Source organism: Helianthus annuus, chromosome 16 (genome assembly GCF_002127325.2).
Source record: "Helianthus annuus cultivar XRQ/B chromosome 16, HanXRQr2.0-SUNRISE, whole genome shotgun sequence".
In the NCBI taxonomy this organism is placed as follows: Eukaryota; Viridiplantae; Streptophyta; class Magnoliopsida; order Asterales; family Asteraceae; genus Helianthus; species Helianthus annuus.
Genome location: NC_035448.2, coordinates 187,852,914 through 187,925,002, shown reverse-complemented (window position 1 = coordinate 187,925,002; position 72,089 = coordinate 187,852,914). Strand labels below are relative to the sequence as shown.

The window sequence follows — 72,089 nt, the reverse complement described above, 5'->3', positions numbered from 1 at the left end:
CGGGTGGTAGCAGCGGAGGATGGTGGTGGTGGTCGGCGGAGGGTGGCGGTAGTGGTCGGGGTGGCGGTGGTTTACGATGGCGGGTGGTAGCGATGGTAGTCGATGGCGGTCGCGGCGGGCGGTGAAGGAAGGTGGTGGTGGTCGGCGGAGGTTGGCGGCGAGTGGTGACAACGGCAGGTGGTGGTGGTCGGTGGAGGTTGGGAGGTTGGCGGCGGGTGGTGACAACGGCAGGTGGTGGTGGTGGCAAATGGTGGAGGTGATGGACGGTGTTTGTGACGTAGGCTGAGAAAGGGAATGGAATGAGAAAAAAACAGGGGGAGTGGATGGAATGAATTTGAGGTAATGGAATGACTTATATAATGAGTTATTCCATTACGTTAACCAACCAAACACACTTTTTTTCATTCCCTCATAATAGTTCATTCCATTCCACCTCCCATTCCTACGTACCAAACACTACCTTAGTAATTTAGTATTACCTTTGCTCACCGATGGTCTAGAAGCTCAAGATCGGCGTAGGTTTACTTTATTATTATATTATTATTTACATGTTTTTAATTGCATTTATTTAGTTATTTAATATAAACAATACTATATAAGGTATTATTATATATATTTTCACTTTTAATAATAGTATTTAATATGAAATCATATATGGAAAAGTTTTCTTAGGCCATGGGGTATGGGGCTTGGGTTGAGAGAAAACGCCCAAGCCACCATCCCGGGTGGACTTGGGTTGGAGTGTGGCCCTTGGGGTTTGGCTTTCAAGCCAGGCGTGGGGCGTTATGGCCATGCTAGCTGGCTGCCTCCCATTCGCTCACCCGCCACGTCATAGCGGATTCAAAATTTGAATTTAAAATTCAAACGGTTTGGGGACACCAAACCGCCACCCGGTCACCCAACCACCCCCTATATATTGTAACCCCAACCCACTGGTCCCCCCATCCCACGAACCCAACCCCACCGGCTACCCACTTATCTCGAAACCGCTAACCCACTGGTCCCCCCCATCCCACGAACCCAACCCCACCGGCTAACCCACTGTCCCCCCCCCTCCCGCCCCCCGCTATGGCATCCTGGACCCATGAAGAAGAAATGACACTCGTCACTAGCGTCGTCGACGCTATGAAGGGACGGCCACCGGGCCAAACAAAATATTGGGTGGAAGCATTCGCGGCCTACCGACATAATGTCGGTAACGACCGCCACAACCTCAACGCGTGCCAACATAAATGGCGCGAGCTACGGCCCAAGCTCGACCGTTTCAAGGCTTACTACGAAGCGGTTCCAAGCGGCGAGTTGAGCCACGAGGACCGGGTGGCGGCGGGAACATAGAGTTTCGAGGCAAGGAGCGAAAGGCGTTCGACAAGATCGACCTTTTTGAAATTTATTTAACGCTCTAGGTTTATTTTGTAATTTTTAGAAATTATGTAATTTTTAGGATTATGTAATTTTAAATTTTAATGAAGTTGTAGGTTTTTTTTTATAAATGTTGTGTGATTTTTTATAAATTTTTTGTAATTTTTTTTTAATATTCTGCCACCGGTGCACCCAACCCACGCCCCGCCATACCCCGCGGAGACGTAACCAGGTGGTGGGAGGCTCCAATTCCACGTGTCAACCAATGCCTAACCCAAGCCTCAACCCAAGCCCCACCATATCCCACGGTCTTATGAGTGTAATCAAGCGAAGTATACAAACCTCAATCTTGAGTTCGTTTATTAAATAATTCTCATCTTAGGCTTCACCCCATTTAATATCGGCTTAATTCAAGCTTACAACAAGCCAATATTGAGTAGCTTACAAAATGATACGTCTCATTTGTTACTTTAGCTAATACTTATAGATTTTCTTAATCTTTTTGCTAGTATGAGTTATTTGGACGACTATCTACTGATTTGGGCTCTTTTAACTTTTAAGTAATATATGGGCTAACGTTAACTGATTCGATTTAGTTGTTTTCCACTAGTTCCACACTAGTTCCACCCACTTGTTACCCAGGCCAATCCACACCAATTTAAGCCCAATTTCCTCCCACCATATTAGATATTTTGGAAGTTGCAACTTCCATCCTTGAATTCATAATTTCATAGATCACAAACATATATCAAAATCAATATTGTTGTTAAAAATATTCACGACAAATGATGGACCATGCTAAAGGGATTAAAAGTATTCTCTTATCAGTTCAAGTAGTTCTTATGGTCATTGCTAAGTCATTTCTTGTCATCCAATCTAGGATCGAGTTACAAACATCACAAAAACCAGTTAGAAAGGCCTCAATGATGAATCCTTCAAGACCTCACTCGATAAAAGACAACCAAGAGCCCTAATATATAAACATGTAAATATGTATGTATCAGGTACTATGTGTGTGTGTGTGTGAGAGAGAGAGAGAGAGACTAGTAACGAGTGTAGTGAGAGATGGTAAGAGAAATTCTAAGAGATATAGGGAAGATTGAATTTTTGATATATTCTTTTATAGGAGAGATGGATCAATCCTAATGGGCTAAAGGGCTTTTGTACCAAGATGTTGATAATGTGTCCCTCCTGAATTGGTTAGGGTTCAAATTCCTTGGTGAATAAATAGAGGTGCACAAAATAACCGGTTAATTAACCGTAACCGGTTATTAACCGAAACCGTAACCGGTTAATAACCGAATTAGGAATAATCAGTTAGTGGTTATTTTTAACCGTAGGTTAGTAACTGGTTATAAGTGTTTAGTATAATAACCAGTTATTAACCGGTTTTTTTAAACCGGTTTTTTAACCGATAGACTGGTTAACCGAAAAATTCAAAAAAAAGGCAAAAAAACCGGTTAATAACCGAAAATAACCGGTTAATTAACCGAACCGGTTAAAGTAATTAACCGGACCAGTTAAAAAAATAACCGGTTAAAGTAATAACCGGTTAAAGCATTAACCGGTTAAAGTCAAAAAGTCAAATTAACCGGTATAATAACTGGTTAACCGAACCGGTTATTAAAATTAACCGGTTTATGCATCTCTATGAATAAATACGTGTGATTTAGAAGTAGGATTTAGAATGTGTCTTCGTTGCCGGTTTTTTTTTTTTTTTTTTAAGAAAAGGTGTTAGATTTATCTCATAATTGTACACCACTAAAAAAACTAGTCACCTATATGTAATTTGATTTTTTAAACTATCATAAATTACAGTTTTTATCAGTCATTAACAATGATTTTTGGATTATGTATTTTTTGATGAAGCTAAAATTCTTGAATTTTGTATAAACTCAAGATGAAGATGGATATTTTAGGTCTTAGGTAGGATTGATCCATCTCTTTTATAAAAGAAAATGTAAGTAAGCCTTTATATCAAAGATTTCTTCTTCCCTATCATTTTGAAAAGATTCACTTGTTTTATTGGTTCACTTCATTTTTCATCGATGGTTTTGAAGAAGTTAGGATGGCCCCATTAAGTGTCTTCACATGTATTACACATGTGAGCATTATGGACCCATAATTTGCATGTCTATGTGGTTTTATGCATTATTATGGTGTACATTTTCATATGAATGTTTGTTTCAAGAAATTAAAAAAAAAAAACCCAAAACACCTTCACTAACCACTAACCGCTAATGAGATAAATTGAAAACAACTCATAACCTTAAAAAATGAAAAAAAATGGAAACGCGTAAATCAAAACTCAAATCGGACACAAACTCAAAACACTACTTGAAATCTAACATAAACCGCCATAACCATACCCAGCAATGTTCCATCAATTGATAGGATCCGAGGAGGGTGAAACAAATTACCTCTATCCCAGAAGAATATAAAGACTCCTCCCAATAAGACCACTGACTTAACAAGCATTAACCTTTTTTTCTTACTATACAAATACAAATAAAGAAAAAATAAACCACATAAAGTGCATACTAAAAGTAGAAGAGGAAAGAAAAAGGGAGAACATAAAAATTGCATTAACTACTTAAAAAGGACATAAAAAATGACTAAACAACAAACCCAAAAGAATAATGAAATGTAAAAATAAATATGAAAACTGAAAAGGTTAAATTAAAATCAAAGCTAGGGCTGAGCATTATACGGTTCAGAACCGCTAGAACCGGGGAATCGAACCGGAACCGCTAGATCTAAACCGTAATTTTGTATATAGGGCCCGGTTCTGGTTCTTAAATTTGGGTAAAAACGGTTCCCGGTTCGGTTCCGGTTAAAACCACGGTTCCGGTTAAAGAACCGCTAGAACCAATTGGAATTATAAATATTTAAAACCCTATCTTATTAATAGGTTTTTCAACATCATACGACCATCCTAATTCTTATCCCCTCCTCTTATATTCATTCCACGATCTCATCTTTCATCTTCTAATTATTCTCCATCTCTCGACCCTAACCCTAATTGTTATCATACAAGTTCATCTCCATCAACACCCTCCAAATACAGGTACGCTATTCTACATGACATTTTTTTATGATTGCATATATTTTCTTTCTAGATGTTTGCTTTCTGATACATATAGTTTTCTGTATGTAAAAATAGAAATTAAACAAAAATAATCAAATCAATGTTGATCAAATTATAAATGTGTATATAAATAGTGTATCGCTTGGTAAATACAGTAGATGCATTACTGATCAATCTATTCACGTGAACCAAATATAGTAGATGCATTATTCGTTTATTTTTTTAATTATTAACACTTGGTTTCATTTAGATGTTTATGAGAAGATTGAGAGGATGAAGATCGAATGAAGTTTGAAGATGTTTGTTTTAATTGTTAACACGATGGTTGTAATAGTTTTATTTAGAGTTTGTTTTATGGCTTGAAATTTTTATTGTTGCTTTGCTACTTTTATTTTGGTTGGTTTGAACTTTGAATGTTGCAACTCTTAGTTAATGTTTTAAATGGTTTGATTCGTTTTTATTGAATTGTTAATTTTATGATTTAATTGTCAACCGGTTCCGGCGAGAACCGTTTACATGAGAACCGTTTAACCGGTTCGGAACCGAACCGGAACCGTTACAATACATAATCCGCCATGAGTGTCTCATGCCCCTCCTCATGTTGACGTTCAATATATCTCCTTCGGTTAGACGTGCCCATGTCTTGAAGTTCGGCTTCTTCGATGAGATTTTGAAAAAAAAGAATGCTACTATCGGATGAATCGTCGTTACTCATGGGTGGGAACCATAACGGGAGTCATCCGCCATTTTGTTTTGTAGATGTTTGGGAAGGATTGGTGGTATTTTTTGGTTTGGTTGGATATAAATTTGAAGATAGTTTGGTATGTTATTTATAGTTTAATTTTTAAAAGAATTTTTTTTTAATTTAAACGGTAATATTACCGTTGAATCTCGCCCCCCAATGTCAATATTCCCCTTCCCCGTGTCGGCTTCCCCTCCCCGCACCACACCCTCCACCGACTCGGCAAAGGGTTGGCGGTGGTGTTTGCCGCTCGACAAAACCGTTTGCTGACCACTTTGTCGCTACCACTCCTAACACCCTTAGGGTCTGTTTGGTATGGCGTAATGGAATATATGAGGGAATTGAATGAACGAGGTAATAGAATGGACAAAGGAATGAAATGGATCATTACATTCCATAGTCTTGTTTGGTTACCATGCAGGAAAGGAATAAATCATTACCTTGTGTTGTTTGGTAGGTAAGAAAAGAGGAATGAATTAAATCGGCGATAGGTGGTGGCGGTGATCGGTGGCGGCTAATGGCGGTGGTCGGTGGGTGACGGTTGTTAGCGGTGGTGGCGGCGATGGTCGGGGTTGGTGGTGGTCTGCGGTGGCAGGTGGCGGCGATAATGGTCGATGGTGGTGGCGACGATGGTGGGTGGTGGTGGTCGACGGTAGCGGGTGGTGGTCGGCGGAGGGTGGCGGTGGTGGTCGGGTGGCGGTGGTTGGTGGTGGCCAGTGGCGGCGATGGTGATGGCGATGACGACTGTGGGTGGTGGTGGTCGACGGTAGCGGGAGGTGGCCGCGGAGGATGGCGGTAGTGGTCGGGGTGGTGGTGGTCGGTGGTGGCGGTGGCGACGATAGTTGTCGATGATGGTGGTGACGGGTGGTGTTGGCGACGACGACGATGGTTGGTGGTGGTCGACGGTAGCGGGTGGTAGCAGCGGAGGATGGTGGTGGTGGTCGGCGGAGGGTGGCGGTAGTGGTCGGGGTGGCGGTGGTTTACGATGGCGGGTGGTAGCGATGGTAGTCGATGGCGGTCGCGGCGGGCGGTGAAGGAAGGTGGTGGTGGTCGGCGGAGGTTGGCGGCGAGTGGTGACAACGGCAGGTGGTGGTGGTCGGTGGAGGTTGGGAGGTTGGCGGCGGGTGGTGACAACGGCAGGTGGTGGTGGTGGCAAATGGTGGAGGTGATGGACGGTGTTTGTGACGTAGGCTGAGAAAGGGAATGGAATGAGAAAAAAACAGGGGGAGTGGATGGAATGAATTTGAGGTAATGGAATGACTTATATAATGAGTTATTCCATTACGTTAACCAACCAAACACACTTTTTTTCATTCCCTCATAATAGTTCATTCCATTCCACCTCCCATTCCTACGTACCAAACACTACCTTAGTAATTTAGTATTACCTTTGCTCACCGATGGTCTAGAAGCTCAAGATCGGCGTAGGTTTACTTTATTATTATATTATTATTTACATGTTTTTAATTGCATTTATTTAGTTATTTAATATAAACAATACTATATAAGGTATTATTATATATATTTTCACTTTTAATAATAGTATTTAATATGAAATCATATATGGAAAAGTTTTCTTAGGCCATGGGGTATGGGGCTTGGGTTGAGAGAAAACGCCCAAGCCACCATCCCGGGTGGACTTGGGTTGGAGTGTGGCCCTTGGGGTTTGGCTTTCAAGCCAGGCGTGGGGCGTTATGGCCATGCTAGCTGGCTGCCTCCCATTCGCTCACCCGCCACGTCATAGCGGATTCAAAATTTGAATTTAAAATTCAAACGGTTTGGGGACACCAAACCGCCACCCGGTCACCCAACCACCCCCTATATATTGTAACCCCAACCCACTGGTCCCCCCATCCCACGAACCCAACCCCACCGGCTACCCACTTATCTCGAAACCGCTAACCCACTGGTCCCCCCCATCCCACGAACCCAACCCCACCGGCTAACCCACTGTCCCCCCCCCTCCCGCCCCCCGCTATGGCATCCTGGACCCATGAAGAAGAAATGACACTCGTCACTAGCGTCGTCGACGCTATGAAGGGACGGCCACCGGGCCAAACAAAATATTGGGTGGAAGCATTCGCGGCCTACCGACATAATGTCGGTAACGACCGCCACAACCTCAACGCGTGCCAACATAAATGGCGCGAGCTACGGCCCAAGCTCGACCGTTTCAAGGCTTACTACGAAGCGGTTCCAAGCGGCGAGTTGAGCCACGAGGACCGGGTGGCGGCGGGAACATAGAGTTTCGAGGCAAGGAGCGAAAGGCGTTCGACAAGATCGACCTTTTTGAAATTTATTTAACGCTCTAGGTTTATTTTGTAATTTTTAGAAATTATGTAATTTTTAGGATTATGTAATTTTAAATTTTAATGAAGTTGTAGGTTTTTTTTTATAAATGTTGTGTGATTTTTTATAAATTTTTTGTAATTTTTTTTTAATATTCTGCCACCGGTGCACCCAACCCACGCCCCGCCATACCCCGCGGAGACGTAACCAGGTGGTGGGAGGCTCCAATTCCACGTGTCAACCAATGCCTAACCCAAGCCTCAACCCAAGCCCCACCATATCCCACGGTCTTATGAGTGTAATCAAGCGAAGTATACAAACCTCAATCTTGAGTTCGTTTATTAAATAATTCTCATCTTAGGCTTCACCCCATTTAATATCGGCTTAATTCAAGCTTACAACAAGCCAATATTGAGTAGCTTACAAAATGATACGTCTCATTTGTTACTTTAGCTAATACTTATAGATTTTCTTAATCTTTTTGCTAGTATGAGTTATTTGGACGACTATCTACTGATTTGGGCTCTTTTAACTTTTAAGTAATATATGGGCTAACGTTAACTGATTCGATTTAGTTGTTTTCCACTAGTTCCACACTAGTTCCACCCACTTGTTACCCAGGCCAATCCACACCAATTTAAGCCCAATTTCCTCCCACCATATTAGATATTTTGGAAGTTGCAACTTCCATCCTTGAATTCATAATTTCATAGATCACAAACATATATCAAAATCAATATTGTTGTTAAAAATATTCACGACAAATGATGGACCATGCTAAAGGGATTAAAAGTATTCTCTTATCAGTTCAAGTAGTTCTTATGGTCATTGCTAAGTCATTTCTTGTCATCCAATCTAGGATCGAGTTACAAACATCACAAAAACCAGTTAGAAAGGCCTCAATGATGAATCCTTCAAGACCTCACTCGATAAAAGACAACCAAGAGCCCTAATATATAAACATGTAAATATGTATGTATCAGGTACTATGTGTGTGTGTGTGTGTGAGAGAGAGAGAGAGACTAGTAACGAGTGTAGTGAGAGATGGTAAGAGAAATTCTAAGAGATATAGGGAAGATTGAATTTTTGATATATTCTTTTATAGGAGAGATGGATCAATCCTAATGGGCTAAAGGGCTTTTGTACCAAGATGTTGATAATGTGTCCCTCCTGAATTGGTTAGGGTTCAAATTCCTTGGTGAATAAATAGAGGTGCACAAAATAACCGGTTAATTAACCGTAACCGGTTATTAACCGAAACCGTAACCGGTTAATAACCGAATTAGGAATAATCAGTTAGTGGTTATTTTTAACCGTAGGTTAGTAACTGGTTATAAGTGTTTAGTATAATAACCAGTTATTAACCGGTTTTTTTAAACCGGTTTTTTAACCGATAGACTGGTTAACCGAAAAATTCAAAAAAAAGGCAAAAAAACCGGTTAATAACCGAAAATAACCGGTTAATTAACCGAACCGGTTAAAGTAATTAACCGGACCAGTTAAAAAAATAACCGGTTAAAGTAATAACCGGTTAAAGCATTAACCGGTTAAAGTCAAAAAGTCAAATTAACCGGTATAATAACTGGTTAACCGAACCGGTTATTAAAATTAACCGGTTTATGCATCTCTATGAATAAATACGTGTGATTTAGAAGTAGGATTTAGAATGTGTCTTCGTTGCCGGTTTTTTTTTTTTTTTTTAAGAAAAGGTGTTAGATTTATCTCATAATTGTACACCACTAAAAAAACTAGTCACCTATATGTAATTTGATTTTTTAAACTATCATAAATTACAGTTTTTATCAGTCATTAACAATGATTTTTGGATTATGTATTTTTTGATGAAGCTAAAATTCTTGAATTTTGTATAAACTCAAGATGAAGATGGATATTTTAGGTCTTAGGTAGGATTGATCCATCTCTTTTATAAAAGAAAATGTAAGTAAGCCTTTATATCAAAGATTTCTTCTTCCCTATCATTTTGAAAAGATTCACTTGTTTTATTGGTTCACTTCATTTTTCATCGATGGTTTTGAAGAAGTTAGGATGGCCCCATTAAGTGTCTTCACATGTATTACACATGTGAGCATTATGGACCCATAATTTGCATGTCTATGTGGTTTTATGCATTATTATGGTGTACATTTTCATATGAATGTTTGTTTCAAGAAATTAAAAAAAAAAAACCCAAAACACCTTCACTAACCACTAACCGCTAATGAGATAAATTGAAAACAACTCATAACCTTAAAAAATGAAAAAAAATGGAAACGCGTAAATCAAAACTCAAATCGGACACAAACTCAAAACACTACTTGAAATCTAACATAAACCGCCATAACCATACCCAGCAATGTTCCATCAATTGATAGGATCCGAGGAGGGTGAAACAAATTACCTCTATCCCAGAAGAATATAAAGACTCCTCCCAATAAGACCACTGACTTAACAAGCATTAACCTTTTTTTCTTACTATACAAATACAAATAAAGAAAAAATAAACCACATAAAGTGCATACTAAAAGTAGAAGAGGAAAGAAAAAGGGAGAACATAAAAATTGCATTAACTACTTAAAAAGGACATAAAAAATGACTAAACAACAAACCCAAAAGAATAATGAAATGTAAAAATAAATATGAAAACTGAAAAGGTTAAATTAAAATCAAAGCTAGGGCTGAGCATTATACGGTTCAGAACCGCTAGAACCGGGGAATCGAACCGGAACCGCTAGATCTAAACCGTAATTTTGTATATAGGGCCCGGTTCTGGTTCTTAAATTTGGGTAAAAACGGTTCCCGGTTCGGTTCCGGTTAAAACCACGGTTCCGGTTAAAGAACCGCTAGAACCAATTGGAATTATAAATATTTAAAACCCTATCTTATTAATAGGTTTTTCAACATCATACGACCATCCTAATTCTTATCCCCTCCTCTTATATTCATTCCACGATCTCATCTTTCATCTTCTAATTATTCTCCATCTCTCGACCCTAACCCTAATTGTTATCATACAAGTTCATCTCCATCAACACCCTCCAAATACAGGTACGCTATTCTACATGACATTTTTTTATGATTGCATATATTTTCTTTCTAGATGTTTGCTTTCTGATACATATAGTTTTCTGTATGTAAAAATAGAAATTAAACAAAAATAATCAAATCAATGTTGATCAAATTATAAATGTGTATATAAATAGTGTATCGCTTGGTAAATACAGTAGATGCATTACTGATCAATCTATTCACGTGAACCAAATATAGTAGATGCATTATTCGTTTATTTTTTTAATTATTAACACTTGGTTTCATTTAGATGTTTATGAGAAGATTGAGAGGATGAAGATCGAATGAAGTTTGAAGATGTTTGTTTTAATTGTTAACACGATGGTTGTAATAGTTTTATTTAGAGTTTGTTTTATGGCTTGAAATTTTTATTGTTGCTTTGCTACTTTTATTTTGGTTGGTTTGAACTTTGAATGTTGCAACTCTTAGTTAATGTTTTAAATGGTTTGATTCGTTTTTATTGAATTGTTAATTTTATGATTTAATTGTCAACCGGTTCCGGCGAGAACCGTTTACATGAGAACCGTTTAACCGGTTCGGAACCGAACCGGAACCGTTACAATACGGTTCGGTTCCGGTTCTTAAATTTAGCATCTAACGGTTCCGGTTCGGTTCCAGTTCGGTTCGGTTCGGTCCGGTTCTGAACCGTTGCACAGCCCTAATCAAAGCTAAGAACCACATCACGTGTGTCTTAATAATGGTAAGTATGATTAGTTGAAATCAGGAGAATTGTAGAAACAAGAATACCTAGCTATCATGTGTGGGTTATTAGCGCATTGGCCACCGTTACGTCCTTGACTACAATCTTCAAGCGAGATAAAAATTGTGGCAGATGAAGTTAAGAAACTGCATCTATATTTTCCACTAAAAATGTTTAATACTCATATTTTTATGAGACGTGAGTTTTATTTTCGGTTTAGGGCTTATGATGATGGTCTAAAGATCAAGTAAAATTAGCCTAGGATATCTTTTGATTGTGTGTTAGATATTTTAGTGTAATTGAGATTGACTTGGTGACCAAAGTGACTTGTAATACACGCCAATTAAGTTAGGAGGTATGGGGGTGCACGCTTATTTGAGTTTGTTATAGTTCTAAGTGTTCGGGCAGACCCCCTAATCAATGGATGTTCCAAGGGGCGGCAACCCCACGTGGGGCAATTTTGATTCAAAATAGAGTTTGCGTCCCTAATTTGAAATCAAGTTTTTGGTCATTCATTCTGGGTTCACGAATTCACTATCAAATCACATACAAAGTTCTTGTCTAAAAAATCTGAGTTGTAATCGATTGAATTTTTTGGGTGAACCATCGAAATAATTTGATCTGAAATTGACAACATGCCTCTCAAATCATTCGTTGATATCTCAATTTCCCCAACAAAGATCGAATTATTTTAGGTTAAATATGACAAACATGAAGTCGGTGAAGGATATGACGAGCAAAGTTGATAAACCAAAGAAATTCGAAGGCCAAAATTTTCATAGATGGCAGAAGAAGATTCAGTTTCTTTTTACTACTCTGAAAGTTGTGTACGTGTTGACTGAGACGAAAACGAGATTGTTAGAGACTTCATAACACTATTTTTGCGACAATATTTAACCAAACCGAATTTCATTTCACTGATAAACTATTCAAGTACAATATTGGAAATAACATACAACATTTTTCATGAAGCAAATACAACAAGTACTAGAAACAAATATAACAACATTACTAAGTTTCTAAAATGAGTTTCTAGTCCATCCTACTAGATTTTATCACCAACATCGTCATCATGTTCATGCAACACATTTCAAAGTATAGTTCAATACAAAAAGTATTGGCGAGTATACAAGTTTAAGTTACTAGCATAGTATAAAAAGTTTAAACAAATTCACATGACAAAATTTGTTATCTAAAATTACGTATAACTGGCATGCAACTATAAGTGTCAACCCAAAGTTTACCACTAACGTAATCTTATCTTCCATATTCTATTATGGAAGATATGTACCATAAAGTAAAAAAAGACTTGTGCTTTATGGTTGGGGAACCATCATATTGTCCGATATAAATGGTAAAATTTTTCGTGAAATTGTATGCCAGTAGGCGGTTAAAACGGTTGGTAGTTATTTAATTTTTATTAGTAGCAACTTCTGTCATTAATATATTCTACTAGGCTATCACCCGGGAACATCCCGGGTTAGGAAAATTTAATTTATATTAATCAAATTATTTATATTGTTTTCACTGAATTTAATAAAACTCGTATTGTTTTCACTGAATTCGATAAAACCCGTATGTGCGATTGTCTGCCTTTAACACTTGAAGTATGAGTGTCTCTAGAGAAATCATATAATTCAAAAAGATATGGTCACTCGTTTCCATGGACAGGTCACACCCCACACTGAATATTTTGAATACAGATACCTTAGTCAATCAAAGCCTCCTTTGAAGCTAAGTTACCATTTTCCGCTCTCCAGCTAAGTATTTCGCCTTCAAAGGAGCCCCCAAACAAACTGCTTAATACCATCAGGCTAGGCTGGTTACCTTACGCCACGATCTCCGACCGTATGTTTTTCGGTGAAAAACCCACCCCAAATTATTACTTCAGGTCTGTTTATCCTTAGCCTCAGCAATCACCATGCCAGCAACACATTCATGAGCGTCTTGGTCTAAAAGTCCATTCATCAACATATACATGGTCTCTAACCCACTATCACTTCTAAGTAAAGTTCCACCAATTCTTTTGAAGCAAGAATCAACCAAGGCCTGTTTATTATTAGCTAACGAAAAAAACAATTAGAAATTAGAATATTGGAGCATGTTGGATCATTATCCAAGTAAAAGAAGATAATCTAAAACAATTTCATTAAAATTAGTAATATTAGCGTACCCATGATGATTGTTGAAAGTAAAAAGTGTACCGGAATATATTGAAAACATACTGGCTAGTAAACAATCATGAGATACGAAGAAAACGCAGTCGGCGAGTAGAGTATGAGAAAGTGTATGGGAAAAAAAGTTGTAGAAACACTATCACATTCAATCTACACATCGGTAAAAGCCAAAGTTATGCCAAAATTTCATCACCCATCCTACAAACCAATAATATAACAATCCCTTGCCTACTAACTCCCCATCCGCATTCATCTTTTCCTTATGCATCAAAAAAAAATACTTGAAGAGAACAAACAAATCTGACGAACGAATGGACCATCATAGGGACTATGCTTGAGATCAAGGGTTATATATTTAGCAAAAGACAGCCTAAATAACACCATTGTCACACAAAGCATTATATAATGGAACAATATTTTTTGAGATAGGATTCATGTGAGATGAGATAAGGCTGGAACATGTGGGCATGACAGTATGATGTGTTGACTTATTTTGCAATCATGTGTAGTAATGTGTAAAAAATAAAATGTGGTCAAATCAAAGAAGTATAATTTCATAAGATGTCTTAGAACATATTTTTCTTACTTAATTAACCCTACACCTCCTAGGGGTGGCTTAGCTGACAAACCAATATAAAAAATAACTACACAAACAAAAGAACATTAACCTTTTTTTTCAGCTGCATTGCTAAATGTTAAATGATCTTCTAGCAAGTCGTCATTCAAATCATCATCCTCTACAAGAAAACAACAAATCCAAATTCAAGGTTACATTTCAAAACAACTTCTATGTAGAAAACAGAGAGTAACTTGGGAAAAAGATACTAAATTTTGTACAAAATATCGAATACCTTCTCAACGAAAAGAAATTGATTGCATAACCAACTCTCACCAACACCTTTTGTTTGTGAAAAGCAACTAAATGGAAAATAGAACTTATAAAATGTTCATGTGGGTAAAATTTGTTCACAATTTTGTGAAGATTTTTTTCTCACCATTCTCACAAAAATGGAGTGTTCTTGATGAAAAAAGTCTTACCACCAAATGTGAAGTCCATTGAGCCGATCATCAACCAGCAACCCAGTGAGATAGTGATTCAAAGGGGTTTTCGCGGGTCAAGCTATGCCCCAAAGCTAACTAATAGTGGATCAACCTATTGTGGCATGACTAACAGAAATCTAAGTAAAACTACATCAAAAAATTAATCAGATTAGTTTAGTCTCCACTACATACTGGACATATGATTGTCCTAGATATAGAATCATAAAAAAATCTTTTAATCCAGCTTTTTTAAAAAGCAGTTCAGTTTGAAAGTAAAAATAAAATACTTAATAAAGATGGTTTAAAGAAAATAGTTCTTATTTACCTTTCGTCCAAAAGGACCAAATCGACCAACACGATGAATGTAAAGCTATCCGTTACTTGGAGGTCATGATTAATCAGCAGGAAAAACCTGAAACAGAAGATTAAAAAACATATTATATGGTATGCACATGAATTTAATCCTCTCCAACTACAAAAAGATGTAAGTTAAACAAACTTCTACTGAGTTTTTACTTAGCTAGCATAAGTGTTCAACAATATGAAATAACATAATTAAGATAAGTAAGAGTATCTACGCAGCTTAGTTGTTATGATAATAAAGGCACATTTTGGCAAGAACTTGTTTTGACCCATTTACCTAATAAATGTAAACTGATCCATTTCACCACCTCTAAGTTTACCATTTAAAACATAATAAAGATCAAAGATGGCATAAGAAAGAAAATGAAAAAACGTATCACCGAGTTCTTTCGCAATACCTTTGATCGACAGTTCCCGACAGCTATATGAATAGCGGTGCTACCCTTGTTGTCTGGGCGTTTAGAATGAAGTGATCCACAACAAATAAATCATCCACGACAATAGTAGGTTGTCCTTCTAAAGCAATATGAACATACTTACTATGCAACTCCAAGTCAAGGTAGCCAAACTGAGCTACAAAATAAAATGTATTTATATTAACTAAAAAAAGATTGAAACTTTATATCAAGTATATATACTGATTTTGAACATACATATCAAGCAGAACCTTAGAATGATTTATATAAAAACAAAATTTACACAAATTGTATAGATAAAGCCACACCAACTTGGGTTACAATATCATATTCCCATGTAAACCCCATCCCCCCCCCCAATTCTATTTACGAAAATTCATTTTACGAAGTAAAATTGCAAACCTTAGAAGTAAAATTAGTGCACCAGTTAAAATAGTCTAAATCAATTCAAAAAAAAAAAAAGAACGAACCTGATTTGAAGAACGGAGTAGGGTCTGTGCTGTGCAAACAACAAACCAGTGTTCATCTTCTTTAATTGATCCCCAAGGCCAATGCTTGACTCCTAAACCCTGAACCAAAACACAAGAGCAAGAAATCTAACAAAACAAAAGACAAATAAAACCCATGGCAATAAGAACCCTAGAAAAATAAAAACATGAAGTAAAATCCAAGAAATCAGAGACTCAACGATTATCAACCAAGAAATAAAAAACCCAATATAACCTGAGTAAACTTACAACTTTTGAAAAATTAGACACAAACCAGGCTCTACCCCATTGTCTTTAATGTTTTTCCGACCACAAATCCTAAACATATAAAAATCATTGTTTATCTTAAAGATTCATTGCTTAACATTAAATCGATTGAAAAAAATCAAAGATTTACCAGATTAAAACACAATCGGTGAGATATAGTTAAGATTCAACAAAAAAGGTCAGCCCTGAGAACATTTTTTTATGATAAATCGATACAAATGGTGATACCTTTGATCAGAGTGATATAGAAGTAGATGTTTTCTTGACCCACAATTATGGAGCGGTTGAACTTCATCTGAAGAAGGATATTGATAGCGGCTGGAGAGTTTTACACCAATCTTCATCATTCTATAAAGAGGAATTATTGATAACACATCAACAAATAACAGTCAATACATAAGAAAATCGATTACGGCGCACAGGATCGATTGACAGGGGAAGCAGAGGAATCGCCGATTAGGGTTGGTCAGAAGATGAATCGCCGATTAGGGTTTCGCAGATGAGGTGATTAGGGTTTTGTTTGAGAAAATGAACGAAGATTGAGTGATTGAGAGAGAGAACTGAAACGTACATTATACGCCTCTTCAAAAATACCCTGGTCAAAAATACGGGTATGGATACCCAGTGCGGGATCCAAATGCCAAAATAAGTGTTTCCCTCATTTTCCCGCCAAAACATCAAAATGGTTGCACCAGGAAGGGACACGTGTCCCACATCTAATTCATTTATTATATATATAGATAAGCAAGAACTCCTAAAGCGGTAACATTAACATAGTTATTGATGATGATTAGTCTGTCAACAATAACTACTTAACTACTGTAATAACTTATTATATCGCCGAGTTGTTAATTGCTCATAGCCAAAGTTAATGTTGATCATGGTTGCAACTACAAATGCTAACGATAGGATAACTGATTATGATCATCATTGAAAATGATGATGGCTGGTGTATTAGTAGTAACTATGTCACACCCCCAAAATCCACCCGCGGAATACCACCGCTCGGGAGCGTGACTGACCAGGATCAAGCCATCAATCATATCAAACCATAGCAATTAATAATAGAAGAAATTAATATAAGTCACCATGACATGATTGATGTTTCAAAAACCAAACACTGTTTTAAGTAGCGGAAGCATAGTAAAGTAAATCCAAATAGTTTTACGAGTTATGAGTTCAACATCATTACGATCCATCTGCCCACAACGACCTGCTCTTCCCTGTGCAAGCTCCAAGTATACCTAAGGTCCTGCAAGGCATGCGGCAAATAATCAACAAACTAGTTGAGCGAGTTCACAGAAAGTAAGTTCATTGTGTAATGCATAAGTATAGCTAGTGGGGGCTTCCCATACTAGTGTGTAATAAAGGTGGGGGCTTCCCATGTTCATCCTGGTTAATGAGGGCTTCTCATTAACGGTACTTACTAGACTAACTTCCGACCATGTGTTCTTCTTTACCGAGAACAGGAAAACGTACAGGGTCACGTAGGCTTTACGTGACGTGCCCTTCCCCGAGGACAGTGGTACGCGTGGGGGCTACGTAGGCTTTACGCAGCGTGGCCTTCCGATCTGGAAGCCAGTGGAGGGTATTGGGTTACGTAGGCTTTACGTAACGTGTCCTTCCCGACCCGGGAGACATATGGCAAAAGATCTGGGTTACGTAGGCTTTACGTAACGTGTCCTGACTAACCTGAGGACGATGGTCTATAGTCTGGTATATGCGTAAGTACGAGTAATCATTCCATTTCATCATATCCAACCCAATTCCCAACCCGGGAATCCCATGCCTTGGCTGTGTGAACTCACCTTGGTTTGCTCGGCAGATACACAGAAAGTACAAGTAGCAAGTAAATGATCACTCACGTCCTATCATGGTTATTATACGAGTCAGGTTCGTATATAGCACGTATATAGTAATCACGTATAGTCATGGCAAACATGTACGCACGTAAACAGATAAGACATAGCATGTGAGGATCCAATTGTTCTAAGTCCATTCATACCCGGCCCAATGACATAAGCAGCCCAATAACAAAACAATCCAGATTCTCAATCGGCCCAAATAGCAACACATACAAGTCCGTTAATAAACAGTCCACAATTCAAATCGTTGGGCTCAATAGATTGGGCCCGTGACAGTGAAGGCCCAACTGTGTGCGTGTAAACGATGGTGATCTCGACTCGCAACGGGGATCTCGAGTCGCAACCGGAGATTACGAGTCGCAACAGCTGGTTGCGAGTCGCAATGGAGGTCTCGGTTCATCATGGTCTGGTTACGACTGATCATGTGCTGGTTACGAGTCGCAACGGGACTCGCAACCGTAGTCTCGACTTGTGCTGGCTTGGTTACGAGTGGGATTCTGACTCGCAACTATGGTCCCGACTCGCAACCAGGTGTCGAAATCGCGTATGTAACTGGTTTCCATATTTCCTGCATTGACTTATCCGTGATTCTAGCAAACATCTAAGGCAGTTTCGAAATCAGATCAATCACAGTTAATTCCGATTTCATTCAACTTCAAATCATGAGTATCAAGCATGTTCATATTAACATCAAGAACAGGAAATCAGATTATTATAAAAACATACCGAATCATAAATCAGCTATCATGCATCCTACCCGGTTTGCATACATTCAGACTATTAACCCATCCGAATTATTCCTCATCACACAAACATACATATAACCGATTTCATGTCAAGTAACCGTATATCTTAATCATTCATGAGAACCGATTAACAATCCAATTATCATCAACATTCAACCAATATTACTAGCATACACCCTAGTTACATCGCCTAACGAATGATAGCAATCACATGATATCACAAATAATCCAAAAACATAACATCATCACTAACCGGATGAAGGTAGAGGATCGATTCGTTTCACAAGCTTCAAAGTGTGTGTGTGTGCCGTCGGGTTCCAAGCAAGCCGAGAGAGAGAGAGGAAAACTTCTAGGGTTTGTGTGTGTTTTTGTGTTTGTGACAACTAACCAAAACCTATCCCCAACTATGGGATTTACACGGTTAAAGGGGAGTGGGCCGAACCCACATGGGCTGCCCTAATAACCCGTGTGCAAAGTATAAGGCCCGAATGGGCTTGTGCGAGTGTGGGTGTGTTGTGCGGTCCGATTCATACATGTACAAATAGTAAACATCAAGCACATAACACAACATTTGTTCAATTAATATGATCACGTAATCACACTAGTTCGATGGTTACACGTAATGTACGAGACGGTAAAGTACGAGTTGTCACATTATCCCCAACTAATTGGAAATTTCGTCCCGAAATTTGGTATGCACTCACTGAGGAAGCTAGGTAAACTGTACTGTTCACTGGTTTTCCTGGGGTGTCACATCCTCCCCCCGTTGATCTGGAATTTCGTCCCGAAATTCCGAAGTAGTAGCTTCAGCCTCAGTAGTGGTTGCCTTGTTCCCGAATAACTGGGGGTACTTTTCTGTCATCCTGTCTTCGCGTTCCCAGGTGTACTCTGGGCCACGTGTGGAGTTCCAACGAACTCGGACAAGAGGGATTCTCTTGTGTTTGAGGACCTTCACATCCCGGTCCGTGATTTCAACTGGTTCCTCGACGAACTGTAACCGCTCGTCGATAGTGAGTTCCTTGAAAGGAATGATGAGGTTTTCATCTGATAGGCACTTCTTTAAGTTCGATACGTGAAAGACATTGTGAACTGCCCCGAGTTCAGCTGGTAGGTTCAACTTGTAGGCTACCTTGCCAATCTTTTCTATAATTTCGAATGGTCCGACGTACCGCGGATTCAGTTTACCCCGTTTGCCAAAACGAACCACACCCTTCCAGGGTGAGACTTTCAATAAAACCCGGTCCCCGACCTCAAATTCCAATGGCTTTCTACGCTTATCCGCGTAGGCTTTCTGACGGTCGCGTGCTGCCGCCATGCGTTGTCGTATCTGTGCAATCTTTTCTGTGGCGTCCACTACAATCTCTGGACCCGTGATCTGACTATCCCCCACCTCTGCCCAACAGAGAGGTGACCGGCATTTACGCCCGTACAATGCCTCGAATGGAGCGGCTTGAATGCTGGTATGGTAACTGTTATTGTAAGAAAACTCCACCAAAGGGAGGTGCTTTTCCCAGCCGTTGCCGAAATCGATAACGCATGCCCGAAGCATGTCTTCGAGAGTTTGGATCGTACGCTCAGACTGCCCATCCGTCTGAGGGTGGTATGCTGTGCTCATGTCTAACCTTGAGCCGAAAGATTTATGCATTGCTTGCCAAAGTTCTGACGTGAATCGTGCATCGCGATCCGAAATGATAGACGTGGGCACCCCGTGCCTCGAGACAACTTCTTTAAGATAAACGTCTGCGAGAGTGGAGAACTTGTCCGTTTCCTTAATCGGCAGGAAGTGTGCAGACTTGGTGAGTCGATCAACTATGACCCATATCGTATCGTTCCCACGCTGGGATCTAGGTAGGCCTGTAACGAAATCCATGGAAATTTCTTCCCATTTCCACTGAGGTATCTTAGGCTGCTGAAGTAGGCCAGCTGGTTTCTGATATTCGACCTTGACTCTCGCACAGGTCAAGCACTTTCCAACGTACGTAGCAATGTGGGCCTTCATACTAGGCCACCAATAAGTAGTGCTGATGTCGTGGTACATTTTATCCGACCCTGGATGTACCGAGTAGCGAGACTTGTGAGCTTCATCCATAACAAGTTCGCGTAAACCGCCATAAAGTGGGACCCAAATCCGGCCCGTTACGTAATAGGCGCCGTCTTCCTTCTGTTCCATTTGTTGTCGTGAGCCGCGTAAGGCTTCAGCCTTGACGTTTTCGGGCTTCAGTGCTTCTGTCTGAACAGCTCGTATCTGAGCAGGAAGGCTAGACTGAATCGTAAGCTGTAGCGCTCGCACGCGCCGTGGCAAAGTGTCTTTTCGACTAAGGGCATCAGCCACAACATTGGCTTTGCCTGGATGGTACTTGATAGCGCATTCGTAATCGTTCAGTAACTCGACCCATCGTCGTTGACGCATATTCAAATCCTTCTGCTTAAGGATATGCTCGAGACTCCTGTGATCGGTGTAAATCGTGCACCTGGTACCGTACAGGTAGTGTCGCCATATCTTAAGCGCGAAAACCACAGCTCCCAGCTCTAAATCGTGCGTCGTGTAGTTCCGTTCATGAACCTTGAGTTGACGAGAGGCGTAGGCAATCACTTTATCCCGCTGCATCAATACGCATCCCAGACCCTGTATTGACGCGTCACAATATACTACGAAGTCATCTGTGCCCTCTGGTAATGAAAGAATAGGTGCACTGCAAAGCCTATCCTTTAGATACTGAAAAGCAGTTTCCTGCGTGTTGCCCCAACGGTAGGTGACACCCTTCTGTGTCAGTAGTGTGAGCGGCTGAGCAATCTTCGAAAAGTCTCTAATAAACCGTCTGTAGTAACCTGCCAGACCCAAGAATTGGCGTATTTCTGTTGGCGTACGCGGTGCAGGCCAGTTTCTGATCGAGTCTACCTTGGATGGATCGACATGGATCCCATCCTTGTTTACCACGTGGCCTAAGAAGTGGACTTCACGAAGCCAGAAGTCGCATTTAGAAAACTTAGCGTACAGGTGTTCCTTCCGAAGGAGTTCCAAAATCAGGCGTAGATGCTGCTCGTGCTCCTCCTGACTCTTGGAGTAAATCAGGATGTCGTCGATGAACACAATGACGAACTTGTCGAGATAGGGTTTGCACACCCTGTTCATAAGATCCATAAATACAGCAGGCGCGTTAGTTAACCCAAATGGCATGACGAGAAACTCGTAGTGACCGTAACGAGTTCTGAAGGCTGTCTTGGAGACGTCCTCATCCCGGACTCTCAGCTGATGGTACCCCGACCTTAAGTCTATCTTCGAATAGTAGCACGACCCTTGCAACTGGTCGAATAAGTCGTCTATGCGTGGAAGAGGATAACGGTTCTTCACCGTCACCTTGTTGAGTTCACGGTAGTCGATGCACATCCTGAACGTACCGTCTTTCTTCTTCACGAAAAGCACTGGAGCTCCCCAAGGCGAAGAGCTTGGTCGTATGAAACCCTTTTCCAAGAGTTCTTGCAGTTGCTTTGACAATTCCTCCAATTCCGATGGAGCTAGACGATATGGTGCGCGAGCTATGGGTGCTGCTCCCGGAGCGAGCTCGATCTGAAATTCGACCTGACGATGAGGCGGTAAGCCTGGTAAGTCTTCAGGAAACACCTGAGGGTAATCACGTACAATTGGAATATCCTCCAATTTCTTTTCCTTTACTGATGCGTCTGTAGCGAGTGCCAGAATGGCAGTGTGACCCTTACGTAAGCATTTCTGAGCCTTCAAGAAAGAGATGATGCCAACCACAGCACCACTCTTGTCACCTTGCACTTCTAGAGGTTCCTGACCAGAACGAGGAATGCGAATAACCTTTTCGCTGCATAAGATTTCTGCCTGGTGTTGGGATAACCAATCCATCCCAATCACGACGTCGAAACTACCCAAAACTATGGGAATGAGGTCGATAGTGAAAGCTTGACCAGCTAGGATAAGATTACAACCTTGAACTACGTGCGTGGCTTCTAGACTTTTACCGTTAGCTAACTCTACTACATGTTTGGCGGGTAAAAGTGTTGGTGCACGTTTTAGCAGTTGACACATTTTCACAGACATATAGCTTGTATCCGCACCCGAATCAAATAAAACAGTAACGTAAATATTGTCAAGGAGAAACTTACCCATGACAACGTTGGGATCGTTCACTGCGTCACCTCGACCTAGCACAAAAGCACGACCACGAGCTTCATTGCCGTTGTTGTTGTTGTTTCCACCGTTGTTGTTCCCGTTGCCCTGGTTGTTATTGTTGTTGCGGTTCTGGTTTAACTGAGGACAATCGCGTTTGAAATGACCTTCAGCCCCACACTGGAAACACCCCCGGTTTCCACGCTGTGGCTGCTGTTGCTGCTGCTGGTTCTGTGGAGCTGGTTGCTGAGGCTGCTGATTCTGATTCGCAGGCCGTGGACTCCTACAGTCTTTGGCCTCGTGACCCATCTTGAGACACCTTTGACAGCGACCCTTGTTACATGGGCCGTGGTGATGCCTGTTGCAGTTGTGGCACCTGGGTTGACTACCCTGATATCTCCTCTGTCTGTGACCACCAGAGGATTGCTGACTGGGACTCTGATAATGGTCGATTTTCTGTTGCTGAGCTTGTGGCTGAACAGATGCTGAACCTTTACTAGAATCTCCATCCCATTTTCTTTTACTGTCACCAGATGTAGCAGGAGTAACTGAGGTGGTGACGTTAGCAGTAGCATTAACACGCTTGGGCAGTTTATTCTGATCCACTGCCTGATCGGTGATACGGTGAGCTAGGCGTTGGATTTCCTGGATGTTTTCGAGGTTAGCCGACGTCACGTGGCTCTGAATTTCTGGCGCCAATCCCTTGAGATACAACTCAATGCGCTTGTATGGAGGGTCCACCATAGTTGGACACAGAACGGCCAGCTCATTGGACCGTTTGGTATACGCTTCGATTTCCGATCCAACCATTTTCAAGTTATAAAGCTCATCTTCCAGCTTGTGTATGTCTTCCCGCGTGCAATACTCACGCTTGATGAGTTCCTTAAAGTCGTTCCATGGGGTGGCGTTAGCAGCTGCCAACCCTAAGATCTGCACTTGTGCGTTCCACCAAGTGAGCGCAATCCCTTCAAGTGTGCCAGTGGCGAACTTCACCCTGCGAGCCTCAGGGCATTCGCACATTTCGAAAACCGACTCGAGCTTTTCAAACCAGTGGAGGAGTCCAACTGCTCCCTCTGTGCCACTAAACGAGCTAGGACGACATTCCATGAAGTTCTTGAAGGTGCACCCAGGCTGCTGCTGAGCGGGTTGACCTGCTTGGGCGGCTGCAACTGCCGCAGCAATGAGAGCCTCTAGCTGGGCTTGAGTCATGTTAATTCGTGCGGCCATTGATCTTCATAGTAACAAGTAGCATACGTAAGAATGGTTCGCGAGTAGGGCGATGACAGAAAAGTGTAGGCATATAGGTGTTCTCATGTAATCAAGCATGTGTATCTAAGCGTAATGCGAGCAAAGTTCTAAACAGTTCTAGCAAACAGGCAATAAACATAAACCTTATTACCTAGGATGTCGAGTCTTGCACGTGGAGCGAAGCGTCGTTGTGGATCGTTGAGAGCACTGTTCTGGTTATAGTCCGGTTTTAATAAAAACGTTTTCCCATATTAAAACCTAGTTCTCTATAACCAATGGCTCTGATACCAATCTGTCACACCCCCAAAATCCACCCGCGGAATACCACCGCTCGGGAGCGTGACTGACCAGGATCAAGCCATCAATCATATCAAACCATAGCAATTAATAATAGAAGAAATTAATATAAGTCACCATGACATGATTGATGTTTCAAAAACCAAACACTGTTTTAAGTAGCGGAAGCATAGTAAAGTAAATCCAAATAGTTTTACGAGTTATGAGTTCAACATCATTACGATCCATCTGCCCACAACGACCTGCTCTTCCCTGTGCAAGCTCCAAGTATACCTAAGGTCCTGCAAGGCATGCGGCAAATAATCAACAAACTAGTTGAGCGAGTTCACAGAAAGTAAGTTCATTGTGTAATGCATAAGTATAGCTAGTGGGGGCTTCCCATACTAGTGTGTAATAAAGGTGGGGGCTTCCCATGTTCATCCTGGTTAATGAGGGCTTCTCATTAACGGTACTTACTAGACTAACTTCCGACCATGTGTTCTTCTTTACCGAGAACAGGAAAACGTACAGGGTCACGTAGGCTTTACGTGACGTGCCCTTCCCCGAGGACAGTGGTACGCGTGGGGGCTACGTAGGCTTTACGCAGCGTGGCCTTCCGATCTGGAAGCCAGTGGAGGGTATTGGGTTACGTAGGCTTTACGTAACGTGTCCTTCCCGACCCGGGAGACATATGGCAAAAGATCTGGGTTACGTAGGCTTTACGTAACGTGTCCTGACTAACCTGAGGACGATGGTCTATAGTCTGGTATATGCGTAAGTACGAGTAATCATTCCATTTCATCATATCCAACCCAATTCCCAACCCGGGAATCCCATGCCTTGGCTGTGTGAACTCACCTTGGTTTGCTCGGCAGATACACAGAAAGTACAAGTAGCAAGTAAATGATCACTCACGTCCTATCATGGTTATTATACGAGTCAGGTTCGTATATAGCACGTATATAGTAATCACGTATAGTCATGGCAAACATGTACGCACGTAAACAGATAAGACATAGCATGTGAGGATCCAATTGTTCTAAGTCCATTCATACCCGGCCCAATGACATAAGCAGCCCAATAACAAAACAATCCAGATTCTCAATCGGCCCAAATAGCAACACATACAAGTCCGTTAATAAACAGTCCACAATTCAAATCGTTGGGCTCAATAGATTGGGCCCGTGACAGTGAAGGCCCAACTGTGTGCGTGTAAACGATGGTGATCTCGACTCGCAACGGGGATCTCGAGTCGCAACCGGAGATTACGAGTCGCAACAGCTGGTTGCGAGTCGCAATGGAGGTCTCGGTTCATCATGGTCTGGTTACGACTGATCATGTGCTGGTTACGAGTCGCAACGGGACTCGCAACCGTAGTCTCGACTTGTGCTGGCTTGGTTACGAGTGGGATTCTGACTCGCAACTATGGTCCCGACTCGCAACCAGGTGTCGAAATCGCGTATGTAACTGGTTTCCATATTTCCTGCATTGACTTATCCGTGATTCTAGCAAACATCTAAGGCAGTTTCGAAATCAGATCAATCACAGTTAATTCCGATTTCATTCAACTTCAAATCATGAGTATCAAGCATGTTCATATTAACATCAAGAACAGGAAATCAGATTATTATAAAAACATACCGAATCATAAATCAGCTATCATGCATCCTACCCGGTTTGCATACATTCAGACTATTAACCCATCCGAATTATTCCTCATCACACAAACATACATATAACCGATTTCATGTCAAGTAACCGTATATCTTAATCATTCATGAGAACCGATTAACAATCCAATTATCATCAACATTCAACCAATATTACTAGCATACACCCTAGTTACATCGCCTAACGAATGATAGCAATCACATGATATCACAAATAATCCAAAAACATAACATCATCACTAACCGGATGAAGGTAGAGGATCGATTCGTTTCACAAGCTTCAAAGTGTGTGTGTGTGCCGTCGGGTTCCAAGCAAGCCGAGAGAGAGAGGAAAACTTCTAGGGTTTGTGTGTGTTTTTGTGTTTGTGACAACTAACCAAAACCTATCCCCAACTATGGGATTTACACGGTTAAAGGGGAGTGGGCCGAACCCACATGGGCTGCCCTAATAACCCGTGTGCAAAGTATAAGGCCCGAATGGGCTTGTGCGAGTGTGGGTGTGTTGTGCGGTCCGATTCATACATGTACAAATAGTAAACATCAAGCACATAACACAACATTTGTTCAATTAATATGATCACGTAATCACACTAGTTCGATGGTTACACGTAATGTACGAGACGGTAAAGTACGAGTTGTCACATTATCCCCAACTAATTGGAAATTTCGTCCCGAAATTTGGTATGCACTCACTGAGGAAGCTAGGTAAACTGTACTGTTCACTGGTTTTCCTGGGGTGTCACAAACTACAACATTAACTTAGTGTTGGTCACCCAAATTATTGTTGATCATAGCCGATGGTAACAAATTGATTATGATCATCATGCTACTAATGAACTAGTTTATATGGATAGTGGGTATGAAATGACAAACCAACCAACTAGATCAAATTAAAGACAATTTCCAGAGAATTTTAAAGATTGTAATCAAATTTCCGCCTACCTCCGAAGCGTGTCTGAGGTGATGCCCCCTTGCAACCCGCTAGTCTTTGGGAGCTTTGCCCTCTAAAACTTTAAGTTTATGGGTGAGAGAGATAAGAATATTTGTGTGCGAGTATGCACTCTACACATATTTACTCATAACAATGTTTATTCTCGTTTCCCTTTGTTCTTAAGTAAATCCAACTAACATAAATGACTTATAACCATAAAGGTCTTAAGTTACCAACATAAATCATTATATTATAATAAAGAAGAAAATTGAGAAGACTGTTTAGGCATCAAACCTAAAAGAAAAGGTTCATAAAACATGTAATATTCAAGCATAATAATTAGCCAACTTGACTAACTCTTATTTTTGTTGTTAAACATACGATAGAGAAGACGAGTAAATTCAAATTGAAATGGAAAGATAGACGATTAATTTCTTCTTATGATGTTCATCAACATTTAAGTTGGGGCACTTGGACATCTTGAAGTAGCACAAGTTTCGCCATCCCACCGAGTTCCACAGGCAATGCCTCCTTGCCAACTTCTTCTATTAGTTGTTTACTTCCTTTCTCGCCAGATATTATCACAATCTGTGTCACCAATTACATGTCAAAACACAACATCTTTCCTTATTTAACTATAATGAAAAATATCTCATATCCACATTTAATTTAAGATATTATATAAAGAAGTTAAAGATCTAATATGAAAAAAACTGTTTGTTCAAAGAATGTTACTAGCATACCTTGTCCGATGTTGATTTCTCTAAAACACGAGAAATTATCTTCCAAACACTCGCAAAAAACCACGGCATATTTAGCATGTAAAGTTTTGCTAACCGCTCTGGGTAGTAAGACTGCACGATAAGAACCAAACATGATTAACGTATACAAAAATTTAAACCTTAATGTTTTTGGAGAATATATCGAGTAATTTACTGTTGGGAAATACATGGTAACTAAAAAGGAGTGTTATATATTCACACACTTACATAGGTTTTGGATTAACTATAAAGTTATTTTTGTCTAAAAACTGCAAAAAGGAATTTAAGCCATGATATTTTAAAATTTAGGCATGGCGTTTTATTTTTTTAGGCATGGTTTTCTATATAAACGTCACGTGCATAAAAAAAATATCATGTCTAAAAATTCAAAGCAGATCATGTGTTAATTTCAATTTTACAATTGTGAAAAAAAGAAACAAAATACCACAATGGATAAAGTGATTCGTGGATTCGATCATTTTAATCCATTTACTGTTGCGACAAACGTGACATTGCTTTTTTTTTTTTAAATTAAAAATGTGCAACATGAGATTCAAACGTGGTGCAAGAGGTTTCATTACAACATATTTTAATCGAGGGTCTAATTTGTTGATGATTAGTGATACGTGTCTTCCTATGATTGGTTGAATTGAAAAAAAATTGACTATTTTCGTAGTTTTAAGAATTGAAGTCAAGTTAAACTTTTCAATATCTTCAGTCAAGATGGATATTTTCGTGATTTTATTCTTCACTTGTGTATATATGTTTGTTAAACACGTACATGCACATGTGCATGTTGTCGTGTAATAATTTCACTGACTTTTTTCTTAACTTTATGCACATATATATGTCGCTAACAAATTACCATCTTAATCATATAAATATTGGACAATAAAGGAGGAGACTATATGAGAGTGAATTTATCATAAAAAAATGAAGAAAAACGTTTTAAAATTTTAATTACATACCATTTTTATTTAACTTTTATTTTTAAGATAAAAAATAAATTTGCATGTTGTATAAATGTTCTAGCAATAATTAGTGTTCTAAAATGTATGACTTCATGCATAATGTCTGTATTGTGTGAGTGTATGTACCTATCTGTATGTATGTATGTATTCTAGATATTAATTTACCTGAAGAATTTGAAATCCAGCAATAAATCCATGAGTATCGACATTCTTATAGGCAAGTTTCTGCATATCCATAATCACAACTATCTTCTCATTTCCAATTTCCGTGCCTTTGATTCCACTACAAAGTGTTTAAATACATTAAATCACAACAATAAGTTGACTATAATTTACGATTTCTACTTGATTGCTAAAATTGTTACTATTTTTCAAATTTGTGCAAGTCTATTAAGCTAAAAAAAAGGAAAATGATAACTTATTGTACTCAATAGTTCTTTCAAAACTAAAAACTAATTAACATGAAACATAAAAAAAAAGATTTTAAAGTATTTAAAACTCCAATAAAGAATATCACGTACCTAGCAATTGCTTTGTCAAGCATATGGACCATAAATTCTGCAATACGAAGGGAAAAGTAATTTACATTAGTAGAGCAACAAGTTCTAACTGAATACAAAGACAAATGCAAATTTGACTTTTCATGGTCAAAGCTGCATTTGGTAATTAAGGGGTTAATTGCTGAAAAGTAAATATTAATAGAATATCAGATCCAGTTACCGCTTCAGTAACATCTATAAAATGAGAATACACTATTTTAATATCGTTGTAATTAATTATATACATGTATAATATATGCTCATTAACTGCATGTTCATTATTTTAAAACTTTAATATAAACTAATAACTTAAAAAACCACAAAAATAATTCATAGCGTCAAATCGACCCTCTTTGGCTGGCTTCATATATATATATATATATATCCAACCGAGTTAACAAACCTAGGCAGTCTGTTTGCCATTTCTCGAAACCATGGTTAGTTGTTCGGCCAAGTTATTTTATAAAAATCCAATGAACAGGAACATAAACACCCTTTGTTTTGTTACAATATTTTGAAAAGCATTCTTTTTCTAATAATCTTATGAAAGTATTATATTTTTTTACCAATGTGGAACGCATATTATTATAGTATCATTGTTAATTAGATAAACATCTTAAAGTAATTGATTTATAATACATGTGACAATTATTTATTTATTTATGTAGTTTTTAGTTTTGTACCGTTTATACACAGACTAACTTGAACCATTTAGTTTCTATGTACATAAACTTTTAAATTTAAGGGGTTACAAAAGTGCATATTTGAGCAGAAAAAAAAAATCAAAAGTAGAACAAATGAGAGAAGAAACATGTACTCTTGTATTGATTCTGATCTTTAGCAGGATAATGCTTGTTAGCTTGAAGAATCACAAGTGGATGCCCACTTTTGGATAAACCCTGAAGAAATACCTTTTTAGCGTTTAACTCTTCAACAACTTCTGATTCAGGGATAAACCCTAGTGGCACAAAAGAAGACCTCCAATTTTGCCATGCAACAAACAACTTTGCTGCTTTATTCGGATCCATTGATTTATCTATCAAGAACCTCTCTAGTGTTGCATCTCCATACTTCTGCACAAATCCAAAATAACCAAATAAAAAAAAGAAGCATTACTAGAAAATCAGAAATTTCTTAAACCGGATTTCGTAGGAAATGCGTCATAAAACGAACTTTCCAATGCAGTTGTAACAAATACGTGATGTAGCAAAACGCCTCGTAGGAAACCGTTTCCAACGCATTTCCTACGCAACTTCCTACACATTTCTTACAAAACTTACCGCATCGCAATCTGCTACAAATCTCCCACAACAAATCCTAGTTATTATATCTATTATTATGATAAAATATCAATTATTATTTTTTAGGATTTTTTTAGCCATACATTTCCCAAAAAAATAAAAAACTTAATATAACATTATTTGTAACACAGTTCCGATATATATATATATATATACGAATCATTCAGATTAACGTTATGGTTTGGTTACATACTTACTAATGAATCCGATACGATGTCAAGATCGATTAGTTACATTACATACCTCGGCTGAAGATCCGAGCTTCTGAACATGTTCCTTCATCTGAGTCAGTTTAACTTCATGACTTGTGGCCATTTTTTTAAGGTTTATAATAAAATGCGCGCAGTTGATTGATGGGGATATAATAAATTGAGTCTATATATATAGAGGCGACGTTGGGGGATACGTCTATGCTAATTAATAATTGAACGATAACATAATTTAAGTGTTTGGTAATAATCATGGGTATGATCGATCAGATCAGTTAGATATTGTCCTCGATATATAAACACCAAAAGAATAAAACTGGTATATTTAGTAATATATAAGTAAAGGGTTATCAATATCATTGTATAAGGGTATTATGGGTGTTAATAAATTCACACCCTAAAATCTTATTTTCACATCCTCGGTACAAGTCGTATAGGGTTATACGGCCCGTATAGAATAGTCTGACATGACAAATGTTAGGTCGTATAATGCTATACGGTTCGTATAATGTTATACGGCTTGTATAGATGGAGAAAATATTAGGTCGTATAACATTCTATATGGCTCGTATAATGTTTGTTATACGGGTCGTATAACATTATATGGGTCACATAACATTGTATACAAGTCGTATAGTGTCATACGGCTCGTATACATGGAGAAAAAAATATTCTGTGACGTTTTTTTGTGCAAGGTTCTCCTATACGACTCGTATAACTCTATACGGATCGTATAGTTGTAAGAATGTGAAAATAAGATTTTAGAGGTGTGAAAATGATAGGAGTGTTGTATAAACAGCCAAATAGAATATTAACTTTCATTTTAAATATTCTAAAAATAAGTAAAGTAATCGGGATCAGCTTGTCTCGTTTGACTTTCGAGTGCTATACTATACCACAGTCAATATGGGGTCAATTTTTATTTCTTAACTTTTATTCCTGGTGTTTAAAATTTAGTGAAAAGCACCCAGATTCGTTTTTTGTTAGTTCTGGTCTTGAATTATTGGATATATATAATTGATAAATAGATCTTTTATTTGGATATATTTGATAAATAGATCTTTTATATGGTTTTATAGCTAAAATGAAAGAGAAACTACATCACAATGAAAAAATAACAATAATACATACAAATATGATTCTTTTTTTTTTTTTTTTTTGTGTACAACACTAACATGACCTTAGCTTACAAAAATGTTTACACTAGCTCATATACACTCAGAATTTATAATTTGGATTACAAAAATGTTTACACTAGCTCATATACACTCAGAATTTATAATTTGGAGTTTATCTCATTTGACAAAAAAAAGATGAATTCCATAAAATGCTATTCCAGGTATCATTTGATGACCCTGGTTTATCAAACAATCATTATATATGAAGCAGAAACCATATAAAAAGAAAAATGACATTTGTTGAATAAGCTTTGAGGGACTTTTAAATCAATCCTCACTCACTAACTTTACTCATGACCAACGTTGAATAAGCTTTGAAGGATCCTCACTCACTAACTTTACTCATGACCAACGTTGAATAAGTTTTGAAGGACTTTTAAATCAATCCTCTCATTAACTTTGCTCATGACCAACATATCAAACCTAACTATTATCCTATCTATTAATAAACCAAATTATATCTATTAATAAACCAAAGTTGTGAATAGTAAATTCTTGCCACGTGGCTCTTCATTATTGGTTGTCTACTTTCCTCTGTTCTGCGTTGGTATTGTATATATTGGTTTGTGTTTGATGATTTGATATGTTTGGAACTTTGTTGTAGTCGCTGGTTTGCATTGTGGTCATGATTTTGGCACGAGTTCGAATCTACCCCCTAGCCTTTATTTTTCCTTTTTAACCGGGGTCATATGTGCCTGTTCCAACCATGCGTCCTTTTCACCTTTTTCCCTGCTACACGCGTCTGAATGTCTGATGTTCTAGATACTACAGAGGAGTGAAACAGAGAATAGGGAAACGCAAGACAGAGACAGAGAGAACGTAGGTGAAGATGGGTCGGTGCCCTCCCTCGGCGGCGACGCGGCTGTCTCTACGGCGATGAGTGAACTCCAACGGCCCACGGCTTAACCATCCTAGCTACCAAATGACGATGAGTGGAACAGTCGGTTGTGCTTCGGCTAGGGTTCAGCTTAAAACCTGCTCTTCTCCCAGTTCGTAAATATTTTGTCAGATTTGTTCGATTTTGAGGCTTACTTATCTGATTTTGATTTTATTGTTGGGTTTCTATATGATTTTGAGGTCGGCGGATTGGTTTTACTGTAATGGATGTTTTGTATAGCCTCAGATTGATTTTTTTTATTTGCTTTGTGTTGAACATTTGCTCCAGTGATATGAACTTTCTTCTGAACTGATTTTTGTTTTGCAGTGAAATCATGAAATATGGATTTCACTTTGTTACGTGAAGAATAATAGTTTAGGGGTATTTTACTAATTATTAGTAGTTTAGGGAGTCTAATGTAATTGTTTGGGTTATTTACTTATTTATGTACGTAATATGAAGGAAGGAAATCAGATTTGAAGTTTGAAATTCTCCTATCTTCTCCAAATATTCTCCTAGTTCTTCTCTTTTAGGGTTTAACCCTATCAAGGGTTCTTCTCTTTTAGGGTTTAACCCTATCAAGGGTATCAGAGCCGTTCCGATCTCCGGTCGGAATTACTTTCGATTACCATGACTAACACTCGCAATCAAGAAATTGACAGCACTCTCAAGGAACATGGCAAGGCAATCTCAAATCTCCAAGAAACCCTAGCCGCCATGTTGAAACAACAAGAACAGTCGATGAAACAACAAGAAGAGATCTTACGAGCACTCAAGGAGCATTCAAGCGGTGGCACTTTTAGCGGCGGCGGAGGCGGCCCTGATAAAGGGTTGTTTAGCGATGATTCGCGGACGGGTACTCGGAAGACAGAAGATATAATTGTTGTTGATGAAAATATTAACAATGATAATTCCATTGTTACACTACATGAGACAGGGAAAAAGCTCCAGCCCTTCAATGAAGACACCGTTCTTCATAAAGGAAGAAAACATAGAGACACACTTTGCATAATCCTTGCTAATGGCGCTTGCGAAGAACCCAAAACTAGACTATACAATGTTGTTAAGGCTGGCCTACTGGTTCCGAACAGTGATGCGGTTCCTGTTCGTCAAGGTCTTCATGTCAAATATGGTAGGAAGTTTGATACACTTCCAGATGATGATATAACTGACGTTGTTAACAACAATCTTTTTGGTGCCTGTTTAAAGGCAAAGGCGAGTTCCGTAAATGATTGGCGCCCACCATGGCGCATCGCTAGGATTTCTCCGATTGCAATCGGAAGGACCGAATGGCGTCCACCCTGGAATGAGTCGACCCAACAGAACTCATGGATGCTGCATTTTTTTTCTCTATTTTGTGATTCTTGAGGTCAAGAATCTTTTAAGGGGGAAGTATTGTTACGTGAAGAACAATAGTTTAGGGGTATTTTACTAATTATTAGTAGTTTAGGGAGTCTAATGTGATTGTTTGGGTTATTTACTTATTTATGTACGTAATATGAAGGAAGGAAATCAGATTTGAAGTTTGAAATTCTCCTATCTTCTCCAAATATTCTCCTAGTTCTTCTCTTTTAGGGTTTAACCCTATCACACTTAGGTTATTTTTATTCTGTCTATATTGAAGTCCTCTGTTTTGATCTTCCTTCAACATTTTTTTTTCCAGATTTTACAACGAGGATTCTGATCAAGGGTTCCGGTGACCATTCAAGAATGTTTGATAGGGCCAGGTATCAAGAGCTTTGCTCTCTGTTTATATTTGTTTGCTTGATTTTTTAATTTTTAATGCACGTTGATTGATTTTAGCACATGGGTTTTATGAATTCATGATAAAATTTTAATTTTTATTAAATGGTTGTTATTAATTTGTGAAGAAAATTGAATCTTTAGCAAATGGGTGTTATGAATTCGTGATAAAGATTTAATTTTTAACCTGTATTATATGGGTGTTATGAATTGGTGATAAAAAAATGAATCTTTAGCACATGGGTGTCATGAATTCATGATAAAAGTTCAATCTTTAGCAATAGTTTGTAACTTTGTAATCTGGTTTAGTCTACAACATAATCTTCATGAGCTAATGTGTTTGATTAGCAAGTAAATCAGTTGGCATGAACCAATCTTCTGCTGGCTTTTATGGGTAATTCTACAAAGCTTTTAAATGAATCCTATGTTGGCTTAACGTGAAGAATAAAATTAAAACCATTATGTGATTCAGACATGTGCTTCTACCAAGTGGGCTACCTCACATTGGCATGGTTAGTTTTTTTTATTTATTCTTATTCTCGGATTGCTCTTAACTTGGCATTTGAATTTCTGATTCCAGTCGGGTCGGGTAACATACATAAAATAGGATACCATAAAAATGCACAATAAATAGATGATAAAAATACGATAGACGTTATAAAATGAAATAAGAAATATTACATTCTATAGTTGTTTTCTAAGGATTTTGGTTGATCATGATTCGTGAGTATCAAATCGATCGCTAAGATTTTGGGTTAGCAAGTGCTTTGGTTGATGAATAGTCGAATAGATGAAATGTCATGCTAGAATGCAGGTCAATAAGACCATCTCCAATGCAATGCATTTGTGGTGCATTTGTGGTGCATTTGTGACATGGATGATGAGATGGAGGAGAGAGAAAGTAAAGAGAGAGTAGAAATGTTCTTGGCTATGCATTTGTGGATAGAGAAATAAAGAGAAAGAGGAAAGGGGGTGAATTAGGGCTGGCAATTTTACACGAATACACGACACGAACCTACACGAAGTTAACAGGTATCGTGTATGGCCTTAACATGTATCATGTACCAAACAGGTAGACACGAGATTACCTGTTAATTTTTGTGTATAAACAGGTTAAATACATGTTTACCTGTTAATACCCGTTAGTACACAATAAGAAATTAAATTAAATAAAACTCATCAGCCATGTGCGTGTGGGTTCCTTAATTCCTTTCTATTTTCATTCCTCATTCAATTCAAAAAAAAATAAAACCCTAAACTCCCTCTGTAACTCTTAGATAGCATGTCGTGTTCGTGTTAACAGGTATTAACAGGTAATTTTCGTGTATATCTTGTCGTGTTCGTGTTCGTGTTTGAAAAAAAGGACACGATAAGTTATCGTGTCATGTTCGTGGGATTTCATGTATCGTGTCGTGTTTTATCGTGTACGGGTATACACGATATGCCAGCCCTAGGGTGAATAATGTGGTGATGTGGCAATTTTTTTTATAAAAATTTTCATCTTATCGATTAAACAAAAGAAAATGACAACCCCCAAAATGATTTAAGAACAAGAATAGGTGACTTTTGTGTCCTTAGGTAAGCACCTATTATGATGGTAGAACGAACACTCAATGAGAACGGTTGATGATCAAAAGCCGTTTAGGAAGAATTAGGCTAAGGTAGAAAATTGGAACACGTGGTCCATAAGTGGACCAAATGTGATGAGACGAGTTATGTTAGACATGTTTCCTCAAGAAACAACACATAACAACATTGTTAACAAATCAGGGTGGTAACCTTGGGGTGTATCATCGTTCTTGATTTAGTGAATATGAACGACGCACGCGCCAGAATGTCACCTGTGACCGCTACATCAGGTCTACCAATTTTGTTTTTTTTTTTTTTACTAGGTGGTTTCAATATGATATTTTAAGTTCCGCATTTCCCTCTTTTAAATTAACTTCTTTGGGTCGTGAACTTGATGTTTGTTTAGAAATCTTCGTGTTGCTGCTAAGTTAATTAAGCATGTATTAGCTTCACTAAAAAATGAGTAGGTAGTAAGAAAAGTGATGGTTTTTTTTTTTTTTTTGGGTTTTAATAAGTTCAGTAAAAGTAAATTAATTATATATATATATATATATATATGGAACCCATTAAGTGTAACTGCTTTTTGAGTTAAACTTGACCATTCAAACTCTCTAACTTTTAATCCTGATCGTTTAAACTCACATTTTTCTTCTAGAAGGAGCAGTTTGCAGAGGTTATACAATGCAGTTGTTTACGGTTCTGGTCATACCAAATTTTGGGTGGACAACTGTTTTACACCCCACGTCCTCCCCTTAATTTCGCAAAAAAAAAAAAAAAAAAAAAAAAAAAAAACTGCACCTTCCTGTTATAAACTCCCCACCATCACCACCGCTCTCCCTAATTGCCATCCACTTCCCCGTCGTCATCATCAACGCCGAGTTCCGAGTCGGTGGCAAGAGTTGCTTTGGTTCACAACAGGTTGATGGACGACAAACCTATTTGTTTTATCATTTTCCTAATGCAATTGCTACTATAAGAAGATGAAATTGAGATGGAAGACAAACCTAAAGAGGAACAGGTAACCGAGATGGATTGAAATCAGCCGGGGACAACATGTAAGAGGGTCCTGTTTATATTCTCCGACCTCTCTCTTTGTTCTTCTGACTAAAATTTTAAATTATTTGTTTTACTGAAATTGGATTCATGTGTTTTGTTGAATGAGTCCTATTCAGTGGGAAGAAAATTGAAATATATGAAACAAAAAACAACCATGAAGAACCAACAAGCTTCAAGAAACATTATATCTAAAAGATCCACACTTTTCTTGTGTATCTGTATTTTTGTGTTGGATTACTCTTCACCAAAAGGTACATACACGGTCTTAGTACTTTATATTACAAGTTTGATTCTTTTGTTTTTAGATATTAAAGAGATGCATGCCAACTGTTTGATTTTATTCCTTTGAGAAAAAAAAAATGCAGGGAAATTGAGCGATTTTTGGAGTTCTCTATACAGTTTTGCAGGTGCCATATTTGGTCTATGATTTTGAAGATTCAGTTTTGTTTGTGGTTTATGATTTTGCATGTTCAGAAGAAGCTTTAGCGGTTTTTTTTTTTTTTATCAAACTCACGGTTACCACAAAACTTCATCTAGGTTTGTTTCTATTTTATCTTCATCCGAAGTTTTAGCGGTATTATTTTATTTAGGATTTAGAGTTTATGTTGAGTGATTTGTAGTGACCAACACCTGTTCGATGTTAGCGTCAAAATTGCCATTCACGGGTACACCGCTGCTGGTGGCGCGAGTTCTGGTTGGTGGGTTGTCAACAAAAGTGGAGCATATTGAGGAATGATTGTTCAACCATCAGAGGGTATGCAATTTCATTTAAGAAGTTGTTTATCATAGATCATGAATGGTCATCAAAGGTATTCATAGTCTTGTAGCATATGTGGAATTTAAAAAAATTAAGTAGGCTTAGATTCTAATCTTGTATAATTTAGCAAGAATCCCTTATTAAAAGTTTTTGATTTCTTTTATTGTAGTTCATGCTTTGTAGTGTTCAAAGAAGGGTTAATTGATCAGTCATCACGGGTTCTTTTTTTGTGGTTCATGCTTACATATGAAATGGAAGCAATTCTGGGTTTTAGTTCCGCTTGCGAAGTAACACTACGTTTCTGGCTGTTCAATAAAAGGCATTGCTCAAGACACACAATGTTTATCTGATCTCTAAGTAATATAGTTTTTATTTAGAGTGTTAATGTATAATCTTAGTTGAAAAGGAGAAGAACAGTAGCAAAAAGTTCTTACCAGTAGCAGTTTTCAACAAGTCTTCTTTCTGATAAGTCTTTAACCTTAATTTAGATCAAATAAATTTGTATACTTTCTCTATCATCTCTCTTTTATGCCTACCAGGTGTTGGTGTTTGCTGAAATACCTGAGTGAGTGTTAATCACATAATGGTCTTCCCTTTTTAATAAAGACAATGTCATGTAGATACTTTTTTGCCTAGAACAATAAAGCTTGTACAAGTTGCAACTGCTAGAGGTAATCAGGTTGCTATTAAGATGCTTTTTCCTTTATCATCTCAAGTGGAAACTAAAGGAATGCATATTCATTAATCCATAATTCTTTCTTGATGTCATGAGCCGACAGTAATCCAGCTAAAATCGTTTATATGTTTCCTATTCGCAGATAGTGCTAGATCGACTTTCTCTTGTGGAGCTTAATGTATGATGGAGATCACTTCTTGATGTCGGTAGTAGGGTCGCCCGGATCGTAACCCGCTTATGACCCGGTAATAATAGGCATGCATTTGTATGGTGATGCTATTACCACATTAAAGTACCAATCCACCATAGGGTAAAAAGCTAGTGTCTATTTTTCTTGGTGGCTTTATATTGAAAATATGGCTATATTTATCTATCTAATTTATGACTTGAAAATTAGTTTTTAGTTCATAACAGATGGTAAGTTTTGACTTCCAAGTTCTTGTGTAACTAAGTTAATTAACAATAATTTCTGCAATACTATTACTTTATTTTCTCCTCACATGGTTATAGATTAAGAAACTTTTTAAATAGCAAACCAGACTAAAAGCCTTGTGTTTGAATTATGCAGATTTCTAAAAAGCATTCATTTCTTATGATTTTATTTTTCATTTTGTTAACATTAACCAGCCAAGTGAATATCAAAAAAAAAAAGTTTCCTTTCACCATTGTGTTTTTCTTTTTTGTCCTTTCACCAAAAAAAAGCTTCCTTTCAACAATTTTCTTTACCTGCAAAGAATTTTTGTTGAGAAATGTGCTCTTATTTCTTAAGGTATGTTACACTAAGAAATGTGTTCTAAATTAAACAGCCTCATGGTGGCAGTCCAGGGGCATAACTTTAGTCTGGGAGCAGATGGGGATGGAATTAGAGGGATCCATTGAGTTTTCGGTTAAAAGCATTCGGGACAAAGCTTAGTGCCTCGCTTTCATAGACTTTGCCTTCAAGTTAGAGTGCAAAAACTGGGCATTATGGTTGATTTTCTGATTTGGAGGATCGTTCAAGACAAACTCCCAACAACTACGGCTCTAGCAAGGAGGAACATTTTTGTGCTTAATACTCGGTGCAAGATGTGCGAAGATGAGGACGAATCGGCCTTGCATCTGTTTGTTTCATGTCGCATAGCGGTACTGGTGTGGGAGTTTATCTCACAATGGTGCAAGTTAAGCCCAATATATGTTTTGGAACTAAAGGATTCGACCAATATTAACAACCGAAACAAAGGTTCGAGGAAGTGGAGGAAGTCACCATCTATGGTGACCCTGAAAGTGATTTTGGTTATATGGAGGAGTCGCAACGAGTCGGTCTTCAATGGCAAGCAAATCATTGTAACAAGGATAAAGTAAGACAATAAAGCATTTGGATATTTGTGGTTGAAGAACTAGGCGAAAGCTGGTAACCCAACTTGAGAGAATTAGTGTAACTTTATCTTACCATGGGGATATGAGACTAGGAGTATATGAATCTTTTGTGTATAGTTAGTGTAATAAATGTTTAACAGTTCGTTAACCAACAGTATATGGATAAAATTTCGTTGGTCTTTCAAAAAAATATTACGTTAAGTATCGGGTCAACGGACGGGTATAAAACTATGTTTTTTTTAGTTCAACGAAATCACCACTATTTGGTCTTTCCCCAAAGAGTGGGCTTATGGTTTTAATATTTATGGTTTTAATATGTAATAAATACTATGGTTATATCATAAACTTGTGTATTTATTATGATATATTTTTTATTTTATTATACCACTAGGTTATAACCTCGTGTATTACATGGGTTGAATAAATGAATTTTATATACCAAATAATAAAACATTATCTTTTTAAAAGTCTCCTTTATTGCACGGGTTGAAGAAATGTATTTTTATATGTTAAATAATAAAATAAGTTATATCTATAAGAACCATATGTATTGTACGGGTTGAATAAATGTAATATTATATACCAAATAATAAAAAAATTATATCTTTAAAACCATTGTATTACACGGGTTGAATAAATGTTACATTGTTTACCAAATAATAAAAAAAAATTATATTTTTAAAAACCCACGTGTATTACATGGTTTAAATAAATATGATTTTATATACCAAATAATAAAAAAAATATTTAAAAAAACTAACGGATTTTTTTATATTTAAAGTAGGATAAGATTGAATATTAATTTTTATTTATTTAGTTAATATAAAATTGAAAAATCTGTAATTGAATAGGTGGAATGTTGTATTATGATAAATCGGTTAGCCGTAGTGAATGATAAAGATAATAGTGATTGTTAAACAAATTAATTAATCGAATTTAACAGAAACATTTGTGATGTTAGGCGGATTTTTTTAATTATTTGAAAGTTAATATCAACTTTGGAATTCGTATGAATTCTTATTAGATTTGATTAAATATTATTGATAATAAAAATTTGTATTAGATTAGATTTTAGATTTGATTAAATATTATTAATAATAAGAATTTGTATTAATTTAGATTAAATATTATTATTTTTAGTATTATTAATAATTTTAATCAATTAAATGAGAGAATGACAAGTGTCACAAAACAGGTTTCTTTTATTATATAGATAGATTAATATGCCCGTCCACCGGACGGGTATAGAACTAATTTCAGACGAAAACCAGGTTCAAGCGTAGGTGTTGGAGCCCTAATTTCAATCCGAAAACATCGCTGGGGTTTTGGTTGATGAGCAGATAAAGCTACGCGCTTTCGAATGGGCGGTGGTTATGTCGCCGACATCGATTTGGGGGAAAGCGGTGATGGTCAATGTTGGTAGGTGAAGCAGGTTTGGGGAAGAGCGACGGTGATTTGTGGTAGTGAGCGGTGTGGATGCCCTAAAAATGGATACTGGTGGAGTGGATGACATGTGTGGGGCATTGTTACTTTTAGTTAGCGTAACCCGTCCACCGGGTATTAAACTAGTTGATTTTAGTTAAACTTTAGTTCGATATCATGTGAGGAGACTAAAACCGTTATTTTTCATAAAAGAGCACTTATATGCTTTTAAAAATTGGTACCTTTTTGGTTGACTTCTGAGTCACTTATTCACTGAATATGTTTTAATTTGCAGCTCAAACTTTGGACTTCTAAAATTGTTTGTGCCAGAAGGTGTAAAAGATCAAACATGAGGACTATTACCGGAAAACGTTAGGCCAAACAGTCGTTTGAGTCTTTCCACTTAGGCATAAGATCCTCTTTATTCAATCTCAGTTTCTAAGAGAAATCAACACAGGAGTCTTGCAAGCTAAAAGCAAGTAAGGTACGCTACTCAGAATATCATAGTAGTTATTCAATTTTCAGTAATATTTTTCCTACAAATTCAAAGCGTCTTAGTCAATGACAATTAGATTGAATATGTTATAAGGATCTCAATTGTTTTGGAACATATTTTCCTACAAATTCAAAATTGTTATTTATGCATGATACATCTTCCTCATCGTATTATCCTAACTGACCATAATATTTTCCCAAGTTTCTTTTTAATCGACCCGTTTTGACCCGCTACCCGACCCGAACCACCCGTTTTGGCAGGTGTATTTACTAATTATGGAAAGTGGAAAGCTTGGGCGGTTAGGCAACAACAGGTCATAGGGGTGTGCAACGGTTCAGAACCGAACCGAACCGGGACCGAACCGGAACCGTTTAATGCTAAATATAAGAACCGGAACCGAACCGTATTTTAACGGTTCCGGTTCGGTTCAGAACCGGGTTAAACGGTTCTCGCATAGACGGTTCTCGCCAGAACTGGTTATCAATTAAATCCAAAAACTAACAACAAAATAAAACAATTAAAACAATCAAACCGTTTAAAATATATAATTAAGAGTTGCAACATTCAAAATTCAAACCAATCAAAATAAAAGTAGCAACAATAAAATGTTTAAAACCAGTATACAATGTAAAAAACAAAATTCAACTAAAAAAACTTTTAGTTAACCATAAAAATACTTCATTCAAACATTATACAAAAACTATTTCTATATTCTTTAATCCTAAAAACATTTTTCTAAATATAATATTTAAAGTTTAAACCCAAACCGGTTCTAGCGGTTCTTTAAACAGACCCGTCGGTTATAACCGGAACCGAACCGGTAACCGTTTATTCCCATATTTAAGAACCGGAACCGGAACCGAAATGCAACAATGCGGTTTGGATCTAGCGGTTCCGGTTCGGTTCCCCGGTTCTGACGGTTCAGAACCGTAAATTGCTCAGCCCTAACAGGTCAAGTTGAGCCATCGCTTTTCTGGTCTGCCTTTAAAATAAGAAAGTTAATTACAATGTGTGTGAAAACAGAAAATGCACAAGGGGGAACTGTTATTGATGTGTATGTTGCAATCATACTGAAGAGTACCTATTCACTATTTTTGCAGGAAGAGATGGAAGCCTCATATATTGTCAAAATTCAATATTCAAATTTAACTCTTTGGGCTGGTGATGCCTATACTTTATTAGTGACAAAATGTTGTCATTTGTTTTGAGTGAGAACATATTTAGATTGATATATTGATCTATATATTATTAACTATAATGTCTAGAGGACTTAAAAGTGTTGAAGTAAAAATATATTTTACTTATAAGGGGGGATGGGGCACCAGCGGGTGCCCTCAACCCGCACCCAAACACTACGACCGGAGGGGCGGGTGGGGTTGGGGTTAGGTTGTTGCCGCTTGAAGTTGCTGATTGTGTGTGTATGTGTAATAAATTGAAAAGAAAAAAGGGACAGGGTAGTTTAGAATGGTGGTGCCACCAAAGATGGAAGTTTAGGGTAGTGGATGGTCTAAGTGACGTGTCGCGACGGGATTCGTGGGACTTAGGGTATATGGGTTAAGTGCCCCCTCCCCCTAAAGTGTTGTTTAGATTACAAGTATTCCCCTAAGCATTTTAGCTTTTAATGTTTTTATCGTAGGTGTTGTCTAATTCAAAATACAAGCTTTTATAGCCTTTCATTAACTCGGTGTTGATTTTGTGTCTCCTACTACTTGATGCTAAGGACACGTTACATCGAGTACATGTCGTTTAAGGCCCAACACTATCATGGAAGGTTTATTTGCTACTTTCTCTATACACGTCTTTCCCGCCGTAACGCGCGACTGGGTAAAAATTGTATTCAAGAAACAATATAAGACATCCACAAATAATTGAATATAGATACATATATCACCAACAATTACACCACCATGCTTGGAACAATTCGATCTCGATTCATGAAATCAAATCAAAATAAATCATAACAAGCCCATCAGAATTCGGATCAAAATTGAATCACGGAAATGCAAATCAAACCCATAAGAAATTGAACCCCTTTTGACCTAAAGCATGATGATGAAGCCCTTCAAAGCGGAAAGCAAGTTAAAGAAAAGCTATAGCCAAAATAAAGTATGGAGAGTGAGTGAAGAGAAATTGAAGGTGCCTCACTTTGATGGGTATTTCGAACGCTGGAGTAGGATGACGGAAAACCTCCTGAAAGCAAAGCGTTTATGGAATCTGATTGATCCCGGTTTTGAGGAGTCTCCGGTGGGTATCACCCAAAACAATACTCAAAGCAAGACGGCGGAGGAGTTACGAGCAAATGATCAACAGGTGAAGCATTACTTGTATCAAGCAATTGATAGGGTAACTTTCGAGCAGATTCTTGACAGATGCACTACAAAGTCTGTGTATGGGATTGCATGAAGAAAAGATTTGAAGGAAATGCACGTGTCAAGATATCTATGTTGTAGAAACTAAGAAGAGATTTCGAGAACAAATGGACAAAATTTGTGAATATTTTGCTAGAGTTCTAACCATCTCAAATCAGATGAGAAAAAACGGACAAAATTTGTGAGATGTCAAGATCATAGAGAAGATTTTAAGAACTTTCAGCGAAAGGTACTTGTATATGCTGGTTTCCATCGAAGAATCTAGAGACATTGACAAAATTTCCATAGATCATAGATGAACGACGAATTACTCCATAGATCATAGATGGTCGAGGGTGTTCATCATACAATAAGGAGACTATTCGATGTTACAAATGTCACAAGCTAGCTAGGACATTTTCAACATGAATGTCCAACTTGGAAAGAGGCAAACTATGCAGGGTTTGATGATGAGGAAGAAGTAATGCTTGTGGCACCAATAGATGAGGAAAACAACGGGTTCATGGCTCAAACGGATGATGGAAGCAGAGGCAACATATGGTTCTTGGACGCGGTTTATTCCAATCATATGTGTGGCGATAAAGGAAAGGTCATTTGGATCAAGGCTTTTCTCATTCAATCAAGCAGAGGCAACATATGGTTCTTGGACTCGGTTTATTCCAATCATAGAATATTGTAGTGGAGCACAAGAATCGAAAAATGTTGAACGTGGTGGTGACCCTTCTTGCTGCAAAGAAAATACCAAAGATGTATTGGGCAGAATGTTGTATGGACTGTCTACGTTCTTAATAGAAGTCCAAGTAAGGCACTAATAGGGATTACACCACAAGAAGCCTGGAGTGGAACCAAGCCGATTATTGAACATTTCAGGGTTTGAGGATGCATTGCTCATGTTCACATACCAAAGGAGAAACCAGCTAAATTAGATGAAAAAAGTTTTGTTTCTGTTTTGAGAGGGGAAAGCGAAGAATCAAAGGGGTATAGACTGCTTAATTCAAACTTCAAAAGGCTCTGTATGGATTGAAACAGGCACCTATACCCTCGTTTAGTCGTACCGAGTCTCACTTTCTCAAGGAAGGTTTCAGGAAGAGCAGCAACGACCATACCTTGTTATAAAGAAAAATTATTCGAAGGGGAACATTTTGTTTGTTAACATATACGTCGATGATTAGGTTAAAGGAGTTTAAAGAATCTATGAAAAAGGAATTCGAGATGACAGATATTAAAGTTTTTCAAGCCAATGATGGAATTAAACATCCCAATGCAAATATGTTGTTGAAAAGAAAACGTAATTCCACACTATACGAGCCCAACCCGTTTTAAGTTTATGACGCCTTCGGTTTTGGAAACCAACATTGCTCCTAATTCAAGCAAATCGATACTAAATAACGAGAAAGCTTTGTTTTTCATGACAAAATCACACTATGCACATCCTCAAATCAACTCTCACAAAAAAAAAATAATGAAAAAAATAAAAGAAAAAAGGTTAGCTCAGCTTCACACCCACCTGCTGATTTCTTCTACACAAATAGTCAGAAAAGCATACCCACCCATCTACCCATGGGCATGCTAGTTACACCATTATATAATCAAACTAAAAACAACCGTAATAATCTTTTATCATACTCCTTTCCTTGTTATTCCTGCATGCATCAATTAACGTGTCAATTTACCAAACGGCAGCCCAATCCCGTTTTGAGTATGACTCCCGTTTCAACTTCCAAACAACGACATAACATAATACCTGGCTGGAAGTAGCCGAGACGTGTTCACTTTCCCTTTGAGTTCCCAGCCCGTTTGGCACGATTGTCCTGTTCCTTATCAATACGCATAGCTGCTATCTCTTTCTCCAAAGTTGTTACTTCCCTTCTCATCTTTTTCGACTCCACCTCCATTGCCTTCGTTAAAGTATCTACTTTCTTTGATAACATCTAAAAACAGCATTTTATTTTATAAATATTAATATCCAAACACTAAATAATAGCTTCTTATTATGAATGAAATAAGATATGAACCTCAATGGCATCATCCTTATCTTTAAGGCTCTGATCCTTTTCATGACAAGATTTCCTCAAACCGATAACTTCTTTTTGCAGCAAATCATACAACAAGCCCGGGACCGTATCCTCTGTTTCGGGTTTTTCATCTGGCTTATCTTCCCATGAACCATCACGGGCCTCGCTATCCTTACTTCCATCACAAGGTTGCTCAGTATTAAAAGTAGGACTATTACCGCCACTGGAGAGAAGTTTACTACCCCTGTCTAACGATCGGGTCCCACCATCAAATGACTTTGATGTACCTTTAGCATGCCTCAAAATTGAACTTGAACCAGATGGAAGTGTCGATCTTATCTGAAAAGATGGCGATCTTTTCGGTAAAAATCCATTTGATGCTCCACCTATTGATTGGCGGCGTGAAGAACAAACAGTGTTTGGTGATCTCAACGTATCTTCTAGCACCTTGAGTCGTAGCTGATATTTTTCCTATAATATTATAAAATGGTTAAAAACTGAAGTCATGAGAAAATAATAGAAATATTGAGTAAACTGCCATTTTGGTCCCTGTGGTTTGGTCACTTTTGCCACTTTAGTCCAAAACTCAAACTTTTTGCATCTGGGTCCCTGTGGTTTAAGTTTTATTGCCATTTTGGTCCAAAAATGAAACCAGGTCATATTTGTCTTATAAAATCCTGCAATTTTGTCATTTTTCTCAGGGGCATATCAGGTCGTATTTTTCTTATAAAATTTGGTATTTATTTATAAAAAAGAAATAATCATTTTGCACCTGCGGAAAATGACAAAATAGCAGGATTTTATAAGACAAATATGACCTGATTTCATTTTTGGACCAAAATGGCAATAAAACTGAAACCACAAGGACCCAGATGCAAAAAGTTTGAGTTTTGGACTAAAGTGGCAAAAATGACCAAACCACAGGGACCAAAATGGCAGTTTACTCTAGAAATATTTGAAAGAGTAAAATGTCATTTTCGTCCCTGAGGTTTGGCCCAGTTTTGCGACTTTCGTCCAAAGGTTTGTTTTTCCGCATCTGGATCCAAAAGGTTTGAAATCTTGCCATTTTCATCCGGCTCGTTAACTCCATCCATTTTTCTCCGTTTAATCAGGGGTATTTTCGTCTTTTTTGTTAACTTAAAGGGCAATTCGGTCTTTTTCACTTTACGTACAAACATTTAAAATACCCCTGACCAAATCCGTTAGACCGAACTGCACTTTCAGTTAACAAAAAAGACAGAAATACCCCTCACTTAACAGAGAAAACTAGATGGAGTTAACGAGCCGGATGAAAATGGCAATATTTCAAACCTTTTGGATCCAGATGTGGAAAAACAAACCTTTGGACGAAAGTCGCAAAACTGACCAAACCTCAGGGACGAAAATGGCATTTTACTCTATTTGAAGATATTTGAGAAATAAGTAAAAGAATATTACTTTCAATTGTGCTTCAGATTTTGCAGCACGTTCGGTTATAGCTAATTTGTCACGCAGTTGTTGCATCTCACCCTGTTAACGAAAGGGTGAACTGGCAAGTAAATAACTAAATAACGAATAAGCAAACAAATTCATGGAAATATAAAAAAAAGGTTCAAGATACCTGCAAGAACCTTCTTTCTTCGAGCCATTGCTTAACTGGCATCACCTTATCATTAGAATCTTTCCATTCATTAGCTACGACTGTTGCCACTCTATTGGCTGTAACTTTTGCACGAGCTAGCTCTCTGTCTAGCGTCTTTCTTTCTTCCTATTAATAAAAAAAATTAATATAATTAGTCAGTTATGACTGTGGACCAAAGCATATCCTACAAAAATGTTACAGGTGGCAAGATCAGCGAGTCAAGAAACGTGTAGTATTTTATAGATGAGTAAAATGCCATTTTCGTTCTTGAGGTTTGGCCAGTTTTGCGACTTTCGTCCAAAGATTTGTTTTTTCGCATCTGGATCCAAAAGGTTTGAAATCTTGTCATTTCCATCCGGCTCGTTAACTCCATCCATTTTTCTCCATTAAGTCAGGGTATTTCCGTCTTTTTTGTTAACTTAAAGGGCAATTCGGTCTTTTTCACTTTATGTAAAATGACCGAATACCCCTGAAAAAGACTGAATTGCCCATTAAGTTTACAAGGATGACATAAATACCCTTGACTTAACAGAGAAAAATGGATGGAGTTAACGAGCCAGGTGAAAAAGGTAAGATTTCAAACCTTTTGGATCCTGATGCGGGGAAACAAACCTTTGGACGAAAGTCGTAAAACTGGCCAAACCTCAGGGACGAAAATGGCATTCTACTCTTTATAAATAATCAGCAAGTTAACAAGGATACAAAAAGTATCTTGGTAATATAATAATCTTAAAAGAATTAGAAGGTTGTGTGCATTAAAAATTAACTCTTGGGAGTTGGGATGTTTCACTATTTGACCTATTTTGAAATGTTTTCCATTAAAGCCAAGTTTTTTTTATCTATCAACCCAAATTGACCCATATACAAGTAATGGGTTAAAATTTGGCAAATTTCCACCTCTATATGCATAAACCTTAAGCAGAATATGACGAAACTATATTATGTTTTACATTCATTTCTTGAACTTTCCGTTGATAGTCCCTCACAGCATTTGCAGCTGCGCCGCCAGCAAGGACAGCCTCTTCAAGTTCGCGAACAGTTTGGGTAAGTTTTTCCACCTCAGCAACTTTTTGACGATGCATTCGATCCAAAATTCTATTTTCCTCCTGCAAAAAAGGAAACATGAATTGGCATTTCAAAAAACTAGAAATTACCGATTAACGGGATTCATAATTCAATGTCTGACGCTAACCTGGCAAATTTCTATCTGCTTCATTAACTCCTGATTCTTGTTCTGAAGATCATCCACCATAGAAGCCTTGGCTAATGCAACCTGCACAGTTCTCTCAGCTTCAAGTAATGCCGCCTCTTTTGACTTGGTCAAACGGTCTAGTGCTTTGTTGTCATCCTGCAGCTTTGCAATCTGAAATCAAAAAATCATAAGATTATAATTTTGAGATTGTATATCACCGTCTGCATTGACTACTCAAAGGATAGAAGTCAAAGTCAAACCTCTTGTCTTGCCAGCTTGAGCTCAGCTTCTAAAGGCGCAAGTATGGCTTCTATTGGAGGCATATCGTCGTCTTTCTGAGCTGCATGAACCCTTCTTAGAGTAGCTTCTGCTGCAAACTGAGCTGCCATTGATGCTTTCTTCTCATCGTTGATTTTCTTGATTTCAAGATTCTAAACAGCCAAAAAGTGTTTATAATTATAACTAATCCTGTAATGGAAAGAGTAAATTTCAACACATTTACTTATGAATGGATCGGTTTCAGTGAATACCTTGCTTTCGAGAAGAGATTCGGTCAACTTTAACTTTTCGTCCACTTTTGATAACTCTTCAGTTAGCTAAGGTGCAATAATACAAATTAATGTTAGTACTAATACAAAATACAAACTCAAGAAACCATATACTAGAACAAAAGTGCACAGGAAAAGGCACCAACTTGATGAATGTAATATGAAAACAAGCAAGATTACAGTGTTCTTTTGTATCAACTAACAACATGCATTGATGACCTCATATATATTTGCCTTCTTGAATTTTGATTGTTGTATTTACAGCGTTGAAACAGTATAATCAGCTAATTTCAATTCTTAATTTGTTTTATCTAGTGCCAAAAGTTTGAACTTCCATTTATTCTCTTCCAATATTCTGAATTTAACTTATTGACTATTATATAAACGTATAAACAGAAGCTATACGTTAAGGTCGTACGAAAAACATATAAACGTATAAACAGAAGCTATACGTTAAGGTCGTACGAAAAACAGACATATGATAGTTTTCCTTTAAGTCAAGAAAGTACAATTATATATATATTGGTGACGAGTGCTGATGATTAGTAACTTTATTTTTATATTAATATATAGTTTTTTATTATTTTATTATTTAATATATTATAATAGTTTATTATTATATTTATTTTTGATAACATATTTTTTATTTTTTCCTTTTAAAAAAATATATTTCCTTTACCTTTTTTAATAATTTTTTTCTTTATTTAAACATATATTAATTTATCGATTAATTTGATACTTCTTTAATAATTTACGTTATAACTTTTTTCTAAAAACTTAAGTACGTAGTTGTGCTTAATTTTTTCCTTGACATTTTGTTATAAGTTTTGTTAAAAATGAAGTTGTACTCCAAATAAAGTATTTGTTGGTATTATAAAACGGTACGATAATAAACTAAATTGTTCTAATGGTTTGGCTTTCCAAACAACATGCTTTATTTTCAAATGACGTTTGTTTACATTATCATTTACTCTTTTTCGCCGCAACGCGCGATGTAAAAAAAACTAGTATTGACATTAAACTTTAAATATCCTAACACGCGAAGAACAGAATCAAAAAAAGTAATGACATGAGGAAACAATAAGTACATTAATGAAACATGCAAGACAAGTTAATATATTAAATTAGCTCATATTACCATTGTAATACATATCAACGGATAATGTAGCATCTACGATAGAAGACAACCCAATGGACAGTGGAAATTAGCTAAAACACAAAACCTATGAAAAATTAAGATTTATCGCCACGGTGAAATACAGATTGGAAACTATTTAAACAGCAGAATATTAATATCTTGCATGGAAGTGAAGAAGACAACAATAGGAAATTTGGTCCATTAAACTATAAGTCACAATAAAGACACAACACCGAAATAGAGAAATAAATAAACAAAACAAAAAAAGGTATTTAATATATCATATCATCGTGTGTTATACAACTTTATCAGTTCCATGGTTCCACCACGTATTCATTTATCCGTGTTATGAACTAGAAAAAGGGAAACGACAAGCGTACACGACACGTGCAAATTAAAAGATATTAGAATCCAAGAGCCACCAATATGGAACATGAAAACAGCAAAACCATGTTCCATTTCTAACACATGAAATAGACTTAATACCAAATAGTGAGTAATACTCAAGACAATGACATTGCCCACTTTTTTTCAATGGACAATATCAACATCACACAACAATATCATCACATAACCATTAGTTATTTTCTTCAGATGGATTTAATAATTGCAAATCATAACTAAACAAAGTACATTAATATAAAAAACTCAAAATCCAGCTTATAACCATTGTGTACAAAAACACATATCTAATACTAAAAAAATAAATAAATAAATAAATAAACAATTATCAACAAGTTATAACATGACATCAATACCTGATATGCATACAATTAAAGCAAAATATCTGGTTAATTATCGCTAATAAGTACAAATTCGTTGGTGAACAACTAAACATACAGAATAGAAAAAAAAAAAATAGAAAGTAATACCTCCTCAACAGCTTTTTCTCTCAATCGTTCAGATAGCCGTAGCGCTTTGATCTCAGCCTGTGCTTCACTCAATTCTCGATCCTTATCTACAAAAAAATCAAACAAAACCCTAGCTAGTTAAACAGTGAAAACTAACAAACAGCATCACCATTCAATCAATCCATCAGATCATTTAACAATTAACACTAATCAGTAATCATAATCACCTCTAACTTCATTCTCCAATCGATTAAGCTCAAGCTTCACCGGATCCGATCCATGAAGCATGTTTATAAGATCATCAGCGTCTAAACTCGGCCTCACCGTAGCTCTCCTACGACTCGTAGCACCGGATCCCCTACCTCCTCCACCGGAAACCGTCAACGGCGTGGTTTCACCGGCCGGAGACCGTACATTGCTGCCGTTATAAAACGTCTCCGTCGAGTCGGTCATTCTGGCCACCTCGCCGGCGCCGGAAACCTCCTCCATCAGTCGGATCTGAACTCAATCTCGCATGAATTAGGTGTGAATTGAAGCGGTTATTGTGGTTAGGGTTTGTGGAATGTGGAATATGAGTAGAGTATGAATCTAGATGCAGAAGTGATGAGAGAGAGAGAGAGAGAAAGTGAAGAGAATGAGTTGAAGTAATGGCTCCGTTTAAAACTGTATCGTCTTGATGTAGTAGTAAGATTTTTTTCAAGTGGTTTCTCTCACTATAATTGTGCGTGTGGTGTTGTTGTTGTTGAGTTGAAAAAATGACCGTGTTTCTCTCTCTAGATTGTTAAAAAAAACAAAAGTTTAAAAAGGTGTTTTATTTCTTTTTAATAAAATAAACACTCACAATTATTTATTTAAATTTATATTTATTTTTATACTAGTATTAAACTCCTGCGTTGCAGCGGTGGAAACAAAACTGTGTTAAGTAGTAGCAATATTATACCATTGTTAGCAATCACCAACACCGGAAAAACTCGTAAAATCAAAATAAATAAAAACGGGAAAAAAATAATGTCGAGCGAAAAGCAGACGTAAAATCTTTAAATCATGCACGTTAGTTGCTGAGAAATTAAACCGAAACTTAAAACATAGAAAAAATAACTAAGTCCATCCAGGACCCGCGTGTTAGACGAACTTGTCAAACGCAGAAAAATAGATGTGACACGGCGGGCCAGTCAAACGGGAAAAAATATACGAAAATATGTTGAACCCCACACGCACGTTGCAGTGCGTTAACTCACAAAATTTAGAATGAAACGAAAAACTTGGGAAAGATGAAAAGTATGGTGGACCAAAATTGAAAATAAAAAAAAGTTGGGATTAAATTGCAAAAGATGAAAATTTTTGGGTTAAAAGTAAAAAACAAAGGGTTTAAATTAAAAAATTGAAGTTATTTATTAATTTTAGATAAAGATAAGTATAAAAATAAGTGATATCTATATATTGGTTATTAATTAATATTAATTTTAAAAGAAATATAAATAAAATTTATAAGGTTGAAGGAGAGAATGTCATGTGGCATTTTTTGAAGTCTTTTATTATAAGTTAGATTAGATATATATAAAAGGGCACTGCTCTGGCGGTATTAGGATAGCTTTCTCTAGGAAGGTTGTCGTTTCAAGTCTCGTTGGTGACTAAATGTTATGCACGAGCGAAGGATTATAAAATATCGTTATAAATTATAAATTAAAGATATATCTGAAGTAAGAACGGATTTTGTGGGAAGGTTTTGCAGATCTAATATAACAAAAAGTATTGGTGAACTTGAATATATATTTGAAGGGTGGATATTAAGGTAACAAGTTAAAAACAAGCAATCTGGTCACTATATGATGTTAACCCAGTTTAAAAAATATTAAAAAAATCAATTTTGATTAAAAACGATATTTAGAAATGATATGGTGTTGACACGTGTTATTCTTTGGAATTGTTTATTAGAAGTAGGATTTTAATTATTAAAAATAAAGTATTGAAGGAAGTAAATTGAGTTTTTATGAGTAAATGTGTATACTAGCAATGTATATTAAATGTGACAACTCGTACTTTCAAAAGTCTTTTACTTGTTCCTTTCATGCTTTGTGTTGCGTTGTATTTAGTGTACATGTTGGAATGAATGAATTTGATTGGATGTTATAAATGTGTGAATTGTTAAATGTTAAAATGTTGTTTTGTTTTATAAGAACTTGGTCGCACAACACCTTCGGACCGCACACTTCTTTGTCCTTTGATGGTTTTGTTATTAGCCCAAACCCTTTACCACTTGTGCACCAATAACCGGCCTAAACAAAGCCCAGTAGCTGGCCCGATTGGTCTCCTATGCGCATACACACACATGTGTTGTGTGTAAGTCTCATAATTAACGTAACACAAAGTACATCAAACCCTAATTCTCTCTTCCCTCCTCCCACAACTCGGCGGCAGCCCCTCCCTTCATTCGAAGCCTTTGCATCTCGACCAAACCAATTCGTTCTACGCCCCGGTTAATGATTCATCATTGCTAAATGGCTTAATACGTGATACTTAATGTTGTGATTGTTATGATGTGTATGTATGATCATGTGCTTGATTGATGATAGAGTTTGATGTTGATAATATTTGATGTCTAGGTTGCATGAGTTTAACGAACATCTTGTGATAAACAAGCTGATAGGATTGATTTGGATGAATGTGTGATGTAACCGATTGACCTAGAGTTGTATGAATCTTAGGACTTGACGATTAAATGATGAAGATCTATGAACACTATGAATGTATAAATTAATAATGATGAGCATTGGACGACATGAAGTTCTTATTTGATCCGATTTATGAGATGAACATGTTGTTATTGGTTAGAAGGTAATTAGGGTTCATGCAAAATAATTGGTGGTTGAATGGTTTAATCCGATTTGAATGTTGACAAATTGTTGTTAATGATTAGGTTGATAAGATGAAATGGTTTAGAACTAGGGTTTATACAATCTTTGGAAAGTTTGCAAATAATTGATTGTGTTGACCGAGTAAATGGATTCCTGTAACTGATTTCCATGTTTTGTGGCAAATATGAAACTGAACGCACACCTCCTGATCGCACAATGGCACATCGCACACTGGCCGGTCGCACACCGGCACCTCGTACACTTTAGATTTGCATGTCGTACAACTTTTTAATGCACAACGTATAACTTTGTGCTGCTGGTCACACACTAGTTAGTCGCACACTCCTAAAGGGTACACACCTGAACAACGTATCGTACAAGCTGTCGTTGCATGACCGCACACTATGGTGTGGTCGCACACTTTCACGTGAGTCGCACACCGTAGTGGGCCGCACACTTGGTTTAGATTATTGGGTTGTTATATGTTTTGGGCTGATTAATTGTGACAAAACCATTTAAGCTTGGGCCGCACACTGGAAGTGGACCACAAGCCCATAAAGGGTCGCACACTCAGGAGGTGGTCGCACACTCCTGTTTGTAGGCCGGATGCATCTGGGCCGCACATTGTTGGACTCGCACACTCATTTAAGGGCCGCACACGCGTTATGGGCCTCTTCGGATTGGGACGTTCACTTGGACAGTACACTTTTGAGTCTTTGATGTGAACTTATGCTTTAACTGTTATGCTATACGTGTTATGCCATGATCCTTGCTTGTATGCAACATGTTAGAATACGTGTAGAACTATGTGTATGTTACTTGAATATGAACCTGACTTGTATGGTAACCATAATTGGACGTGGTTGACCACACTAACTCAAGTTACTTTATCTGTCGAGCTAATATAAGGTGAGTTCACACTTTTCATAAAAACATACAATTCCCGGTGGTTTGAGAATGGAACAAACAACAACTATCCCCCTTGGGTGGGATGCAACCTACGTATTCTCCTTGGGTAGAATACGCGCAACCTCGTCCCCCTGGTTAGGGACGGAAACCATTATCTTACTATTTATATTACATGTCTTAAGCGGACTAGACGGGACTCTATCTGAAAGTCCCCACACATTTTTATACCGATTAATCACCGGGCCAATGGCGAACGGGGTATTAGTTAAATAGCGCTATTAGGTTTGACAAGCCTCACACCGTGCCGCAGAGGATGGGCGTGGACTAATATACTTGGGCACTTAGTCAATGATGATAGACATTGACTCGGGGCACTAAACATAACTACAGTCAGTAGTCGGCATGGTACGAGTTTAGTAGCTTAAAACAGTGGGGTAGCTCCCCATGACATGTTTTATAAAGAACAGAGTAATTTTAACAAACTTACGGTTTTTGAAAACAAACAACTGTGAACTCACCAACTTTATGTTGACACGCTACTGCATGCTTTGCAGGTCGTTAGGTACATGGCTGGTACTTGCACGAGGAGTGGACGTTGTGGCAGGGAACCAATTGTTGGGTTCCTATTATCAAACGTTATGAATTTGAACTGTTAATGGGTTTTTAACTTTATGCTTCCGCTGACACTTGAATTTGGTTTTGGACATTTGTTTTCATAAACACTAATCGTATTGATTGTGGTGGTTTTTACTTTACTTTACTTATTGTTCAATATGATTGGTGACATGATCCTGGTCAGTCACACGTCTCGTGGTAGTACTCCGCATATGGATTTTGAGGGTATGACATTAAACGTTTAGATATAGTGATTTATAGAAATCTTATCATTGTATATAAACTAATAAACCTAGTAATTTTTATGTATAAGTATAATATATTGTAATTCAACACAACAGAAATCTTATCATTGTATATAAACTAATAAACCTAGTAATTTTTATGTACAAGTATATAATATATTGTAATTCAACACAACTATAGTTATTTCATTCCACTATAATTTCATTAATGGTTATCTTATTGATTACTTATCGTAGTCGTAGGTTATGTATTGAGGGTCTCGGTGATGAATGAGAAGAGTACACGAAAGGTGGTGGTGGTATGTTTGAAATAGATTAAAATATATAAGTTTGTAACCTTTTGAAGGTTAAATCTGTAAAAAAAAAAAGTAGAACTATAACGAATTTGTTGATGCTTTAAGTCTTTAACAAACCACTTTTTCATTAAAATGAGTATCAAATGTTTTGATTTTTGTTATAGTTTGATTCCTAAATCGTCGGTGATATAACTAACATGTATAATATAGTATTTTATTATATTCTTCCAACCATTTTGTGAATAGGAAAATGTTAACTGTGTAGTTGAAGGGAAGCATCAATGCATCATATATACAAAAGTGGAGATGGGAAAAAGAGTGAATATGAAAAGCAAAGGCTGCAGGCTTCTCCTCCTGGCAACGTTGCTATCCCTTTAAGAATCAACATCCATACCAAAGTTACTACCAATTATTTGTATTTTGTCTTGGTTTACTAAAAAAGATACGGTCCGTCTATTATCGTATAAAATAAAAGGTTTACTTATTGATAAAAGATATATATCAAAGGGGTTATCAGAGGTTTTACGACAATAGGTCTTCGGACAGTTGATTTTCTCTAAAATTGGTGACGGACCGGGTTATCAGTGTTGTCCGCGATTGCAAGCGTAAGTTGCCTTTTGCTCATAGGTATACCTGGATGACTGGGCTTTGGTGGATATTCAACAATAATAAAAGATATATATGAAAAGTAATTGTAGTGGATTTACAGTTGACTTATAAATAACAATGACATAAACATTAGTACCATTTGAAAGGATTTTTTAACGAACAATGTTACTAGTTTACACCAATTATCCTAAAATGCTCTTTTTACCTAGGTTTAAATCTGAACATTTTTTCCTAAAAGACATATGTCTCTATCAAGCGGACTAGCTTATTTATTTTATAATTAGTATGTTTATTGATTTTATCTTATTATTTGTATATTAATTATTATATATGTAATATATAATGGGTGTAAAAAGTATAGGGTAAGTTTGTGTTAACTATTATATAAAGAAAGATGTGAGAAATAAATTTGGAATACAAAATTTAAATGAAAGACATGTGAATAGAAATACTACAGTTTCTATGATTTTGTTTCCCACTTGTTATATTATAGATTACATCAAATGATCAAACTTATAATTGAAACATTGCTTCCTCCAACCTTCGTTACCACATGCATCGACTTGTAAATTAAAACACCAAAACTCACATCGGCTGAAACCTTAAAGGCTTAAATCTATCTAAGATGAAATATATGGTATTTGTACACTTACCTTTTTTCATACACCATCAATTTTATTTTTTAAGACCATTTTATCCTTAATAATAGTAAAATAAAGAGTTTCAAAAGCACTAATATAAATGTATAAATTTGAACAACTCTAAACGATGTGGTGAACCCATCACCTCCTAAAATAAATTAGTTAACAACCCTAAACAATGTCTCCTAATCCACACTAATTAGAATCCCTTAGACAGAGGCGTCTTCGAGAATTCACGTACCCTGTTCTAGCTTGAAAAAATATTCCCTTCTGTACAGTGGCAAAGCTTGAGATTTCCGATCGAGGGTCGAAAACGTATATACCTAATAAAATTATAAAATCGGGGGGTCGAAAACGTATACATCTAAAAAATTCTATACGAAAAATATATAGTGGACACTACTGTAATGTTTTATTATTATATAAAAAATAATAATCAAATTAGTATCGGTCTCAATAAACCTAATGCCAAGTGGACTAAATTCAAAACCATAAAAAATAATAATCAAATTAGTATTGGGCTCAATTAACCTAGTGCCAAGTGGGCTAAATTCTAAACCATAAAAAATTATTTGTAAATGGACCTATATTGGAATTGTTACATGTTTACTATTTAAAAAAATAACATATACATACCGCATTTTTTTTTAAATCTCGTGCCCCTCGAAATTACGGGCCTTGTGCGGAAGTCCTCCCCGCACACCTTCAAAGCCGGCACTGCCCTTAGAGGTGATAGAATCCACTTATGCTCGAAGCCTCTTACGCCAAATATAGAGTGGTGGCCTCTCGCAAAGGGTTGTTAATCCAGAGTTGTATACACAGGGTTAGAGAAGAGAGAATTATCCATGTGAGTCGTTGGCATATATGTGAGGGTAAGTTGAGAGCACTCTCATAGAGCCTCGATACATAACCGAAAACAATATTACACGTGGTTCCCTGATCAATCACACAACCTCGAGAAAAGTATTACTAATCAAAGACGTGACAAGTTAGTAATTATTATTGATTAGATAATTCTCATCTTTAAATACAAGCTTCGATGGTCATATAAAGGCATTTTGTTTAATACCAACCTAGTACATTCTTACTTGCTTAGATTTAACCTAATAAAATATACTCTCTATAGTACACTCTCATATATGGATTAAACTTCTCTAATACTCACTCAAAGTGGCCCCGTCACTCGTTTCACCAAACATGAAAAGTTAACTATTTGGCTTTTTTATTTATAATCTACCTCATTTCTAGGTTTTGTGTGATAAAAATTACTTTGTTAAAAATACTATTAATTTGACTTTTAATTTAAACCCTACTATGATTAAAAATCTTTTCACGTATAGGCTTAAATAAATTAACTAATATACGTTACTATTGAAAATAAATAAATATAAAAAATCATATGGCTATACATTTTGACTCTTAAAATTTGTTAGATTTGAATTATGTCTAATATAATTACTTACATAATTTATATATCAAAATTTCATTTTTATTTGCAATGTATGGGACGATCGTCTAGTGGTATTAGGCTTTGAAAAAAGTATATAATTAATTACTAAACTATATTAATATATAATACGATATGAATTAGGAGAAAGAGACAAAAAGGCCAAAGACTAAACTTATATAATTATTATGATTAAAAAGTGGGATTTGACATGCGAAAGTGTGGTTGTTCCCTAACTAACAAAGTAGACTTTAATTTCATAAAAGGGGTGGTCAAACTAAACTAAGTATGGGGATTAAGGGGAATCACATGATCCAAATCATAAACACATGATGATAAAGACGCTAATTCATGCTTTACTTGTTCGTGCCATGTCACAATTATCTTGACCCTTTACCAAAACATATCCGAATATATGTTAACTTTTAAAATCTACTTTTTCTAATAGTTATATTACTTTTTTTTTAAGTGTGATTTAACAGTTAACATCTTATATGAAATATAACCGAGATGTATTTACTTAATAAATTTCTTCGTCAAAACTTAATTTCTTCTATGTTTGTATAATTTCTTTTACTTATAAATTTAGTTGTGTTATGAGTTTATACTTAGGGTATAAGGAGTGGTTAAACACTTTAAAGTGGCAAACCAAAAAACCGACCAATGAGAGCGCGCCATGTCAATTAGGCAAAAGTGTTTAAACTTTGGTGAAAAATGTTGGCAATGGTTTAAACACTTGGTGAAGTGGTAAACTATTTTTAAAAAAAAAAGGAAAAAAGTTTGATTGGTTGAGATTGGAATGGACCCCACCCCATACCCCTCTCTCTCTTTCCTTTCTCCTTTCCCGCTTCGGTAAAGCTTCACCGCATGGGATCCTCATTGATCGGTAAACTTTGGTTGGCAATGGTTTGCCATTTCGGTAAACCAAGTTTACCGACACAAATATGTGCCACACCGTATCCCCTTATTTATTTAATTTACTTAGAACATTCACATCTCATTCTTTATACGTATTCTATGCTTAAAATTAAAAAAAAAAAACACCACTTTATCTCATTCCATATCCTTTTATCTTATCTATATGATTTTTAAGAAAAACTAAAGTGTATTTTTATACTTAAAATATGTTTTTTTTAAGGATAACTAAAGTGAATTCTTATATTTAAAGAAAACTAAGATAAATCCTTATATTTTTATGGATAATGAATGAGATGTAGGAGAGTTTCGAAAAAGCTAAAGATAAATTTATTGAATAGTGAGTTTTATCTAAATTGTAAAGATAAACATAAGAAATGAAATTTGAATGCTCTTACTTGCATAAAAATCAAAAGGTAAAAATAAATCATAGGAAAAATATTATTTATTTAGGTTATACGGTATGGATCTGTGCCCCCTTCAACATAAGCTTATAATGTCCAACACATAGCCACTGTGGCACCAAAGATAGGTTTGTGAGTGGCGCCAATTCATACCCCATAGCTTTAGTTTTTGAAGTTGAAGCACCCATGTTTGTCTCGTTGTTAGGACTATAAATGAATCGAACATTCAACGAATAGTTTGTGAATCGTTCGGTGGAAAGTTCGTTTATGTTCGTTCGTTTGTTTAATAAATGAATGAACATGAACACGAAATTCCGTTAGATTAGTTAATTAAATGAACACGAACATAGGTCTCGTTCGTTCAATTTTTGTCTATTTTGTTACATTTAAACTTTTTTATTTTATTACCCTAACAAATAAAATAGGAAACCCTATCTCCACCTTGTCTATTCATTGTTCCCCTTTCCTTCTCATTATTCACATCAACGAATATGATCGACCTTCTTTCCATGATTAAGGCATTAGTTTCCAGCGTTGCTCCCTCCGCCATCCACCTCTAGTCTTCTCTGCTTTCGCCGATTTTTTTGTGTGTTCGTGAACACATTCATTTCCATAATAAACAAATACGAACAAAAAATCTCGTTCGGTAAGTATTCATGAACCATTCCTGAACACATTATTTCCTTAACGAATGAACACGAACAAAGCCTTGTTCGTGTTCGTTTGATTCATTTACAACGCTAACCGTTTTTGTACCGTTGATGTTAACTTTCGTTGGATTTAATTTATTTCATTAACCTTATAAATCTTATTTTATTTATCGGTTTTAGTAGGTTAACCAATGCAATTATTGGATCCAGAAACAAAAACAAGTATTCATACACCATGGAGATGCTCTGCATATACATCTTTTTAACGTCGTTTGTATTTGACATGTTCCCTTCTTTTGGGCTGATTGCAAGGAATTCTTTCGAATCGAAATTATTGGTTGACCCAGGAATAATTCATGGTGCATTAAAATAATCTCAATAACCTTTTAGCTTTTTATTTAATTTTAAAAGTACCATATATTTTCTTATATGTGTAAAATAATAATTAAATATGAAATCAAACCCCTTTTTATTAACTAATAAATATAGGTAGCTCATGACATTATACTTTGTTTTAGTGGCGGATCTAGAAGACAAATTCAAGGGTATCTCAAAACTTTTTTTAGATACATGGGTATCCTAATATTTGCTTAGGGGTATCCCGATACATAAAACGGAGAGAAAATGTTTTTTTGTACTAATTTTACACTCCACCGACAAAGTTGAGGGGTAGCCCGTGCTACCCCTCCTTGTACATTACATCCGCCTCTGGTTTGTCCCACCATTTGTGGCCTAGTGGTAGAAGGTTTGAGTTTTTCAATGGATACTCAAGTTCAATTCTCACTTGTGTTATATACCGTGGATATAGGAAATGAAGAATTTGAACTAGGTCTTGTGTGAGGTTGTCTGTTCGATTCCCGAGCCCAACCGGGTTTTCGTCACACTGTGTATTACGTCAGAGAGTTCTAAAAATGTGAGTACGTAGTTGAGCTTAATTTTTACCCTCGATTAGTATAAGTTTTATTAAAAACGGGATTTATATTAAAAAATAAAGTATTTATTTGCTATCGTAAAATGATACGATGATAAACTGAACTGATTCTAACGGTTTGGCTCTCTAAACAGCATGCTACATTTTCAAATAACGTTTGTTTTACATTATCATTTGCTCCGTTTCGCCGCAACGCGCATCTAGAAAAAACCTAGTAAAAGATTATAATCAATGCATCAAATTATAATAATATACTTTTTTTAACGGTTAACTAAATCACTGGATTAGTAGTCTGGAATGCTCTTAATCAAGCAAAAATACATCCCCTACTCCATAACGATCAAAATGAGATACATACCCAAGCCACCTGTTACAAAGAAAACTCCTCGAGGTAAAAATTTAAATGAAAAAAACGAATGGTTTGGGTGAGTAATTTTCTTTAACGATTAAAGTTAAATCTATTTTAAGTGTCTAAGGGTGTCCGATGTGGGTGCGACAAAGGGCTTTTGCCGCGCGGCAACACTGTCGCCGACCCTTTGCCGCTGCGGTTTCGTTGCTGAATCGGGGACTATACGCCGCACGGGAAAGGGTGAAAATTTGAACGTTGGGGGGCGAGTTAACGGCTATAATGCCGTTTAAAATAAAAAAAATATTTTTTTCTTTAAAAATTAAACTATAAATACCAAACCAAACCATAACCAAATACCTTCAAATTTATACCCGAACCAAACCAAAAAATACCATCAATTCTTCCCAAACATTTACAAAACAAAATGGCGGATGAACTCCCGTTATGGTTCCCACCCATGAGTAGCGACGATTCATCTGATAGTAGCATTCTTTTTTTTTTCAAAATCTCATCGAAGAAGCCGAACTTCAAGACACGGGCACATCTAACCGAAGGAGATATATTACGTGAGGAGGGGCATGAGACACTCATGGCGGATTATTTGGTCGAAGACCCCAAGTACAATGAAGATATCTTTCGGCATAGGTTTCGTATGTCGAAACGTTTGTTTCTAAAAAGTGTGGCCGACGTGGAAGAGAACGACTCGTGGTTTCAAGAGGCCCTCGATGCGCGAGGCAGGAAGGACTTTACGCCGTTGCAAAAGGTGACATCGGCTATTAAACAGCTAGCAACTGGTAACACTCTAGACGAGAACGACGAATGGCCGAAAGAACTTCCCGTGAGTGCCTAGAATATTTTTGCGACACGGTTTGCAAAATATACGCTCCCGAGTTTTTATGTAGAAGCTCATGAGGAAAAACATCACCTTCCAGGTATGTTCGGTAGCCTTGATTGCACCCATTTTGTTTGGCGATTTTGTCCGACAGAGTATCGAGGCCAATATATACGAGGAGATCACCGATACCCGACTGTTATGCTCGAAGCGGTTGCATCTCAAGACTTATGGTTTTGGCATGCTTTTGCCGGTCCACCGGGTTCTCAAAACGATATCAATGTGCTACAACAATCTACGTTATTTTTAACGGAACGAAATGGAACCGCGCCAAAATGTCCATTTCACGTTAACAACCATTTATACAAACGTGCTTATTTGCTCGTGGATGGAATTGATGCGTGTGTAGTGTAATATAATTTTGATGAGTATTTAAGCCCCTTTTTACACTTTTAGCCAAGTTTTAAATTTATAAAACACGATATTTACTAACACTAAACACACATATGGGCAAGTGCACCCATCGTGGACGTAGTATAGTGTTGGTAAGATACCGAGGTCGTCCAAGGACACAAGAGCTTTTAATACCGGTTTATCCTCAACGTCTAATCAAATCAAAAAGTGAGAAAAATGTTTTAAACTAAGAAAAATAAAAACTAACTAAATGCTGAAAATAAAAATAAAATAAAAACAGATAGACAAGATGAATCACTTGGATCCGACACGTGTATTAGTATAACCTTTGATTATTTTCGCACTTTTGCACTTGTTTAAGAGATTATCTTAGTTATTGTAGTAGGCCCCTCTTTTGAAGGCGACGTTACCCTCAACCCAGTAGTTTGAGTCAGCAAGGATACAATCCTAAAGGGTCGGATTATTGAAAGATAATGAATTAAGTTATTAATGCAAATTATGGTAGGCCCCGCTTTTGGCGGTGACGTTACCCTCGGCTAAGTAGTCTGAGTCAGCAGGGATACAGTCCTAAATAGCCGGGTTATAGTATTAATAGTAGTTAGCTTATGAGGGGGTCAAAGAGTTTGGATCCCCGCCATCCAATACCTATGGGCATTGAAGGAGATCCTACTAAATTTGACCCAGGTCCCAAGCAGGACCTCTAAACGCTGAACAAGGGCAAGACCTTTACCAAACCGTTCCCTTAACCCCCGACCAGGTAGCCAACATACCTCCATATAGACCGTGGAGATATGAATGGTGAAAATCTTTTATTTTATATAGACAGTAAAATAACGCCAAGACACCACGGACAAACGATAAGGAAAGATCACCTTCAACATAAGTAACTAGTTATTAAAGTCATTAATACAAAACCAAATAAAAAGTGCAAAAGATTAAAAATAAAAAGTATTATACTAAACACTTGTCTCCACCAAGTGATGTAAGAGACTTAGGCAAACATGGCCTTGATTGTCAAGAACTCTTACGATCAATCTTGGATCCCGAGACGACTCACACACTCTATGATGGACAATGGATGATGGTGGTGGATGATGGTGTTATGGTGGTGGTGGGTGGTGGATGAAGTGTGAGAGAGGTGGTGTGCCAAGGGATGAGAAAGAATGAAGCCAAGCTCCTCTATTTATAGGCTGAACAGAACGCTGGACACGGCCCCGTGTTCGCTGAACACGGCCCCGTGCCCGTCTGACATTCTCTCTCTTCATTAATTGTAATTGCGAATTACAATTAATGCGCCTGCTGTACTTTCAACACGCCCCCGTGCCCGCTGGGCACGGCCCCGTGGTGAGCAATGGAAGCTTCTACTGGTTTGTCTTTTCTGCTGCTTCCTGGGCACGCCCCCGTGTTCACTGGACACGGGGCGTGTTCAGGCTCTGTTCTCTTCTCTTTGTCTTGGGAGGTGCCGTTGAGGGTCCGGGCAGTTCACTTTTGTTCCTTTTCTTGTATTTATGGTAGATTTAGTAGTCTTTTTGCTTCTTTTGTGATTTTGAGCTCATTTCATCCTGTAAATACAAAAGGAAGACAAAAACACTCTTTTTCCAACATTAGTACTTAAAAAGGGTTAGTTTTATGCCTTAATTGATGTGTTTTATATGTTGCATTTTACACACATCAAATACCCCCACACTTGAACTTTTGCTTGTCCTCAAGCAAAACTCTTTTAATGTGGCTTACACTCCCAAATGGAATAGGTAGAAGAGAAGTTTTTTAACTTGTCCTAGAGTGTCGGGAATCCAAGGTTTGTATAGGTTCTATTTTTATTTTATTTACAATCTTATTCGTCATGGTTTATTTTGAACTTTTCATAAGATAAACTACTTAATTTGGCATAGCATGCCTTATTAAAATTCCATTTATATACAAGTTCACATACCTCACGGGAGATCACTCAATCACTCGGCCGAAGGTGTATATTTAAGTGAATCGCTCGAGAGCGGCACGGATTTACATTTTCCATATGCTTGCCAAGCGATCAATCCTCCTCCTTTTTAACTTTTACCTTTGTAAATATCAAGAGGTCTTTTTTGGGGTGAAGGCTTGGGTTTAAAGGTGGGTGGTTGGTTAGTGGTTAGTAAAAAGGGCGAAAATTGTAACAAGTGTCGGTTTTTCGTGAAATACCTTATTTTTGGTGACATTTATTTTTGAAGTATTTCTTCAAACAAGCTTTTTGTAGCTTATGTTTGTTTTTGACTTCATATACTTTTTTTTTTTTTTTTTTTTCGTCACGTAAAGGGTATGTTTATGAAAAACCGAGTTTGTTACTAAAATAAAGGTGAAAAAATGAAAAAAGGTTTTTTTTTTTTTTTTTTTTTTTGTGGGTAAAAAAAAAATTGTTTTGGGGGTAATGAAATGAAAGGTTTAGGCTCAAAGGGGTTTTCTAGGGGGATTTTGGGTAGGTAAAAAAAAATGAAAAATAATGGTTTTGAAAGAAAAATAGTTAGTCCTAATGCCTCCATCATTTACTTACTTGGGTTTAAGTTGGTAAGGACCGGGAATGTATCGTCGTGGCAAGTTCTAGATTTGTAAAGACCGAGCGGCTATTCACACAAGAAACGAAAAATGAGCATTTAATCTAAATATGTGTATTTTTATGCTCAATAAAAGCTCAAAACTCACTTTTTGTGGGAATGGGTTTTTAATGTGACCAAGCATATATAATCGAATTTTAGCTAGACTTGTTATACCGTTTCATAATTTTCTTATGTTAGTTCTTTTTATCACGACGCTATCGGTTGTAAGTTTGTAAAAATATAACCCTTTTATAACTTGTTATTCCCAACTTAAACTAAGACAAGTAAATAAAAAAAAAATGAAAAAGTTTTTGAAAAAATTTGGGGTGTTTAGCGGTTCCAATAGAGTTTTGTGTAAGGCTTGTTTTAGGATTTTGCAAAAATTTCAAGGTTTTAGCATCCCCCCCACACTTAAATTACACATTGTCCTCAATGTGTCCAAAAATAGAGTTTTTGGTTGATTAGAATATGTAAAAGCGTGTTTAAAAACAAAGATTTGTGTTACTGGCGCTCTGGACACGGCCCCGTGTCCATTGAACACGGCCCCGTGGCGAACTGCCAGTAATGAAAAACTTACAGAGGGTGAACACGGGGGCGTGTTGGGTGAACACGGCCACGTGTCCGACAAAAATCTGCAGGTCAGTAGCCAAACAGCAGAACTGGGAGATGGACACGGGGGCGTGTTGGGTGAACACGTCCCCGTGTGGACAGTCTGTTAGCCAGAAAAATATGGTTTTCTCCCGGTTTCTTCCTCCTAGGGCTGTGAGTGCTAATGTTTAGCATTCTAGCCCTTGCATTGCACCTGTTCAAGCATTCAATACCATCCAACCAAGCACCAAACATCCTAATCTTACCATAGTTAAACATCATCCAACACAAAGCAAAAACAAAGTAAAAATAAAAAAGAAAAGAGTTAAGGAAAGTAAATTGTCTTGACAAATGGCACGCAGGCCATGAATTGTTCGATAGGAAGGGTAATCAAACCTGTGGGCTCATAACCAGCTAGCCCTTTGCTCCTCCTGGCCTCCTACTCCATATCTTCATCACTGTCTTCACCTCCGCCTCCCTGCCTCGCCATGTACTCCCGGATGCTACCGATATCATCTTGTATATCGTTGACGCTTCGTTCGATAGCCCCCACCCGGAGATGTGTGTTGTTGGCAAGGTTGTAGGTGTTCCGAGTGCACATGAGGTTTTCCTGCAAAAGATCATGCAAACTTTGGAAATTAGGAAAACCGCCTCCTTGAGAGGAGGATTGACCCGGATCGCCTTGGGGAGGGTATTGGTAATGTGGAGGTGGTGCGTGAAGAACTAGAGCCTCTTGCGGGTTCCATGCGTAGCCTTGCGTCCTTTGAAAGCTCACCGTCCCGTCCTCCGCTTCATAGAGCAAGTTCATGGCCCGGCAGATATGGTAATCAACCCGTCCCGACCATGGGCTCCTTTTGAAGGACTTCGGGATGTTCGCGAAGTGCTTGAAAAGACGGTACACCCATCCCCCGAAGAAGATTGGTGTAGGAGCAGTGGCAAGGCGGTTTAAGTGCATGTTCCGCAGTAGGAGGTAAGGAACATCGAGAGGCTTCCGGTTGTGGATGCAGTGAAGGACAACCAAATCTCTAACCCCAACAACGCCACTACTGTCATGGCGTTGGTTCAACGAGTACGTGAGGAGCCTGTGGATGTAACGGTATAGCGGGTCCCTCAGTTTGGTACTCTTTGTGCTGCTGGAGTTATAGATCCCTTCACCGATTTGTGCCCATGCTGCTTGACGTTCACTTGCGTCCAGGTCTCGCAATCCCCCGGTATTCTCCTCGTTTCCCGCTTCTTCGTCTTTGTACAGCCCAATGATTGATCCGAACTGCGCCATGGATGTTCTATAGGTCGTGCCCCCACATCGAAACTCGACCGCCTCGTGATCAAACGGTTCGCGTCTCGAGTTGAAGATAAACGTGCTATAGAATTCCAATGTGCACTGATGGACCGACCGGAGTCGGGCAGTCAATGCAACGTGCAGTGGACCAGTCACTATGTTGTTGAAGCGGTCCAGTTGGTTTACCATTGTCAGCAGATCGGTGCATGCCCGCCTTGGATACTCCTCGGGCCTTGTTTGTAGGACCTCGTAGCGAGCCCTGGCGTCAAGTTCGTTGGCATTGAACCGTGTGAATTTGGACATCTGGAAAGAATACAACAAAAGTTAGTGCGAAACATGGAAATTCGGGTTGAAAACTGCAAACAGTGGGCTGGACACGGCCCCGTGTTCAGCGAACACGGCCCCGTGTTCAGGCGTCTGTAACACCTAATTTTCATTTTTTCGTCCCGGTTTTGAAAACCTGAAAATTTTTAGCCTAATAGCAGCGGTTTCCCCCGAAAATGAAACCCTAAGTGTCATTTTTCCAAAATCAAACCATTTACCCTTTCAATTTTGAGTTTTTCGGTTCAAGAACAAGGGTTTGTGTTTTTAGTTGGAAATCGGACAAATCTATCAACAATACATGGCTATTTACTTCCTATTACTCTACTCTAAACTACTACTAACAATTTTCATCAAAAATTTTGAGTTCGATCCGGATGAACATGAAGAACCCTAGATTTCCCCCAATTTTTGATGTTTTAACTACATGCAAGTAACTAATCTAACTACTAAGAAGGATAGAATCATACCTTGACGTTGTTAGGCTTGGTGGTAACGTTCGAAATTGGCAGAAAATCGCTCTAAACCAGAGAGTTCTCGGCGAAACGGGGCGTGTGGAATGGTGTAACTGATAGAAAAAGAGGGTTTTATCCCGACAGTCGCCTCGACACGGCCCCGTGTTCAGCGAACACGGCCCCGTGCCGGGTGAAATTTTTGAAATTTTTTTTTTTTTTTTTTTTTTTTTAACGTGCTTGTGTGCATGCCCCTATTTCCGAATAATGGTTAGATGATTTTACCAGTTTCGAATGTATACTTACCTGTAACATGTCGGGTATGAGTTTATTCGTTGACCGTTTAAAGTGCGATTTCCTCTTCCTCATCCTCAATGGATCCTCTGTAGAGTTTCAGCCGTTGGCCATTGACTTTGAATGGTGTTCCATTTCGAGTTTTAATTTCTACTGCACCGTGTGGAAAAACATGGGTGACTGAAAAAGGTCCTGACCACCTAGATTTTAACTTACCAGGAAACAATCGAAGTCGCGAATTGAATAATAGAACTTGGTCTCCAACCCGAAATTCATTGGATTTAATATATTTATCATGCAAATTTTTCATTCTTTCCTTATAAATTTCGGAGTTAGAATATGCATAATTCCTAAGTTCTTCTAATTCATTTATTTGACAAAATCGATTCTTACCGGCAACTTCTAAATCTAAGTTTACGTTTTTTATTGCCCAGTAGGCTTTGTGAGCGATTTCTACTGGCAAGTGACAACTTTTTCCATAGACTAGTTTATATGGGGTTGTGCCTATAGTGGTTTTATAAGCGGTTCGAAAAGCCCATAAAGCGTCGTCTAGTTTGTCAGCCCATTCTTTTTTATTTATCCCTACGGTTTTCTCAAGTATTCGTTTTAAACCTCGATTAGTCACTTCGGCTTGCCCATTTGTTTGAGGGTGATATGCTGTTGAGACCCGGTGATAGACCCCATACCTTGTTAATATTTTTTCGAGTTGATGATTGCAAAAATGGGTACCTCTATCACTTATTAATGCCTTTGGTGTCCCGAAACGAGAGAACAATTTTTTTAGGAATTTTACTACTACTCTTCCATCATTTGTTGGAAGAGCTTCGGCCTCTGCCCATTTAGACAAGTAATCGACCGCCACAAGTATTTATTTGTTTCCTTTTGAAGGCGGGAAAGGTCCCATGAAATCGAGTCCCCACACATCAAAGACTTCACAAACGAGAATGCCATTGTGGGGCATTTCGTTTTTGGAAGAAATATTACCTGATCTTTGGCAGGCATCACATATCTTTACAAGGTTTTGTGCATCCTTGTAAATGGTTGGCCAGTAAAATCCAGAATCAAATACCTTTCTCGCGGTACTTGAGGCACCATGATGTCCTCCGTATGGACCTTCATGACAATGACGGAGTATTCTTCGTGCTTCATTACCATGGACACACCTTCGGATGAGTTAATCGGCACACATTTTGAAAAGATAGGGGTCTTCCCAAAAGTAATGCTTTACATCAGCAAAGAATTTCTTTCTTTGATGATGTGGCCATCCTTTGGTGACTATACCGCTGGCTAAGAAATTAGCGTAGTCGGCATACCATGGTTCTTGTCTGCTTTCCATCATTTCCAGGGACTCCGTGGGAAATTTTTCGTTGATTTGCTCGCCCCTGGTTGTCTCCAAAGCTGGGTCTTCTAAGCGTGAGAGGTGATCTGCAGCAGTGTTTTCTGCTCCTCTTTTGTCCTTGATTTCGATGTCGAATTCCTGGAGGAGTAGAATCCACCTTATCAAACGGGGTTTTGCGTCTTGCTTCTTGAAGAGGTACCTGATGGCTGCATGGTCTGTATAAACTATTGTTTTAGAAAGAACAAGATAAGAACGAAATTTATCAAAAGCAAATACCACCGCTAGTAACTCTTTTTCCGTAGTTGTATAATTTTCTTGTGCATCATTTAGAGTTTTACTAGCATAATAGATTGGGTGGAAATGTTTTTCTTTCCTTTGTCCCAAGACTGCTCCAACAGCAAAGTCGCTTGCATCGCACATGATTTCGAAAGGAAATTTCCAATCTGGGGCTATCATGATAGGTGCATTGACTAGCATTTCCTTGAGGGTCAGAAATGCTTGATTGCATTCCTTGTCAAAGATGAAGGGTGCATCTTTTTCAAGCAATTTTGTTAGAGGTCTTGAAATTTTCGAAAAGTCTTTGATAAACCTTCTATAAAATCCGGCATGCCCTAGGAAACTTCTGATTGCTCGCACGGAGGATGGAGGAGGTAATCGAGATATGGTCTCGATTTTTGCTCGATCAACTTCCATTCCTTCGCTTGAGATTTTATGTCCGAGTACTATTCCCTCTGTTACCATGAAATGGCATTTTTCCCAGTTAAGGGCGAGGTTAGTTTCCTCACATCGGGATAGCATTCGTTCAAGATTATCGAGGCATTGATCATATGAGTCTCCAAAGATGGAAAAGTCATCCATGAAGACTTCCATGGTTTTTTCAATCATATCATGGAAAATGGCGACCATACAACGTTGGAATGTTGCAGGCGCATTACATAGACCGAATGGCATGCGTCGATATGCAAAAGTTCCGTAGGGGCATGTGAAAGTTGTTTTCTCTTGGTCTTCTGGTGCTATCGGTATTTGAAAGTAACCTGAAAAACCATCTAAGAAACAATAAAATTTATGACCGGATAATCTTTCTAACATTTGATCAATGAAGGGCAAAGGAAAGTGGTCTTTCCTTGTTGCTTCATTTAATCTCCTATAGTCTATACAGACTCTCCATCCTGTGACGGTTCTTGTGGGTATTAATTCATTTTTCTCGTTAGTTATTACCGTCATACCTCCTTTCTTCGGGACTACTTGGACGGGACTTACCCACGGGCTATCGGAGATAGGGTAGATTAGTCCGGCGTCGAGTAGTTTGATGACTTCATTTTTAACCACTTCTTGAACATTGGGGTTCACTCTTCGTTGTGGTTGAATCACCGTTTTGTAGTCATCATTCATCAAAATTTTGTGCGTGCACATGGAAGGACTTATTCCCTTAATATCTACAAGCTTCCAAGCGATCGCATTTTTGTGTTTTTTAAGTAGGTTAACTAATTTTTCTTTTTCTACGCTAGTTAATTTAGACGAAATAATTACAGGTAGACTACCATCTTTGCCTAGAAAAGCATATTCCAAACCTTTAGGGAGTTCTTTGAGCTCGATGGGTGGGTCTTTAGGAGACACCTTAT

General features: G+C 37.5%; 2 protein-coding genes and 2 long non-coding RNA genes across 9 annotated transcripts; 2 read left to right on the top strand and 2 right to left on the bottom strand.

Annotated features, from left to right (window-relative positions):
• Positions 1–27,135: 27,135 nt before the first annotated feature.
• On the bottom strand, positions 27,136–30,806 carry LOC110918740 (sec14 cytosolic factor). The gene is made up of 6 exons (XM_022163024.2): positions 30,683–30,806; positions 29,956–30,211; positions 29,121–29,157; positions 28,765–28,882; positions 27,611–27,721; positions 27,136–27,455 (listed from the first exon to the last, which is right to left on the bottom strand). The coding sequence occupies exons 1-6, from the start codon at positions 30,752–30,754 to the stop codon at positions 27,318–27,320; spliced, it is 732 nt and encodes a 243-aa protein (XP_022018716.1). The 5' UTR covers positions 30,755–30,806; the 3' UTR covers positions 27,136–27,317.
• Positions 30,807–34,087: 3,281 nt separating this feature from the next.
• On the top strand, positions 34,088–40,074 carry LOC118488009. Of its 6 annotated transcripts, none has more exons than XR_004883257.1 (4): positions 34,088–34,430; positions 36,671–37,322; positions 37,437–38,749; positions 39,311–40,074. It is a non-coding gene; the product is annotated as an uncharacterized LOC118488009 (long non-coding RNA). The 6 variants fall into 6 exon arrangements; XR_004883256.1 differs by having other exon boundaries at positions 36,671–37,880; positions 37,998–38,749; XR_004883258.1 differs by having other exon boundaries at positions 34,089–34,430; positions 36,671–37,825; positions 37,998–38,749.
• A 1,506-nt stretch (positions 40,075–41,580) lies between these two features.
• Positions 41,581–43,069, top strand: LOC110917194. The gene is made up of 2 exons (XR_002580416.2): positions 41,581–41,766; positions 42,879–43,069. It is a non-coding gene; the product is annotated as an uncharacterized LOC110917194 (long non-coding RNA).
• Positions 43,070–45,487: 2,418 nt separating this feature from the next.
• Positions 45,488–52,281, bottom strand: LOC110918739 (microtubule-associated protein 70-1). The gene is made up of 11 exons (XM_022163023.2): positions 51,740–52,281; positions 51,534–51,619; positions 49,506–49,571; positions 49,236–49,406; positions 48,976–49,146; positions 48,734–48,889; positions 47,763–47,909; positions 47,600–47,671; positions 46,163–46,633; positions 45,892–46,078; positions 45,488–45,790 (listed from the first exon to the last, which is right to left on the bottom strand). The coding sequence occupies exons 1-10, from the start codon at positions 51,999–52,001 to the stop codon at positions 45,917–45,919; spliced, it is 1,764 nt and encodes a 587-aa protein (XP_022018715.1). The 5' UTR covers positions 52,002–52,281; the 3' UTR covers positions 45,488–45,790; positions 45,892–45,916.
• Positions 52,282–72,089: the final 19,808 nt, after the last annotated feature.

Excerpts from the sequence above, each read along its gene's own strand:
- LOC110918740 (XM_022163024.2), bottom strand. The coding sequence starts at position 30,754 with ATGGCCACAAGTCATGAAGTTAAACTGACTCAGATGAAGGAACATGTT. Across the intron at positions 29,158-29,955 it reads AGATCAGAATCAATACAAGA|AATTTATGGTCCATATGCTT; the intron begins GTACATGTTTCT and ends TTCGTATTGCAG. Across the intron at positions 28,883-29,120 it reads CTTGACAAAGCAATTGCTAG|TGGAATCAAAGGCACGGAAA; the intron begins GTACGTGATATT and ends AACACTTTGTAG.
- LOC110918739 (XM_022163023.2), bottom strand. The coding sequence starts at position 52,001 with ATGGAGGAGGTTTCCGGCGCCGGCGAGGTGGCCAGAATGACCGACTCG. Across the intron at positions 49,147-49,235 it reads TCAAGCTGGCAAGACAAGAG|ATTGCAAAGCTGCAGGATGA; the intron begins GTTTGACTTTGA and ends TTTTGATTTCAG. Across the intron at positions 46,634-47,599 it reads AATCTGAAGCACAATTGAAA|GAAAAATATCAGCTACGACT; the intron begins GTAATATTCTTT and ends ATAATATTATAG.